At 38.0% G+C, this 72089-nt stretch overlaps 1 protein-coding gene across 1 annotated transcript; it reads right to left on the reverse strand.

Moving 5' to 3' along the window:
• Positions 1-4740: 4740 nt before the first annotated feature.
• On the reverse strand, positions 4741-54611 carry LOC132296939 (PH, RCC1 and FYVE domains-containing protein 1-like). Its single transcript, XM_059794880.1, has 9 exons — positions 54146-54611; positions 52009-52095; positions 16623-16712; positions 16391-16477; positions 16178-16279; positions 11082-13157; positions 10840-10986; positions 8454-8920; positions 4741-5340 (listed from the first exon to the last, which is right to left on the reverse strand). Exons 1-9 carry the CDS (start codon positions 54173-54175, stop codon positions 5178-5180), a joined length of 3249 nt encoding a protein of 1082 aa, XP_059650863.1. The 5' UTR covers positions 54176-54611; the 3' UTR covers positions 4741-5177.
• Positions 54612-72089: the final 17478 nt, after the last annotated feature.

Consider the following 72089-nt stretch of genomic DNA (forward strand, 5'->3'; position numbering starts at 1 on the left):
TACAAGAATTTGATCACGATCAGGATTTGAACAACACTCTTAAACTCACCATGTGGTTATGTGTGTGTTCTAGAAAGACTTGCAGAGAAATCTCTTAGATTTTCTGCAAAAATAATCTTCCTAAGGCTTTTATGAATAATGAATTGATAGTGCAAAAGCCGATCATAAACCTAGATGATTATCAGGGTTCATATAGAATATTCAAAGACCTAAACCTTCAGAAAATATAGGAGATTTTGTGCATAGGACTTGGTACAATTCTAAACCAACTAGGCAGGAAAATCAAAACAAGAAACTGAAGTTACCTAACCCTGTCTGGGGTCTTGAACCAGTTCAAGGAAAACTGAACCGGTGCAAGATGGTCAGTGGTTTTTCAAAGGCAATTTTGAATGCCTTGAACCGGTTCCAAAGATTTTAAACCGGTTTAAGAAGACTAGTCTTGAATCCTGAAGGCTGAAGTTTGAAAAACATTGTTTTGGTAAGTTCTGAAAATATACCAAGTGTCCTAACCTTCTTAGATCTCTTCCTAAAGTGTTGTTCTTTCCTTTCTGAATGATCTCAATCATGATATCTTTGAACAACCTTCCAATTCCGTAGTCGCTGTCGATCCTGATATAGTAACTTATAGTTACAACTCCACTATGACTTGTTTTGTTACCAAAAATTGTCAATTACAAAATTTATATCTCACAATCTCCCCATTTGGCAATTTCGTGACAAAACCCTAAAAATATTTAAGTAATCTACCAAAGCAAAAAAGTAAATTACAATTTTTGTTCAAAGGAAAACACCAAATTTCTCTCTGTTCTCTTCTCTTCTTGGATAAACGATTTGACCTGATTTCCTGCACAATATCAAACAATCATGAAAGAAAAGGTGTTTAATATGAATAAGTGTGTAAATTTAAAAGAAACTCTTTTCTAAAAGAAGACAACTTCATAATAAAAAAATATAAAATATATATATATATATATTTATTTATTTTTCGTATTAAAAATCTATGTAAAGCGTAAAAGTGTATTGGTATGAAAATATATATATATATATATATATATATATATATATATATATATAATAAATAAAATAAAAATAAAAAATACGTTGAAATCGTAAAAGGTACAACGTTTAGGAATCAAAAGGTGTATAACAGCAGAAATTGGAAACTGAAAAGTCAAGTAACGAATTAGTTAAATAAATTAAGTGTTTTAAAATGTATATAAGAAAAATCTCACTATAATTTTATTCTTCTCACAAGGAGGTATATATACTATGCACATATTATACATATAAGGTAAGAATTAAGTTTACAAAGTCAGCTCTAATCAACTATGCTAATAATGCTAATTGATGAAAGGTAAACCCTAATCAATCACGTTAACACAATGATGTAAGGTTTCTGGAATTAATCAGTAATAAAAATCCAAAAATCTAAAATACGAAGTATAAAAATAAAAACGCTATTTACTTATCAATAAATAAATGGAAACACTATTTGACATTTTGGTACATTATTAGTATCTACAAAACTCAACATAACCAAAAATAAATAAATAAATAAATAGTATGAGTGTAGGTTTCCTGAAATTACTCAGTAATAAAAATATAAAATTAAAAACACTATTTAACATTTTGGTACATGATTAGTACTTACGGAACTCAACATAACAAAAATTTATTTTAAAAATGAATAGTATGAGTATAGGAGACAATGTATAATTATTGGTGTAATTCATACCTCGTCATGAGAACCAATTTACCATTGTAGTGTCCTCAATCCATGACATAACATAATATGTCTATGACTCCATAGAATTGAACGAACTTGACAATATAATAAAAGAACACTTTAAATTTAGTAAAATAAAGTAATAAAAATAATAAGATATTATATTAAAATTAACATCACATAAATTCAAGAACAGTGGCACAGAAGAAAGTACAGATTCGGGGTCAGCATGAAACAATTGGATGGATTTTCTTTGTTTTAATTTAAGCAACACATGTAATTTCAAGAATAACCATTCTTTTATTTTATTTTCTTTTTAATGCATACGTACTCTCCAATTCAAGCCAACTTTGGGCAAGTGAATTGAATTAAAAAAAAAAAAATGTCGATTTCATACCTTTGAAAAAATTGGGTTTTGATTTCCAATTTGTTGCACACTAATAAAAGATTTGTCTCCAATGAAAAGGGTTTGAAGGTAATTTAGGCTGTTGGAATGTCCGTCTACCTTTTATATGATGGAATCGATATATACTTTCAAGATCAAATCGACATATACTTTCAAGATCAAATCGACATATACTTTCAAGAGTCTTGCAGTTTAAAGAAGGAAAGAACGTAAAAAAAAATTATTAAAAAATATAATATATACAAAATAATTTAAATAGAGAACCAATGTATTTTAATCGGATATTATCTAAAGAAAAGGTGTTTAATATGAAAAAGAAGAGGCCTTTATAGGTATTCCAATTTTAAAGAAACTCTTCATAAAAACAGGCTACTTGGTAAGCAAAATATATAAATTATTTATTTTATATTAGGATAGGTGTTGAATTTTTTTTTTCACTCTCAAATGTTAGTAGTTAAGAAGGTAACCTTTGAAGTGTTTTATTTTTATATTTGAAATTCAAAGGTGTAAATGTGTATTGGCAGGGAATATTAAAAATATTGAAATGCTAAAAAGTGTGAATTCAAAAGGTGTATAATGTAAATTAAAAAATATGTATATATATATATATATATATATATATATATATTTACGATACAAAAATATTTATTATTTTAGAATAGATGAGGTGTTTGTGGTTAGAAAGTGTCTGTTACAAGAGTTTAATTATTTTACTATTATTATTTGAAAAGTCATGTTTCTTGAGAAAACAAAAAAATTAAATTCATGTTTTCTTTTTAAATTAAAAAAACTAATTTTAGTGTATATAAATATAGATATATTTAATACACATATTACACATAAAATATATATTAAAGTGATTGAATTAAATACCATTTTTATTCTAAATGCAACTCTAAAGAGTTTCTTAGTTTCTCAATATTCTTATCCTAAATCATAAATACTTTGGAGAGAATTAGGCAATGTAAAGAACCTACAAAAGAATAATATATATATATTTTTTTATGGTAAAACAAACACACAAACACACACACTTTTTGTGCCCACGCCGGAGCTCAAACCCCTCCCCTCTTCTTTGAAGATGGGGAGGTTATACCATGGGACTAGAGAATTAAACGAGACAAAAAAGCAACATGGAACAATAAAAACATTAAATACAAAAAGAAGATGTATAGAGGCTTTAGATTGTTGGGATCACAATGTAGTTAGACAAAAATGATTTGTTATAACCTAATATAAATAGTACAAATAAAGTATTATAAAATAATAATAGTCCAGTAAAATATCAATAATAGCATATTAAAATAAGAGAGAGTAAGAAATTTACTTCTGACACTTTGAGAGTCAGGACCATGAAAGACTCCAAAATTGTCAAGTTGAAGAACATTGATCAAGTCTTCCATTGCCATGTTGCCTATAAATTCATATATATATAAAACATATATTGTTTTTATTAGACTACTATTCTATTTATGGGTTACTACACACCTATCCATGAAATGATGTGTCTATTCAACTACAAGAAGTTTACAAGAAGTTTTTACCGTTAACTTTCTTCATAACCGTTCGTATTTCTTTCAAACCTTTCATCAATAGATTTTTAAAAACTTTATTTTGTTGAAAATCAATTTGATGCATGTTAATAAAAAAATGTGTCTTCAACAAAAGGGGTTCAAGATAACCGTGAATAAAACCTCTACTAAATTTTTGCATAGAAACATAGAGAGAGAGTAAGAGTGTAAATTAAGGAATTGAAATATCGTACTTTTTTTTTTAAAAATAATAATAAATAGAGAAGTGATATATTTTAACTGACATAAACTTTTCATGAAGGAAAAGGTGTTTAATATGAATAAGTGTGTAAAAGAAACTCTTTTCTAAAAGAAGACAACTTGGTAAGCAAAAAATATATAAAAAAAAAAATTATTTTTCATATTAAAAATCTATCTAAAGTGTAAAAGTGTATTGGTATGAACAAAAAAAAAAGAAAAAAAAGGAAAAGAAAAGTACAACGTTTAAGAATCAAAAGGTGTATAACAGCGAAAATTGAAAACTAAAAAGTCAAGTAATAAATTATTTAAATAAATTAAGTGTTTTAACAATGTATATGAATTTTAGAAAATGAATCCTCTTTTTATTAATAATATAGATATAGATATAAAAACTTCCCAAAAAAATTTTAAAGGGACAGTGGTGCCTATTTTTTTTTAGAAGACTTGCTATTTAAACATGTCTCACTCTTTCACAGGGTTGTGGGCCCTACCATCATGTATTGGTGGGACCCACATTCTCTTGAAATAGTCGAGTTATAATTATTACTTTTTACTTTTATTTTTAATATGAGATGTTGGGACACATAAAAAGGGTCACCAAACCCTTAGTCAAATTAAAAAATAACAATAAAGTGTTTTCCTAAAACATACCTTTGCTTCCGGACAATGATTGTTTTTGAAATTCCTGGTCATAGCTTGTTAAGTGAACAGTTACGCTTGCTTCCTGACATGATGGCAGCCTAGTGACTTGAAGTCAACGGCAGCATGCATGAGATATCTGCAACCCAGCCTTAAGCAATAAAAACATTCCTGATTCGTTATTTCTAACAGTAAAGTTGAGGGAAATGCACTTCATTACGTTACACAGAGGACTCAAACATGTCAAAATGGCTGGCTTTACAAATGACAATGTATTTTGCTCTAAAAAGTTCACATCCTGTACAACTACAAGGGTAATTTCCAGAAGCTGAAAATAATACGGCATAAAAGAATAAAGAATCAACTGAATGAAAACTCTACAGGTGATCCTGTCTGCTTCTAGATCATGTAAACTTTATCTCGTAATACCTTTCTATCCAATTTGAATATGGAGATCTTTTCATTCTTGTTTTAAAGAAAAATCCTGCTGTGTCATCCTACCTGAAAGAAGTCAATTCAATGATATGCTTCAAAAGATGAATATGTCAGCTACAAGATTCGTGATCAGTGGTTGATCATTTCTTCTACCTACTCTCTGTATTTGATTGACAGAAACTAAACTACAAAATCAACTCTAAGAAGACGGTGCTCCTTCATTATTTTCTTCAGCAGGCGTTGGAGATACGGATGATCCAGTTGCAGTGCTGTTTGTCACTAATGGGCTGTACCTTTTAAGCAGTCTGTCTTTGTTTTCCATCCACCATTCTTCTGCCTGCTGCTCAGCAAACCTTCGTTTGCTGTAGAATCGTCACAGTCAAAATCCACAAAAGGACGATAAGAGAAATATTAGGTAGAAAAGGCTACAATTGTTCCAAAAGAAATGGTTTCACCTTTTCTCATAGCAATAACATATGATTCATGAAAATTTTAAAATAATGCATGAATAACACACAATTTATTAACTACTAATGACAATGAGGGAAACACATAAGCATAAACAACTACAAGCATTTAGACAAGAATGACCAATTTATTCATGGCATTGGGAGAGGGAAATGAAAATTAATCTACTTATTGAATGCAGACTGTTCTAGAACTCTTTCTTGTTTACTTCTGCTTTTCATTGCCAACAAAAGGATACTCCTTATTTACAAGGACTGGGAATTTTGTCAAGAGGAAATTAATTAAATGAATGGAGTAATCTCTATTTCCTCCTATGACAATATCAATATCATGTTTTCTACATCACGACACACTAGCAAGCGATGGATGTTTCAGGACCTTCTCCTGGTGAATGAGAAGAAACAGTACAAAGCAAGGATTCTCTTATACTCTCCATTCTTAGTTTCTGTTTCTACTAGCTTTATGTGACCTCTCCTTGCTTCACCATAATTTCACTTCTATATATAAAAAGAAAGGTGATTACCAATTATGGTCCTTGTTAATCAAGGGTGCTGGGAAAGACAGACTGGATACAGATCTAACCTTTGGCATTATCTGCAAAAAGTGGCTACTCTCAAGATTCGAATTTAGGTTCTCCCATTTGAGAGCCCAAGTATTTTACTGCTGCCATATATCTGAGAAAGAAATTCATAGGGAAAAAATCATAGGCATGACAATAGGGAGCAACCCAAGGTTGTGCAAGTGCGAAGGTCGTAACTATTTGAAACCTTCTCTTAAGAGTTGATAGTCAAAAAATTTGGTTGGTAGCACATCATGTTAGCTATCACCCAAGTTTCTGAAATTCTTCTTCTCTTTTCTTTTCTTTTCTTTTTCTTTTGACCCGGCAAATAACATACACTGTTTGTCCCTATAGGGACTTGAACCCTCAACCTTCCACTTTGGAAGGTGGAAGGTAGAGGAGATACAATTTTAGCTTCATTCATATATGTCTAGATTAAGAAATCCAAGAAGATGTTAACAATTTCACTTTCTTAATTCCTATAATTTGAGAATAATAGATACTTTTTGGAGTCATTGTTAATAATCCATTGAATGACAAGGGACCAGATTTTTTTTCACAGGCCAGTCTGTTGATAAAAAAATTTAATAATCAGGGTTAGAAAACATGAAAACAAGTGCAGGTGTATGAATGTAAGCTGGCTAGCAATTTCCTTTATTCCTTTTTTCCTATATGAGGAAAAATTACAGTTTAGATGATGGGAAAGAGCGTGCAGATAAGATCTGGGTGTTCAGTTTTCTGCAGTGAGTTCAAAACTTAGAAGAAAATAAATCTTGGAGCCCTGTAATGTGAATTCCATTATGGTACGTTTTGATCAGAAACAGGTAAGGTTCCTCACCTATAGGAATTGGGATAAAAAATCCTCAATAGTCAAACATCAGTTACCTATGAGCAATAGATGTATCTTGGTTTTGGTTCAATTATGGCCAAAGGAACCTACATGCGATTCTAATTGGCAGCTTTTGGGATGAAAAACAAGATAACAAAAGAAGAAGTTTTGGGTTTTGGCTTACTCAAACCGAGAGCCAAGAGCTATATTTATATACAAGAATAGGGTACAAAGAAAGGAAACCAAATAAAAGAAAAACATGAAATATGTCAAAATCTACGTAATCCCATGATTATGGGGATCTTATCTACATGATCCCATGATAATAGGGATCTTACATAAAACACCTAATAAAAGGCTAAAAACAGCTAATAAAAATAAAAATATTAATAATACAGATATTTCAACACTCCCCCTCAAGCTGGAGTGAAGATATCAATCAAGCCCAGCTTGGTGATCAAGGAATGAAGCAAAGATGGACCAACAGATTTGGTGAACATATTTGCTGACTGCTTAGAGGACCGAACAAAGCACGGCTTGATAATTCCCGAATGAACCTTTTCTCTGATAAAATGAATGTCCACCTCTATATGTTTAGTCCTCTCATGAAGAACAAAATCTGAAGCAAGCATGATGGCTAACTTATTATCACAAAACAAGTATGGGGACTATTTTTCACTTAGCCCTAGCTCCTCCAAGAAGATCGAAGCCAAAGAATCTCACAAGTACCCCGGACCATGGCACGATACTCAGCCTCTGCTGAAGATCTCAAAACTACTAGTTGCTTCTTACTTTTCCAGGATATAAGATGATCTCCATAGAAAGTATAGAAGCCAGATGTGGAACGTTTGTCAGTCTTGGACCCAACATTGTGACGACCGTGTCATCTTTTTTTTTTTTTTTCCGCGTTTGTTTTTATTTTATTTCTTTTTCGGCTTCGGGTCAGGGTCATGTGGGCCCAAGATCGAGTCAAGTGCTTGGGGATGACTCCCGACACTTCATTCACTCCATACTTGGGTGTTCCTGTTTCTGTTCCTACTCCCATGTATTGTAATAACAAGAGTCCAATTTAGATTGCACAGAAGTCCGTCTTCCATGAGCATACAAAGCACATGGATATTGATTGTCATGTTGTGCGCCATCACCTTCAGCTTCGCAGCATCTCTCTACCATTGGCTGACTTCTTCACAAAGACTCCTACTATTATGCATTTTCATTTTTTTCTAGGAAAACTTTCAATGCTTCTTACTGTCACATTGTGAGTTTGAGGGGGCTGTTAGGGAGTTTATTTTATTCTTTATTCTTAGGATAGTTTAGTCTTTTCCCTATTCTTCATTCTTAGGGTAATATTCTTGTATTTTAATTTGATATAGCTTGTATAACAGAACTTATTCAAGCCTCTTATTGCACAAAGCTTCACAATAACATCCAATACACACACCATAGATCACAATGTCTAGGCTTATACTAGTGAACATACTATCTAATGTGTATGGGTATATTCATAGCATCTCTTGTGTGTTCAGGTGCTTGGGAACATATATTCTAAAAGTTAAGGAAAACACTACCAAAAGGATAATAAATAAAAGAAAAGAACAGACGAGGAATAACATAAATACCTGAATCTTACTCTCTTGAAAATCTTGGTACCATTTTGAAGTTGAAGGAGAGTTACATAGACACCGGGTTCAAATTGTTCGATAACTTCTCTTTGTCCCTCATTCTTTGTAGATTTAGGTGATCTTGAGCCACTTTCTGTGCTTTGTTGAGTTAGATCTTCTCTAACATCAGATAACCTACTGCTATGCTGCGGAATACTCTGACCATTCTGTGACAGGGCTCTAACTCCTGCAGCATCAGCGTGATCATCCATCCAAGAATACCGCCTCCTAGTAGACTCAACAACTGAGGAAGTTTTATCAGGCCGATCTTGTAGATCAGCCACCAAGTGTGCTGGCAAGGAAGAATGAGATTCAGATGCTTGAGCTCCATTTGTATTTAGAAAAGCATCAACTTGAGCATTCATGGTTTTAAAGGTTTCACTATTCAAAATCTCAGGAGGCAACTTCTCTGTCATTTCCTTCAACTGAATAGCATGAAAATAAGTAAGAATGCAGTCTCATTAGAATAATACCAGATTACAGAAGCACTAATAAGAAGAGAGCCATTATTCATCTTACATGGATGTTTTGACACCATAAATGAATCATGTAATATGGGTTCTGTTAAACAAATGATAAACCCTTAACATAATATTTTCCCAAGAAAATCTATGGAAATATTTTAAGCCTACACCAGCAGCAAAGCTTATAAGAATTATGTATTTCTCTAGTTAAGCAAGCACATAGGCTAGAATGCAACTGCAAAAGTAAATTCCCGGATTATGCATTTCGTTAAGCAAGCACACAAGCAAGAATGCAACTGCAAAAGCAAATATATCCAGAACTGATGAACAAATTAGCAAAAGGGACAAGGGTAAATGATTTCTCTGCCTTGGGTTCTCTTGTCAAACAAAAGAACTTATTATGTTTATTGTTTAAACCATAATAATCAGACATTACTCAGAAAACTACCCTATTCCTGGTTCAACTATGGTGTCACATGGTTGAAGCATGACCATGTGAATTTTTAGTAGGTCTATTTTTAGTAACAAATATTCTAAATTTTTGTTATTGTTCCTTCTTTGGAATATGATTTTAAAGTTTGTCTTAACTAAATCCAAAGAATATTCGTGATATTGAAATTTTAATTAGACCCAACGAGATGGGTTAGTTGAGAGAATTTTATTAATGTCATTGTGTCTGATGTATTTTTAGTAAGGTCGGTAAAACTTATAGCATACTTGGTGATGCTTTGATATATAAAATTTATGAGGAGAAGAAATGGTACTGGTGGTAAAAATGGAGTTACAGAAAGTAGGAGGATTTTAATTTGAGTAGGAAAAATTGTGCTGGAAAATATAAATATAAAAAACAGCGAACTTAAAATAGTAAGAAAAAATAGTTAGTGTTGACATGGTGGTAGAAATTATGAATCATAGGAAGTAGATGATTTTTTTTTTTTTTTCAAAAAAATAAAAAATATATATCAAAAAGAAAAAAAAATGTTATTTGAATATATGATTTGTGAAATTATTTATTGTGTTAGAGAAATTGTCGTTTATGCTTGTTAATTGATAAGGAGCATATATAATATTTGTGATTAGCTGAAATAAAGACAAGTATAAATCCTGATGTGACATAAAGTGAAATTGAGAGGGATATCTTCAAGCAGTGGGATATTGAACAAATTGTGATAATGAAATTGTAGATGTGTCAACCAATGTAGTTTTGGTCATGACCCAGCAAGATTAATGGACCACACCAAACTTGGTCGGGTTAACAAGGACTTGGCAATTCTAATCCTAGAGTGTAACAGACTATCCAAAACCACCAAATGGCCAGGGGCACTAGTCCCTGGTCCAGTTGGATTTTATAATCTAGCTTCAGAGCCACACCTCTTGAAAACAATATAACATCCCCAAATTAGAGATGCAAATCAGGTTTAAAATCCTTGTGTGAGAAAGCTAAAAGTAGAAGAATATCTATTTTCTTTCCTTTCTCTTACTTTTGTTATATTTCTTCTTATTTTTTGCCATGCCAGAGGCCAGAACCATAAACAGGTCATTTTTTTCCTTTTTGTACATCATAATATCACTGAACTTGTGCTTTTAGAAGAAAAGCCACACAATTTGTTTGGCTGTTTTCACATCTGCAAATTGGTAGCTCGTGTTGAAGCAGTTCCATCTCTTCTTAACACAGTAATTTCTTACAAGACATTTTATTTACGATATAGAAAATGCACCTACAAATGCAATTCGCAAAAAAAAATTACTTGCATATAGTGTATTTAGATGCAATAGTTATAAATTCCATTTCCAATAATAGAATGTATATCACTTAGTGGTGAAAAGAATTCCATGAAATTGCTGGAAAAAAAATATATATATATAAACATTAAGAATACCTGAGTAGTTATGGACTCAAAAACTTCCTTTGCAACTGTACACTTGGAAGATTCCTTTGAGGCCAACCAAGCAGCTTCTTGGGCATTTTCCTGTAATTTTTGAATTTGCTTGTCTTGGATTTCACACTTCTGCTTCAAACTCCTAACCTAAAGTCAATAAAATGAAAAATAAACATATGCCAAAGAATCAATAGAAGGATGCAACCAGCTTTATAGTATAGCAAAAGGGAATAGTACGGTACTTGGTTTTGCAATTTCATCACTTCTTGGCTCAGAAGCTCATTCGTCTTCTTAAGACCATCAAGGATACCCCTAGAAAATATTGGAGAGGCTGACCGTGGAGGACTCGGCCTCCTCGAGTATGGTGAAGCAGGTCTTGAGTAAGCTGCAGGCTGAGGCTGAGGCGTTATCATAGCAGGCTTGAAAGCATATTGAAGAGCACTTAGTGAACTTGGGAATGCAATATCTTTTAGTTGTAAAAGTGATGGAACTTGGGATGCTCGGACTATAGAATAAGAATCAGATTTGGTCCCAGGATTTGCTGACTTGACCTCAAGGTACTTGACTGGTTCTGTGGAGGGAGAGAGCAAAACTCTTGAAGTCCTTGTCATTACCTTGTCCAATTTCTCCCTACCATCTATCGATTGACGAGGTGTGGTAACTTTCCTATTAAAGTTAGGAGCACTACCAGCCTCAGAAGCTTTTAGTTTTGCATAGCAAGAGTCACAGACACGATGTGGTTTGCCTGGAGTTGGAGCCAGCGCTGCTTTCAAAGCTTTCTTGGAACTGCAAGCATGGCAATGCACCAGTCCACAGTTATAACAGTTGTGCCTCTTTCTAGTGAAACCAAATGCTTGCCGACAACCAGAGCAAATTGATTGGTCTGCTCCAGAAACCCACTTATGAATGCATATACTTGCAGTGTAATTTGAGCCACATGATATATTTTTCACATGCCTATCTTTTAGTGCTTCGACCAATGTAGGAATCTTACGATCTTCGGTGTCCCCATGTCCCAATCTTCCATTAGCACCTCTTCCCCAAGTAAATACTTCACTTCTAGATGTCAGGACAGCAACATGATATGCACCACATGATATTTCTTCAACAAACTCACCTACCAATCTATCCTGTACTAAGCACGGTAATTTTCCATCAGACTGGGGATTTCCCAGCTGACCATGTGCAGCACTCCCCATAGTGAAGACATGACCAGAAGTAGTAAGGGCAACAGTAATACTATGTCCCAGAGCAATCTGTTGGAAGTTGTAGTCAATAAGTGCAGAGATGCAAGTTGGAAGCAGATAAGTTTCCTTGTTTCCATGACCCAATCGATTTTTATCACCATCACCCCAGGTAAACAACTTTCTAGATGAAACATTTGAACCTAACTGATTCATAACCTCAACAATAGCGGCAGTGTGCCACACTCCACATGCAACCTTGATGGTCTTTAGTCCACTCAATAATTGGACTTCCTTAGGATAAGAAACACTTTCTCGATCACCATGGCCCAAAACACCAAATGTTCCGTCACCAAATGTAAACAGCTTTCCGTTAGAAGTTGACAGGGCTGAATGCCATGTGCCACATGCAATAGATAACACCTGAAGTCCTTCTATAGGACCAGAGACTCTTTTTGGTATCCAGTGGCTAACATCAGTGCCATGACCAAGAAGTCCAGCATTATGGGTACCATCGCCCCAGGTATACAAGTCACCAGATGTTGATACAGCACATGTATGATACTCACCACATGCAACAAAATCTACATTAGTAACTGCCAGAAATTCAATAAGATGTGGACGACTAAAGTCTTTTTCAATTCCATGACCAAGTCTACCCCCAGATTCCTCTCCCCAGGTGAAAACTTCACCTTGCCTAGTAACAAGAGCAACATGTCGAAAACCACAAGCAATCTGCTGAACATCAAGAACTACATTTGACTCTAAGGGTTTAGGAATCAGCACATCAGTTTTTATAGGAAATGAACCCCCAGATCCATCAGTTGAAACCACATCACACCAAATTTCCCCCCAGACATAAACATCACCCAATGATTCTATGTCATCTGGTCCAGAACCATGACTTGAACAACTTGGAGTGCTTGAAACACTAATCCGGAAACCATCTCCAACACTTGTTCTTCCTTGCATATTTGCACGTCCAGACCCCACATCTGAGCCTGGCAAACTCAAAGAAGATTCACTGGAATAAGAATCAACAGAAGCCCTACCACGGGTAATGCTTGAAGTGAACTCTATTGTTGTACCAAATCGACGACTACTTTGACTGAAATCACTAGCAGCATCATTTAACTGCAATAAAACCATATAAACAGCTGCTTTACACAGTTGGAAAATTTACCACCACTAAGAATGTTCGTCTTGGAGATGGCAAACAAATGAATCGCACAATACAGTAAATTACCATAAACTTTGTCCCCACTTAAATGGATGAGTGCATAAATTATTTATTATACTATGTTGCAATAATGCATAACCATTTAATATAAAATCATAAATAATACATGCACTCGTTACATGATTGACAACTACAGATTCAAATAAAAATTCTTACAAGATCAAACTGAATTTAGACGAAGTCCCAAGTAAACAAAAAAGCGATTTATTAACAACTGTAACCACACTTATTCATAATGTTCTGGTAAATAATGGCAACTTCCTATAGAGTTGCACAACCAAGTAAAACAAATAATATGAATTCCAACACAGAATATAACATGTTCAGCGATGGCCATCAATAATTTTCAAGCAGCACAATCACAATAATATACGATCCAAGAAGATACATGATTCTTAACTCAAAAGTAAATTTGCTAGCCAAGTGTCAAATTTTAATATAGTGGACGAAGTGAGAATGGAACTTACTGGCCATAGAAATGATTAATCTATTTACATTGTACCAGCTTCTGTATAGATAGTTGAAGAACAGAATAACTAAAATAAAATTACTGTGCCTTCTACACAAGCATTTGCTTATTTGAGAATTATAAATTGCATATTCCAATTTCAGACAACATTTCAGATAATGTAATGGGTAAGTGGGTAACATGACCTCCACAACTTGACTGGAAAAATAGAGAGAGAACTTGTAATTCAGCATATCTCTGACTCGGTATAATACATTATAGAATGTAAATAAGATAGTTACACCTCTCAATCAGCTTAAGCTTTTGGAGTAGTTGGAGGAAGAGTAAGCAAGGTCTGAGTTTCAAACTCACTATTACTCTAAAATTGTAATCGATACACTTATTAGGTGATTTGAGGGCAAGCAGCTTTCATTTTATTAAATTTAAAGAGTAGGTGGTTTGTATGTTTCTATGATCCCCAGAATAACTAAGAGGACACGCATAGGAAGAGTTCCTGAAGTCTACCCAGAGCCATGTCAAAGAGCCATGTTAGAGGATTAAAATGACTAAAGTTACACCCTCTTCTCAGCTTAGCCTCTTAGATAGTTGGTATTAACAAAATAGCTAAGACAATACTCAAAAAGCTTAAAATTCTTGAAATGACCATACAAGAGCTTAAATTCACACTGCATAGGGCAAAAAGTGTTGGTCTATGTCCTAGTGCAGTGTTTTCTTTGGTAATTTCCGAGGGCTGTGTTTGCCTCATTAATGACAATTTAAGCTCTTATAGTTCAGATATTGTTCCCTGCACTATATGTACTCTCCTAGCATTTTAAAAATCAAGGTTTAACTTTCTGCAGCATTTCTTAGAGGCCTTTTTCAAACAGGTGTACACTGACAGCCTGATAAGGACATTTTGGTAAATGTCTCTCTATTAGAGCCTCAACCTAGCAAGATAAAGAGCTACATCATTTTTCTCCTACCAGAAGTCTATTCTGCATAACCTAAACCTACAGTGAGCCTAAACATTACAGATCCATAGTTCCATTGTTGGTTCTGTGTCAAAACTTGGTGTGAGAAAGCTTCATTCATCACAAGCAACCTATTCAAGCCACAACCAAGCAAGAACTGAGGCTGCAGAAACATTCAACTACCTAAAAGCATCATTCTGTGGAAACAGAATCTGCTAAGAACCAAACAGCTGCAGATTCAAGCTACATTGTTTGTTCTGAAGCAGATCTTGGTGTGAGCAAAGTGTGATGTTGTGGCCCGAGTTTGGTTCCGGGTCGTGTTTCGACCCGTTGAAATTTTTGTGACCCTTTTTTATTGCGGGTCGTTGACCTTGTTTAGTACTCTCTTGTAGCCCGATATATAAGGGCGTTTAGGGTTTGGAGTGGGATATTGAGAGACACTGAAAATCGCAGAAAAAAGAGTGTGAGCGAGAGCTAGGGTTTGGGAGCTGAAACTTGTAATCTCCTGATTTTCGCATAGTGAAACCTTTCACCGGATCTTCACCGTGGACTTAGACACGACTTGTGTCGAACCACACTAATCTTTATGTTCTTTGTGTGTGGCGTGTTTATTTTCTGTCGTGTTTCATGATTGTTTCTTGGGTTTGCTGCACAGTCGTAATAAAAAGTTTTATAATTAACATCTACCTATGCCAGCCACAACCAAGCTGGGATTAAGGCTGCATCCAATTTTCATACCCTGGAGCCTTATTCTGCAGAAACCGTTGATGCTGTGAACATAACAACTGCCTACTCAAGCTGAGTGTATTTCATTCTTACTTTTAAGTGCTTGAGACTTTTATACTTCTTTGTTGAGTTTATGTTGGTGCATTTGTGAGTGATTGTCCAAGCTTTATGTGAGGCAAGTGCTAGGGACAGGGGGAGTAAAAAATATTGTGGGTTGGTAAGTGAGATTGTGAGTGTGTAGTCAAATTCATTCATAGAGGATTTCTTACCTAGGCTTAACAGCCTCGAGGATATTTTTCCCTCTTTTAGGGGGTTTACCTCGTAATTTGGTGTTGTGCATTCTTGATTAGCTGCATTTAACCAACGGGCCAGTGGCCTAATGGTAGTAGGCCCCTACTTCCCAAAGGAAGTAAGGGGTTCGACCCTCGGTGGAAACATGTGTGTGTGAGTACCAACTAGGAATAAAAAAATAAAAAATAAAAAAAGATTAGCTGCATTTATCATTGCGTGCCTACTCAGTTTATAGTCCCCCAAACAGTCAGCTATGTTGATTACGTTGAACCTCCTTGTTCCAAACCCTAAGTCCAGCTTTAGTTTGAAGTTTTTAAATTCCTATCTATAAACGATTTCACCCCTCCCATTTTGGTTTATCAAAAAGAACAGTTTTAGTGTACCATATAACAATATTGTACTCCGAAAATGGAAAAGTAACATAAAATTTAGGGGAAAATGACTATTCACTCAAGGATTAGAGTTATGAAAAGCTTACATCAGAAATTTCACTCCGACTACGTCTATTATTTCTGCCAGCAGAGATTAAAGCCCTTAGGCCTGCAAGCCACACCTCTGCCTCAACTTTGTCCTTGCAAATCTATGTAGTCAGTTCAGTTAAAGGTAATCAATGCACTAAAATTAAAAGTTCCCCATTTTCACATTGGTTTACAAGTATCAAAATTAAAATAAAGGGTTTACTTTTACTAACCAGATCAAGAGATCTTTCACCGTTATTATATAGAAGTGAAAATGACAAGTACTCTTTCTCAGGGCGCAAATATCTTCTAAAAACAGCCTGCACGTTGTAAGTAAATTTTTTTTGGTCAATCCGTCTTGTTGACTGCCAAACAAGAATAATTGTATCATCACATGCCAAAGCGGGTTAACAAACTCGAAATATACAATTATCATTTCGCCCTCAAACAAATGTGCTAACTCACGGTTCTCTGTCCAGGGATGATCCGTGAAACAGAAGACAACTTCAGGTTCCTTTCTTCTCCATGGGAGTACCAGATCAGTGTTGTTTCATCCTGTAAATACCATCAAAGACTAAGCATTGATACATTTCGGGTTGCTGACTCATATATCATACTTAGATGAAGAAAATATTGAAGCACATATACCTCATAGATATATTAAGCAAATTGATGTAATCCAATTCATGTATCTATATATACATGCGTATATATGAATAAACAGATCTAGCTAAACTTCGTGCAACTTATTAAAATATAAATAGGTTTTCAGTTATGTTGGCTGGACTACCCTTCATGCATAGATATGAGTGCATGGAATCTCAGATCCTAAAACACATACACAAATAGAATTTACTAGACAGGTTTTCAGAGAAAAGGCCGTTACATTGTAAGAACACAATAAAATAGCTTGTGAGTGCATCCGTGATGTATTCATTAAAAATAACGGCACTTTATAATGCCAATATGAATTGTTAGGCAGAGAAATAGAACTAAAATACATTGCCAATGTCACATTTACGAAGCACCATGGATAGCATAAAATGAAAATTACTATTGCAGTGATCACCCGATCTGGCCTGCTGCTAAGGAAACATTAGTACATGCCTTTTTACATATATGTTTTTTCCTGTTATATTAGGTAGGTAACTTGGTTAGAATACACTCCCTTCCTTTTCTGGACAATGTCAAATGTGTATTATTTGTCCATTTCAACTTGAGAATTCAAAAAACTTATAAATTTAGAAATTCTAAGGACCAAATTTCAGGATCCATACTTGAGTACTGTTGTAACTTTTGAGAATGTAAATTTTAAACTACTCATTTCACTAGAATCACTGAGGTAGATGGATAAGATACTACAGCCAAATTATTCCTAATATTTGAACCAAGGTTTGCTATGTTTTCACTAATAAAATCCAAGCTGGCAAGTTAAAATGCAGATTCCTGAGGGAATGTTTACATAATTTTAATATTCTTGTAAGAAATGGGCAGATTACTTTTTTATTTTTCTACGATAAAGGAACAAGAAAAGCAAGTCCACAACAGGTCATTAATAGGCGTTATTCCTAGGTTTCCCCTTACTCATTGACGCAAATAATTAATGGTGCTTTGGCAAGCGTCTTGAAAAAGTCAAAGAGTCATTATACTAAGTAACTGAGGGTTGGAACTACTAAGTGTTAGCTTAGATAAGTGGTAAAAGTGTTACTAATGTAGTGTGGAAATTCTAAAAGTCATTCTAGGATAAATAAGGAGTCATTAGAAGTTATATATTATATAATGGTCAGCCCTCTCTCTGGTGTAACAAGTCTGCATCAATATAATTTTGAAATATTTTCTGATTAAATACTTCTCTTAAGGATCTTTCCCAGATTTCCGTTTAGAAATCTAGGCTCCAAAGGTGATTGGAATAATTCTAGTTTATGTTACTGTTGTAAGAAGATTATGTTCTATTTCTGTTTGCTTCAAGTGGTATCAGAGCCTTTCCGGTAAGATCTGTGATTATTGTGGATTTATGGCTAGACAAGGAAGCAAGATAGCCACAAAAGAAGACTTTAAGAATCTGCAATATCAAAACTTTCATCTCAGCACTATATTAGAACAATATGGAATCATTTCACCTCTTAATCTGGACATCAGGATACAAGAGGACAGCAAACAAAGGCATATCAAGGTGAAAATTCGATAAGACAGCCTACTGAAGAAAGATATCAGTGCCATATGCAGTCTAGAAGTGCAAAATGGAATGCTGCCATATCAGTTATGAAAATAATGCACAGAGAAGAAGAAAACAGTCTGTTCTATATTGCAGATTGCATGTTACAGCGTACAAAATACAAAAGCTGAGTATAATGATAAAGAACTAAAAGAGAAAAAGACAAACAAAGAAAAGACAGAACTACCACTCTAACAAATATAAACAAAAGATACATAACATAAAACTCTCTAACACTCTTAACACCCCCCCACCCCTTTCTCAAACTCACGATGTGATAGTGAGAAGCCTCGAGTGTTTGCTAAGAAGAAAATGAAAGCGTAAAATAGCGTGGGACTTCAGTCACCTGGATAGAAGAAGAAACAAATGGTAGAGAAATGGTGCCAAGCTGAAGAAGATGATGGCGCATGAAATGAAAATCAATCTCAATATGCATGGTGCATTCATGAAAAACAGAATTGTGTGCAATCTGAATAGCACTCTTGTTATCACAGTACATAGAAGGTTGGAGCAGCCAAAGAAACACCTAAATCAGCAAGCAACCACCATAGCCAAGCTATCTCAGCTACCACCATAGCCAAACTATCTCAGCTGTAGTTGCAGCCATGGCACGTTACTCAGCTTCAGCAAAAGAATGAGCAACAACTGTTGGCTTCTTGCTTTTCCAGGAAATTAGAGAATCACTTAGAAAAATGCAGAAACAATAGGTAGATTTATGATCTACGTAATCCCCAGCTGAAGCAAACGGGGAAAAAAAAAAAAAAAAAACACAGAGATCTTCTTACAGCAGTAAGAATAGAGTTACTCCAATCACTGTTGGAGCCTAGATTTCGAAAGGGAATTATGGGAAAAGCTTTAGAGAAGTTTAAAATCTGATAATATCTCAAAAGTATATTGATAAAGACTTGGTTATAGCAGATAAGAGGCTTGTCCCTTTTATAAGACAACTATGAATGACACTTCACTTTCTATACTTGCTTTTAACCTACCCACAAAGCATTAATAACAACTTTTACCATTCCCATGACATCTTCAGATTTTCATACCATAATTACTACTTAATAAATTTTGACTAGACAGTTTTCAAGACATTATTAATTATTTGCATCAAACCATCCTCGCTAAAGAAGACCCGCCCTCGAGTTTGAAGCAATTTACCAAGATCTATTAAAAACCCAAATAAGGTCTTCCATCATTTCTTTCTTCTTTTCCTTACTCAAAGAAAACACAACAATATTCTTTCAGCAACAAAGAACACCCTTTCACGAACTTCTCGAGCTCTCTTGTGAAATCTCCAAAACTTGCTTGAAGATTGTATGTACCTGTTTTTCAAGTCAAACTAAAGATGAAAATATCTGGGAAATACAGAAGAGGGGATTGAGGGAGAGAAAGCTAGCCCAATCAGAGTACTGAAACGATGGTAGAGAAGACAAGTCTGGAGAATATGTCAGAGCCCCAATTCTTTGTGTCCTTATCCCTTTTGCCTTTGCCACCTCTTCATAACCCTAGGTCATTCAGGTTGTTTATGTTGGGCCTCCGGATAAGATGAGTCAGAGCCCATGTTCCTTTATGGATCATGATGCCCTAATCCCTATTCTTTTAGTTCTGTTTCTAAGTGTACGTATCTCCTTGAATGATCTAAATAAAGGGTAGTTGTAAAGGTCTTTGTACTTACTCCATCCTGTCTTTTGCTTTTATCCTCGAAACTGGGTCTTGCCTAGCTAATTTTCCATCCTCCATTCCAAAGTCCCTTCTGCATTCCCATTGGCCTCCAAGAATCCTACCATTACTCTTCGTTGTTTGTTTTCTTTGACAGAAGGTGGCTTGGTCGGATCGAGGTTCAAGACCCATCGATCGACAGTTTCTGCCTTGATCGGATCGAGGTTCAAGGCCCATTGATTGACAATTTGTGGCTTGGTCGGACCGAGGTTCAAGGCCCATCGAGCGAAGTTTGTGGCTTGGTCGGTTCGAGGTTCAAGGCCCATCGATCGATAGTTTGTGGCTTGGTCTGTTCGAGGTTCAAAACCCATCGATCGACAATTTGTGGCTTGGTCGGATCGAGGTTCAAGGCCCGTCGATCGACAGTTTATGGCTTGGTCGAATCGAGGTTCAAGGTCCGTCGATCGACAATTTGTGGCTTGGTCAGATCAAGGTTCAAGGCCCGTCGATCGACAGTTTGTGGCTTAGTTGGATCGAGGTTCAAGGCCCGTCAATCGACAGTTTGTGGCTTGGTCGGATCGAGGTTCAAGGCCCGTCGATCGACAGTTTGTGGCTTGGTCGGATCGAGGTTCAAGGCCCGTCGATCGACAGTTTGTGGCTTGGTTGGATCGAGGTTCAAGGCCCCTCGATCGATAGTTTGTGGCTTGGTCGGATCGAGGTTCAAGGCCCATCGATCGATAGTTTGTGGCTTGGTCGGATCAAGGTTCAAGGCCCATCGATTGACAGTTTGCTTTTGTTGAGTTGGATTTCCAATATCGACCGAATGTTGGTCATTCTTTGTTTTCTCGTTTCTTTTGGAGCTGGCACTGAAGTGACGTCAGCTTGTCTTGACTTTTTGGTGACGTGGCATAACTACATCCACAAAGAGACTTGAACTACTCTGATTTTTACATTGAACTCCCAGCTGTATGTTGTGCCAAGAATCCATCCCAAATCAGGTCATGCATATGGATTCCATTGTTTGTCAAATCCATGAATGAAGAAGCTTCAGTTCTGACCAAATTATTCAAGAACCATAAATCTATTGTATTGCTTACTGCACCACATACAACCTTAGTCACATAATTTGTGTAGGAGGGTGGCGATTTTGTGCTCCGCATGCGCATTCATGAATTGGGCGTAGATGCTGCAAGAATCCGCAAATTCCAATTTCAGAATTCGCGAACTTAACTTGTGAGTTCGCATTGGGTTCGTGAATCCAAACTAATTCATTCATTTGCCCATGTGTATAAACTATTTTACTGCCACATGTCACAATCATGCATGTGTATATGGACTAGCCACGTCTTGAACAGGTCCTTTAACAGGTAAAAGTGGTAAAACAAACCATTTGGCTACAATTTGTTTTGACATTAAAAGTTCACTACATTATATATATATTTTAAAACACATTATGACTATCACTTAAATTTAATAACAAATTAAAAAATATCATATTTAATAAAAGAAATTAATAAGAAATAAAAAATAAAAAATAGTTAATAAATTTATATAATAATATCTCATATAAAATAAATATACATACATAAAATATATAATATACCGGCGATCTCAAAATGCTCCCGCTCTCAAATAATTTTAAATTTAACGCTCTCATGCTCCTGCTTTCGCTCTCGCTCCCACTCCCACTTTATGTGACTTAGCTTACAACTACAAGTTCAGTGTTTTTATCTTCAGATTGCCCAACTTGAGAAGACTTTGCTGGATCAGATTTATTGTTTTTACTCTCAATAGTTGCCGAAAGATTAACTAAATGTTTTCCTTATAATGCGAGCATACAGAATAAACAGGAGTCTCATGACCCTCAAAGGTGTACTGCTTGTGGTTCTCCACAAGTTATGAAGTATAACTATTGTTTTGGATGAAAGAAAGCAAGATCACTAATGTCCAATATGAGTGTCAACCTCTAGGTTGTTTTGTATATCATGTTCAACATGATAGGAATATATCTGTACATTGTGCTTGGAGTTCACAACACCAAAAAGGGTGCCATAACAACTCCATATCACTCTGTTCATTGATGCAGCAAACTCATTGGCCAAATATGCCAGCAGAGTCATTGAAAAGATCCAAGGTCGAAAACCTTAAAATTTTTAGAAGCAAGCTTCTCTATACCACCAACCTCCCATGATGCCATATCACCAATATTCATTCCAACAAGAAGCAGAGTTTGTTGTACTGGATGGAAATCCATGCTCTTGATAGCATAACCCTCATTTAGAATGCAACTATTTTCTTTGGCAAATCATCAGAAGAATATAAGATGTAGGCATGGCTCTTTTCAAGATATGCAGTAGGCAAGAAGTTAACACAAGGAAAGGAAGAGAGAGAATAAGAAAGAAAAGAAAAAGAGTTAGCATGTACAACTGTATAAATATCTACATATCTAGGTTTTTTCCTTATTTATCTAGAAGTTAGTGTATTAGTATTAATGTATTCGCTGTCAATTTAATTGTATAGTTGACTTACCTTAAATAGGTCTTTGTATTCTGTATAAATACCCTTGAAATATATGAAAGTAAGAGATTTGGTCAGCCATTTGTCAATTTGGTAACAGATCAAAAAGAAAGGAATTTCCGCTGCTTTCTTTTTCCTTTTGTAACCCTAATTCTAAAGACCTGCAACAGCCATCATCTATCTTCTTTGTGCTTGTTATAATGTTACATATATATATGTATGTATATGTTGGGTCATTATGTAATTACATTTAGTTGATAAGGCCCTTGTGTTATTAAGTAAGACTTGTACCCTTTATATAAGCCTACATAGGCTTATTAGGTTTTGTGTTGAATATACAAGAAATATATGTCTGCTCTCTCTCTCTCACTCTCATGATTTTGAACATGGTATCAGAGCTACACGATCATGGGTGTGAGAGTTTGTAATTAGGTTGTCCTTGTATAAGATCGGAATCGCGATCGGAATCACGATTGTGGTGTTGGTGTCTCTGCCGGCAGCTCCTCGTTCATCGTCATCAGCAACTCCTCATTCACCGTCACCAGATCTACAGCCTCGTTCGTCGTCGTTAGTTCTGAAGCTTGTTCGTCATCGTCTTTGCCTTGTTCGTCGTCGCCGCAACTCCTCTTTGGTTATAAACGAGCTCACTGACATCTGCCGTCTCAATTTGCAGAGGTGAGGTTCATCGATTCGCGTTTTTTGGCCAGAAGTTGCAGCGGTCGCTGCTTATTGATTCGGCCGTTGCTTATGATTGGGTTGCCGTCGCCTCCGCTACATTGTTCACCGACGTTTGTGAAGGTGTGAAAAAGAAGACCCGTGTTTGGCTACACGGTTATGCTATTCCAACCCTGGTTTACTAAACCTGGGATAGCCCAAATCCGGCTCGTTCGCCCAGATCCGGCCCGTTTTCCAGATCCGACCCTTTTTCCAAGTTCGGCCAGAATACAAATTCTGCATTCTTTTTCTTCTCTGTTTTACTGGATTCAACATAACGTCCAGTTCAAATTTGCTTTCTCCCACATCCAGTCTTCATTCTCCCATGACTTCAGTTAAACTCAATGGGAAGAATTACATACTGTGGGCTAAATCTGTTGCAATTTTTCTCAGAGGCAGAGGTCTTGGTACTCATCTGACTAAAGAAAAACTCAAGGAAACTGATGCTTCTTTTGATGCATGGGAAAAGGAAGATGCTCAGATCATCTATGTGATGTGAAACAGTATTGAACCCCAAATCAGTTCAACTTTACTTTATTTGGATACTGCCAAGGAGATATGGAATATATTGCAACAATTGTATTCTGGGACAGGTAATATCACTCGTGTTTATGAGCTCTGTAAGCAGTACTTCAATCTTGAACAAGGTAATCACATTATAGAAGAGTATTATTCCAAAGTTATGGGAGTTTGTGAGGAGCTGAATATGTATCAGCCCAATACTGTTGTTGTTCGAAGTATGCAACAACAGTGTGAGGACTTTAATGCTGTCCGTTTTCTTACTGGTTTGTCATCAGCATATGAGTGTTTTCGTGCACAGATTATGGGCAGTCCCACACTTCCATCTCTTGCTGCAGTGTTTTCTCGACTTCAGCGAGCTACACTTGCAAGTGACACCTCAAATTTGAATACTGGGCAGAGTGGTGAGCGTTCAGCATTGGCAATTTCAAAGGGTGAACATAATGCTTACCGTGGAGGTCGTAGGGGACGCTCCACACGTGGTGGTCGTGATTCACGGGGAGGACGTGGCCGTGGCAGGGAATCACGAAAATGTACTCATTGTGGCCTTTCTAATCATACTGTGAACTTTTGTTGGGACCTTCATGGCAAACCATCTAGTTATACAAATCAAGTTTCCTCCTTTCCAAATGATATTGCTTCTGGATCTCACAACGTAGCTGAATCAGATACGGTCCCTGTTCCATAGGATGAGTATACTCAGTTTTTGTCTTATAAGCAAGCATCTAATTCATCTTCCACGGCTACATTTGCCCAGTCAAGTACTGCACACACGTGTTTATTGTCTTCCACTTGCAGCCCTTGGATTATAGACACTGGAGCATCCGATCATATGACTGGATGTTCTTCTCTTCTATCTGATTTTAAATCTATACCTCCTTCTCAAAGTGTTACTCTTGCTAATGGTTCATCCACTAAGGTTTCAGGTTTGGGGACAACTCAACTTAATGATTCCTTGTCTTTCTCATCTGTTTTATATGTTCCTCAGTTTCCCTTTAATTTAATGTCTATCAGTAAGCTTACTAAATCTCTCCAGTGCTCTGTTACATTTGATCCTACTTCTTGTGTGTTTCAGGATCTCAAGACGAAGAAGAAGATTGCTACGGGGCATGAAGCTGGTGGCTTATATTATTTTGATTTGGAACCTTATCCTATGGCTCTTTAGTCTTCTTTGTCTCCATTCCAGTGGCACTGTCGTCTTGGTCACCCGTCACTATAAGTTTTGCAGCGTCAAGTTCCTAGTCTTAATCATTTGAAATTCTTGTCATGTGAAGTTTGTCAACTTAGTAAGCACCATCGTATGTCTTTCAAGTCTAGGGTTAATAATCGTGTCTCTAGTCCTTTTCATTTAGTTCATTCAGATGTATAGGGTCCAATAAAGCATTCTTCAATCAATAAATGTCATTATTTTGTGACATTTGTGGATGATTTTTCTTGCCTAGTGAAAGATCGTTCTGAGTTATTTTTAATTTTTCAAAAATTTCGAAAAGAAATCAAAACTCAGTTTGGATGCCCAATTCGTATTCTACGTTCTGATAATGCTAAGGAATATTCTTCAACCCCCTTTGATACATATCTTGGTGATAAAGGAATTATTCATCAAAATTCATGTGTTTATACTCCTCAAAAAAATGGAGTTGCAGAACGTAAGAATCAACACCTCTTAGAAGTAACCCATGCTGTTTTATTTCATATGCATATGCCTAAATGGTTTTGGGGTGATGCTGTTCTTACTGCCTATCATCTTATTAACCGTACGCCGTCATCTGTATTAGATGGCAAATCTCCACATTCTATTTTATTTCCTGATTCTCCCTTGTTTTCTCTTACTCTGAAGTTTTTGGATGTGTATGTTATGTCCACAATCTTGGTCCTGGTTTTGATAAACTAGACCCACGTGCCACAAAGTGTGTATTTATTGGCTACTCTCGTTCTCATAAAGGTTATTGCTGCTATAGTCCTGTTTCTCAATGCTACTTTATTTGCGCAGATGTAACCTTTTGTGAGTCCATCCCATATTTTTCAGATACTGATTCACTTCTTGATATCACTCTTAAGTCGCCTCTTCCTGCGGTTCCTCTTCCCTCACTTTCTCTTCAACCTAGATCTCCTTCGCCTGCCCCGTTACAGGTGTACACTCGAAGACCAAAGCCATCTACTGTCGTGCCTCCTCCATCGTCTTCAGAGTCTTTGGATCCAACACATTCCACTGTGTCTGATTCCTTGCCTATTGCACTTCGTAAAGGTCCTCGCTCATGTGTCATTAAACATCCCATTGCTCATTATGTCTCTTATAATTCCTTATCGCCATCATTCTCATGTTTTTCCTCTCAGTTGTCTACTACATTTTTTCCTAAGACTGTGCAGGATGCTTTGTTTGATTCGGGCTGGAGGAAAGCAATGCAAGATGAAAGGGATGTTTTGCATTAGAATGGCACGTGGAATCTTGTTCCATTACCTCCAGGTGCCAAACCTATTGGTTGTCGCTGGATATATACTGTGAAGTATCTTCCAAATGGGTCCGTTTAGCGTTTAAAAGCACGTCTTGTTGCCAAAGGTTATACCTAGACTTATGGTATTGACTATGATGAGACGTTTGCCCCCATTGCTAAGATTTCTTGTATTCGTGTTTTGATTTCTCTTTCTGCTAATAGACATTGGCCTCTGTTTTAGTTAGACGTTAAAAATGCCTTTTTGCATGGTGACTTAGCAAAAGAGGTTTATATGGAGCAACCACCTGGGTTTGTTGCTCAGGGGGAGTATCTTCACACTGTTTGTCGCCTTAAAAAGACCCTGTATGGATTAAAACAATCTCCACAGGCTTGGTTTGGAAAATTCTCTAAGGCGGCATTAAAATTTGGTCTTAACAGATGTCAGACTGACCATTCAGTATTTCACCAGCGCACTAAAGCTGGCTTCATATTTCTTGTGGTGTATGTAGATGATATTGTGATCACAGGTGATGATTCTAAAAGCATTACTAAGTTAAAGTTGTTTCTACAATATCGATTCCACACTAAAGACTTGGGTAAACTTAGGTATTTCTTGGGTATTGAAGTTGCTAGATCCAAGACAGGTATAAGTTTATCCCAACGAAAATATGTGTTGGACTTATTAGAAGAAACATGTATGTTGGGTGGTCGTCCAGTTGATGCTCCTATGAATTCAAATACAAAACTTGTGTCTGATGAGGGTGATCTATTTAATGACCCGAGCAGATTTCGTCGCCTTGTTGGGAAATTAATTTATCTCACTATCACTCGACCTGATATTTCATATGCAGTTAGTGTTGTAAGTCAGTTCATGGGAGCCCTAGAATGCCACATTAGATTGTTGTTCTTCCGATTATCCGATATCTCAAGCAAGCTCCAGGTTTTGGGTTACTATATAAATCAAATGGTCATCTCAGGGTGGAAGGTTTTACAGATGCTGACTGGGCTGGTTCTCTTTCAGATAGGAGATCTACTACAGGCTACTGCACATTTGTATGAGGAAATCTTGTTACATGGCGAAGTAAAAAGCGAACGGTGGTAGCTCGATCTAGTGCTGAAGCTGAGTATAGGGCAATGGCCCATACCACTAGTGAGTTGACATGGATACAACATTTTCTAAAAGAACTTGGGTTGACAGTTAAAGCTCCTACTCCATTGTTCTGTGATACTCAAGCAGCAGTTCACATTGCATTAAATCCTATATTTCATGAGAGGACCAAACATATTGAAGTTGATTGTCACTTCATTCGAGAAAAAATATTACATGGGAGCATCTCTACTCCATTCGTGAAGTCTGAAGATCAATTAGCTGATATGTTTACCAAAGCATTGGGTCATAACCGGTTAAGAACTATGTGTTCCAAGCCAGAATTATTTGATATATATTCTCCAGCTTGATGGGGAGTGTTAGAATGTTTTATATATATATATATATATATATTGGGTCATTATGTAATTACATTTAGTTGATAGGGCCCTTGTGTTATTAAGTAAGACTTATACCCTTTATATAAGCCTACATAGGCTTATTAGGTTTTGTGTTGAATATACAAGAAATATATGTCTGGTCTCTCTCTCTCTCCCACATGATTTTGAACAGTGCTGCTGCTGCTTGTCTTCAATACCTCTTAGCCACGATCTATGGCAGCCAAAACAACCACTGATTCTTCCTCTCTAACCGAGATTTCATCTGACAGCAAGAAGTCCTCCACGATGACTATTCACGAAACTTCTTCTCCCATTCCTATTAAATTGGATGGTGCTAATTATCGTGTTTGGTCTCAGATTTTGGAGATGCATATTGTTGGTAGACAGAAAAAGGGGTATATCACAGGAAGAAAGGTTGCATTTGCAAAGGATGATCCAAGCTATGATGAATGGGAGGTTGAAGATGCCCTAGTCAAGTCTTGGCTTATCAATTCCATAACGGTTAATCTGATGTCCCACTTTGTGCAGTGTGGAACGGCCACGGAGGTTTAGGATGCAGTCAAGAGAAGCTATCTCGATGTCTATTATTCTTCTCAGGTTTATGAAATGATGAAGAAGTCCTTTCAATTGCGTCAGGATGGTCGACCTCTTATAGAGTACTACAATGAGCTGAACTCAATCTTCAAGGAACTTGATTATCAAGAGACCTTCACTCCTGTGGCCAAGATGAACACTGTTCGAGTTATACTCTCTCTTGCAGTTAATCTGGACTGACCATTACACCAATTTGATGTGAAGAATGCCTTCCTTTATGGTGATTTGATAGAGGAGGTGTATATAGATCCTCCCCCGGGGTTTACACCTGAAAGAGGTAAGGTATGCAAGCTAAAGAAGGCTTTATATGGGTTAAAACAATCACCAAGAGCATGGTTTTTCAGGTTGAGCTACTCAATGAAGGAGTGTGGTTTTAAGCAAGCTCACACTCTCTTCTATAAGAGGGATGGTGATGATATTACTTTGCTTATCGTTTATGTGGATAACATAATTGTTACAAGTAGCAACACCAAAGAGATAGAGAAGCTTCGGAGCTATTTGGCCAAGGAATTTGAAATGAAGGACTTGGGGGTTCTGAAATACTTTCTGGGCATTGAAGTGTCTCGGTCCAAGCAGGGACTTTTTCTCTCTCAACGAAAGTATGCATTAGATCTCTTGGCTGAAACTGGTAACTCTGCGTGTGTTCCTATAGACACTCCTATTGAAGTAAATCATGGCTTAGATGTCTATCCTGATCAAATTCCGACAAACAAGGAGAGATATCAGAGACTAGTGGGGAAGTTGATCTATCTGACTCACACTAGGCCTGACTTGTCATATGCAGTTAGTGTTGTGAGTCAATTCATGCACAATCCGAGGGACCGACACATGAATGCAGTGAATCGTATCTTGGCTTATCTAAAGTCCTTTCTAGGTAAAGGTATTATGTTCTCCAGGCATAGACACCTAGACATTGTAGGTTGTAGAGATTCTGATTTTGCAGGAGCCAAGTTGGATAGGAAGTTTACTTCAGGGTATGTGTCATTCGTTGGAGGCAATTTGGTGACCTGAAGGAGTAAGAAACAGAATGTGGTATCGTTGTCTAATGCAGAAGCTAAATACCGTGCTCTTCATCATGCAATTATGAAGCTTACTTGGTTGAAGATTCTCTTAAGTGAGCTTGGGTTTGGTCTAAAGAAACCTATGTTGCTTTTTTGTGATAATACGACAGCTATTGATATTGCTAATAATCCAGTGCAACACGATCAAACTAAGCATATTGAACTTGACCGAAACTACATCAAGGATAACCTGGATTCTGGTGTGATAAAGGTTCCTTACATTAAGAGTGCGGACCAGCTGGCTGATATGATGACTAATGGTGTTACTAGTGGTCTGTTTCATACGTCACTATCCAAGTTGGGCATGTGCGAAATCTATGCACCAACTTGAGGGGGAGAGTTAGCGTGTACAGCTGTATAAATATCTACATATCCAGGTTTTTTCCTTATTTATCTAGAAGTTAGTGTATTAGAATTAATGTATTAGCTGTTAATTTAATTGTATAGTTGACTTACCTTAAATAGGTTTGTGCCATTTGTCAATTAAGAGAAAGAGAAAAAGAAAAAGAAGGGCGATTTTTAGGGTTTTGATTTACATGGAGGGGAGGCTAGGGTTTCTGCATGGAGGAAGGTTAGTCCTCCTCCTTGCCGCCAGTGGGGCAGTCATTGTCTCGCTAGGCCTCACCCCCAAGCCTACTGGGAGTTCTGTAGTAGGTAGATAACTGTAATAACCACACGTTAATCTGAAGTTCCACTATGAGAGCAAGGCGATGGATACAGTATTGATCGAGGATGAGAATATTGAAGAAGAGATGGCTTTTTGGAGCAATTCGATTGTGTGTTATGTGATGGGTAAGAAACCTTATTTTCCATTTTTAGGACATTTGTGCATTGGAGCTAGAGCAAGGAGGTGACGATTGTTTCTTTGAGGGGTGGCTTCTTCCAAATTAAATTTAAGGAGAAGGATGATATGGAGAGGGTTTTACAGCGTATTCACACATTCAAGGGGCATCCTATCATTGTTAAGAGATGACATCAAAATATCAGTTTAGATAAGGATCTTCTAGCGGTTGTTCTTACCTGGATCAGGGTTTCAAATTTACCTATCTATGCTAGAAGTGCTGTGGCAATCTCTATTATTTGTTCGAAGTTCTCCAATCCTTTATATGTGGGTGATGTTTCTATCATTAGAGAAAGGGGTCAGTTTGTTCGGGTTATGGTGGAAGTTGAGGTATGTGGAGAATTTCCTGAGACGAATGTTTTGATTCATGGGCAAGAGCATAAGGTGCATATTGAATACAAATGGAGACCGTCCTTATGCAAATTGTGCAAGCGAATCAATCATGAGGAAGCTCACTGTCCTCAAAAGGTGATTCAAACAGTCAAGCCAAAACCAAAAGTCACTGAGCAGTGGAATGTTAAGAAAAATGGCAAATTCTTTGCAGTGGATACAGTGGAGAATGTAGTAGAGGCACCACAGCAAGAAGTTCCTAACACTGTTAATCTTCCATTGCTCACTTTGAAAAATCACTTCTCAGTCCTGGATGGATGAGTAGCAGATGGAGATGAGGGTGAAATGATTGGTGATGATGTGATACCAACTGAAACTACTTCCAGGGATTCTATGGCTGAGTTTATTACACAGTCCAGAAAAGGTTTGAGGATAACTGATAGCAAATGTAATCCTTCAACCTCACCATCTTTTGAGAATAAAAAGTCCAAGAATAGGAAGAAGGGGATTTTACCCACTGATCGTTTAACTAGGAGTATGGCTGATGGTCCCATTCCACCAAATCCCACTCCTCCATGTCCTTGATGGGAGTTTGGAACATGAGAGGTCTTAATAGACCTCCAATGCAAAGGGAAGTGAAGGCTTGGATAACAGCTTTTAAACTTTCCTTGGTTTGCTTAGTGGAGACTAGAGTAAGGGTAGTTAATTTTAACAGGATTAGTTCTTTTATCAGAAATAATTGGTCATTTGGATTGGGAATTATTCTTCTCATGACAAAGGGAAGATCTGGATTGGGTGGAATCCTAATGTTTTTAGAGTGAAGCTGCTACAAGAACGTACACAATGTATGCTTCTGAAGGTTACAATTTTGGAGACTGGATGGTGGTTCTTTCTCACTGGAGTACATGCTGCAGTTACTGTTAATGATAGGAGGAAGTTATGGCAATCTCTTTTAAATCATTCACAGGTTGTGGAGGGACCTTGGATGGCTATTGGTGACTGGAATATGTCAAGGATTGTTGAAATATATAAATATTTCTATATAATGGTGGAGCAAAATCCTCCACCAATCATGGTGCCTCCTTTGACTATTGTACACCTTCCATATTTCTTTTCTTTACCGTCAAGCAAAAAATATTTGAATAATAGAAATGTAGCCATTAGTGGCACTTTGTCCATGGATGTAGGCCTTAGTACCGAACCATGTATATGTCTGTGTTCTTCATCTTTCGCTCTTCCCTTTTCCTAATTGCATTTCTTATTTCCGCATCCAAAATTTAACAAGGACTCATGGTGATAAGCTTGGAAGTCTATTGGTCCCTCAATCTTTCCTCAATGAATTAAATAATGTCCTTGATACCTTTGATTTAGATGATCTTCCTGTGGTAAATGGCGGATGGACCTGGCCCAATAGCCAGTTCACTAGAAGAAGAATTTGTGCAAAATTAGATAGGGGGTTGGTTAATGACAACTGGTTGAATTCTTTTCCTAACTCACAGATTTGCCTATCCTCTGCCTCTGTTTCTAATCATTATGGTATGCTGGTTCATTCTTCTGTTAATTGTGCTGAGGGTCTTAAGCCTTTTCATTTCTTGAAGTTCTGATGCTTTGGTGATGAGGTGGAAGACATCATGGATAGAGCTTGGAAAGCTACTGTGCAAGGCAATCCAATACATCAAGTAATGAAGAAATTGAAATTGAAATTGAAATTGATCAAGGATGAGATTAAAAAATGGAATAGTTCCAAAATAAAAGTTTCTGATTGGGTGGAGGAGAGTAGGAAAACTCTTTATGACATTCCATCTACCCTTCAATCTAATTCTTTCAACAATCAGCTTGTTTTGGAGGAGCAGAGAGAAAAAGAAGTGCTGCAGTTAGCTTTGAAGTAAGAGGAGATTTTATGGGCTCAAAAGTCTAGAGTGTCCTGGTTAAAGGAGGGTGATCAATGTATAAAGTACTTTCACAGAAAATGTAAGGAGAGAAGGGCTGTATATTCAATCACTATACTCCAGAAGGAAGATTCTCAAGTCTCTATGGATCAAACATAAATCAGGTCTTGGCTTGTTGAGTTTTATACCAAGTTGTATGCAGGAGTTGATACTGAAGAATTGCCTCCTTGTGCTACTATCGGTGATATGGATAGGGAATTTCTGCAAGTAGAGGTTACTGAGGAAGAGATTAAAGGTGTGATTATGCATTCTAGCCCAGACAAGGCCCCTGGCCCTGATGGTTTTCCAAACAGGTTCTTCCAGAAATATTGGCACATTTTGAAGGTAGATGTTGTCAAAGCCATCCAACACCACTTCTCTGGGTGCAGGTGTTAACAGCACATTTCTTACTTTGATTCCAAAGCAAAGTGAAGCTTTGAAGATAGTTGATTTCAGGCCAATATCTCTTTGTTGTTCCTGTATAAGTTTATTACAAAACTCATAGCTAACAGACCAGCTTCAGTTCTCACTAGACTGATAGGGCTGGAACAGGTTGCCTTCATCAAAGGAAGAAAATTCCAGAATAACATTATTCTTGCTCATGATATGTTAAAGGGATTTGCTGTCAAGACTGGGAGCCCTTCTATGGCTTTTAGAATTGATTTGCATAAGGCATATGACTCCATTTCATGGAAGTTCTTGGCCTCTCTAATGCAGTGGTATGGTTTTGGGGAGCAATGGATAGGATGGATTATGAAATGTATCTCTTCTGCCTCATTCTCAGCGTTGGTTAATGGTGTCCCTGCAGGCTATTTTGCCTCTGGTAAAGGCTTTAGACGGTGCTGCCCTCTCTCACCTCTGATCTTCTCATTGGTTACTGATTTTTTCTCGCAGATCATGAATGGTAAGTGTAGAAATGAAGATATGTATATAATGAGAATAGAGATACAGAGAGAAGGAGAGACAGCGAGAGAGCCAGACTTAATTGCTCAGCCCATTTTCTCATATCATTCTTTAACCCTAAAACAAAAAGGGACTTATACACAATACAATAAAGGCCTAATTACATAATGGCCACAAACCCTATATCTAATTACAATAAGACCCCAGCATAAATACATATAGACATATAAGTGTTTCAACACTCCCTCAAGCTGGAGAATATATATCATATAATCCCAGCTTGGAACAAATTATTTTTAACCAATTATGACCAAGAGCCTTAGTAAACATATCAGCTAATTGATTTTCAAACTTCACGAATGGAGTAGAAATGTTTCCACTCAATATTTTCTCTCGAGTGAAGTGACAATCAACTTCAATGTGCTTGGTTCTTTCATGAAAAATCGGATTGGATGCGATGTGAATAGCTGCTTGGTTATCACAGAACAGTGGAATAGGAGTCTTGACTATTAACCCAAGTTCTTCAAGAAAATGTTGTATCCACGTTAACTCACTAGAGGTATGGGCCATCGCCCTGTACTCTGCTTCAGCGCTAGACCGTGCTACAACTGTTTGCTTCTTACTTTTCCATGTAACAAGGTTTCCACCAACAAGTGTACAATAGCCTATAGTAGATTTCCTATCTGAGGGAGAACCAGCCCAGTCAGCATCTATGAAACCTATCACATTAAGATGACCATTAGATTTATATACTAATCCAAAACCCGGAGCTTGTTTGTGATATCGAATAATTCGAAGAACAACATTCCAATGTGGTACTCTCGGAACACTCATGAATTGACTTACAACACTAACTGCATATGAAATGTCAGGTCGGGTGATAGTAAGATAAATTAGTTTCCCAACTAGGCATTGATATCTGCCATGATCGTCAAATAAATCACCCTCGTCAGGTAATAATTTTATATTTGGGTCCATAGGAGCATCAGCAGGGCGAGTACCTAACATACCTGTTTCTTTTAACGAGTCCAACACATATTTTCTTTGAGATAGACTTATACCTTCCTTGGATCTAGCAACCTCAATACCCAAGAAATATTTGAGTTTGCCTAGATCCTTTGTGTGAAACCGATTCTGTAAGAACAATTTTAACTTTGCAATGCCGTCAGAATTATCACCTGTTATAACAATATCATTTACATATACCACAAGAAATATAAAGCCAGTTTTAGTATGTTGCTAAAATACCGAATGATTTGTCTCGCATCTGTTAAGGCCAAAGGAAAGTACCGCCTCGGGGAATTTTCCAAACCAAGCCCTTGGAGATTGTTTCAATCTGTACAGGGCCTTTTTAAGCCGACATACAGCATAACGAGACTCCCCCTGAGCAACAAATCCAGGTGGTTGCTCCATGTAAACCTCTTCATGTAAGTCACCATGTAAGAAAGCATTTTTCACATCTGATTGAAACAATGGCCAATTGCGATTGGCGACAATAGAAATAAGGATTCGGATATAAGAAATCTTCGCAACAGGAGAAAAGGTCTCATCATAATCAATACCATAGGTTTGTGTGTATCCCTTTGCAACAAGGCGAGCCTTCAATCGCTCAACAGATCCATCATGGAGATATTTGACAGTGTAGACCCGCTTACAACCAACCGTTTTGGAACCGGGGGGTAAGGAAACAAGATCCTATGTCCCATTATGATGAAGAGCATCCATTTCATCTATCATGGCTTTGCGCCAAGCTGTATCAGATAAAGCATCCTGCACAGTTTTTGGAACAGCAGTAGCAGATAACGTGGATAAAAAACAAGAAAATGAGGGCGATACCTTCTTATAGGAAACAAAGTTAGATATGGGGTGTGCAGTGACACATGAGCGAACACCCTTACGTAATGCAATAAGAAGATCATCAGTAGCAGGAGGAGCCTCAATGGAAGTAGACAATTGGGGGGGGGTTGGGGGTACTCGTGATCGACGGCTATACACTTGAAGTGGCGGTGGCACATGAGGTGATTGTGGTGGGTCACAGGGTAATGAATGTGACACAACAAGCAACGAAAGCAGTAGCTCGGTATCTAAAGACGAACTATGTGAAGAAAAATAAGGAGTACCCTCAAAAAAGGTAACGTCCATGCACACAAAAGCCTTACGAGTGCTAGGATCCCAACATTTATAACCTTTTTGAGTCCGAGAGTATCCAATAAAGACACACTTAATGGCATGAGGAGACAATTTATCAACGCCAAGGCGTAATATGTGAGCAAAACACACACACCCAAAAACACGAGGCAGCAATGCAAATAATGGTCGAGTAGGAAAAACAAAGGAATAAGGACATTTCCAATTAAGAATGGAAGATGGCATACGATTAATTAAATAACAAGCAGTTAAAACAGCATCGCCCCAAAATGCTTTTGGAAGATGCATATGTATCATCAATGTACGAGCTATTTCAATTAAATGCCTATTTTTTTGTTGAGGAGTATAAGAACAAGAAGTTTGGTGCAAAATACCACGAGAGTCGCAAAAACTAGAAATAGCACCTTTGACATACTCCATAGCATTATCAGATTGTAAAGTACGTATAACACACCCAAATTGGACCTCAATTTCTTTTAAAAATATTTGAAATATGGAAAACAGTTCAGAACGGTCTTTCATTAAAAACAACCAAGTCATCATTGAATAATCATCAACAAATGTAACAAAATAAGAAAAACCTGAGTGACTAGTGTGACAAGCGGGACCCCAAATGTCCGCATGTACTAATTCAAATAAAGAAGACCGACGATTAACAATACGAGGAGGGAAAGGCACTCTATGTTGCTTACCCAACTGACAAGATTCACAATTTAAAATAGACACCGACTCAAGGAAAGGCAAAGCAGACTTCAAATACCGCAACGAGGGATGACCTAACCGATAATGCCACTGGTACACAGACATCTGGGAATGTAAAGCAACAGTGGAAGGTTTGCAATCCAAATAGTATAGGCCATTTCTGTTACTGTCCCCACCAATCGTCTGTTTCGTGTTGAGGTCCTGAAAGACACAAGACGAAGGATAAAATGTGACAAAACAGTTCAGAGCTTGAGTCAATTTACTTACAGATAATAAATTAAAGGGAAAATTTGGAACTAATTGCACAGAAGATAAAGAAATGGATGGGGTTAATTTAATTGTTCCCTGGCCAATAATGGAACATGTTCTACCATCAGCCAAAGTAACAAAAGATGAGGAACTAGACTTCTGAAAATTAGAAAATAGAGAGGCATCACCTGTGAGATGGGTAGAAGCCCCAGAGTCAATAACCCAAGGGGATGCTGAAGTCTGTAAATCGGACAAGCATGCAATATTACCTGATTGCGCAAAATTAACTACATCAGTAGAGTTGGGATGTGTCCGGTTGACCAATGCACTGAACTCAGCTCGTGATAGTGATAGTGATAGTGTCACAGTGTCACTAGTAAATGCAGGTGATGGTAATCCAGAAGTCTGACCAAGAAAGGGATGAGACCCCTCAAGGTCAGAGGAAGACACTGCTTGATTTGCCCATGCTGGTTTCCCATGAAGAGTCCAACAGTTCTCAACATAATGGTTAGTACTCTTACAGTGGCTACACATACGAGTGTCACTACGTCTACGACCATGGCGATTGCGACTTCTATCATGGCCACTACCGCCACGAGAACTACCTGAATTTCCACCATACCCTCTGTTGCCACTAGGATTATCACGACCTCTAGAGGACTGTGGAAAAATAGAAGGAATCATCATAGCTGAATTTTCTTTCACTCCAGTGGGCGTCACATGTGATTGTTCTGAAACCCTAAGTAAGCGGGAATAAATGTTACCCAAAGATGGGAGTCCTCCATCACCCGCAAGAATCTGGTCCCGAATATTATGAAGGTTTGGGTGCAAACCAACAAGAAAAACAGAAACAAAAAATTCCTCACATTGTCGCTTGAGAACATCAGGATCAGTAGTCAAGGGGTGATACTGATTTAACTCATCTAACAGGCTTTTGAAATTACTGTAATACTCACCAAGGCCTTGACCAGAGAAGTCAGATTGACAAGAATGAAATATCTTTTCATACAACGAATATATGCGAGAAACATTTGTGTCCATAGAGTAAGTTTCTTTAACTGCATCCCAGATTGCCTTGGCAGTGTTGACAAACATAAAAGTGGATGCAATTGAAGGTTCCATACTGTTCCACAACCAGGACATAACCATATAGTTATCAGTTTCCCACTCCTCATATGTTGCTGATGTTTTCGATGGAGGATCAGTTGTAATAAACTTCAGCTTTCGTCGGGCACCTAAAGAAATCTTTACTGCTTGAGCCCATAGTAAGTAATTGGAATTACTTAATTTCATAGATGTAATTTGCAGCCCAACAGGATCAACATATGTTGCAGAAGATTTAACTCCAGTAGACCCAGAAGCAACATTTGAATTGTCCGGCATGAAGATATGAATATGAAAAGAAAAAAAAAAGAACTTATCTCCGCCAAGTTAAGATGCCAAATCTGTACCGAGGAACCAAAGAAGCTGTTGCACCTGAGAAGGCCAAACCAGAGTTGAACCGGGAACAAAAGAAGACTCGGAGCAGAACAGACCCGGTAAGTAAATCGGGCCAGACCTTGAATCGGGTCAAACGGGTCGGGCCTTGACTCGGGTCAAAGGGTCGGAACCTTAAATCGGGTAGGAACAAATCCGGATTATATTAATCTGGATTAGGATAGTGAGCACCCTGTAGCCAAACACCATTCGTCTCTTAGCTCTCCGGCAAGCACGCAGCGGTAGCGACGACGGAATCAACAAGCAGCGATGCACCTCGCGACAGCCGTCGGTGACCAAACAACGAGCAACAACAACGACGACAGCCGCCGGTGACAAAGCAGCGACGACAAGAGAAAGCGGTGAATTCGTTGACAACTGAAATGGCAACAACGCGAGTAACCAAACTGGGTTTCAGATCTGAGACCAAGCAACGAGCAGCGACGACAAAAAAAGGCTGCGAGCCCGTCGACAACCAAAAACGGCAACAACACCACCGTCACGAGCTCTGAACAAATCTACAGATCTATACAAGAACAATGCAACTACAATTTCCCACACTCATAATTTTGATCCGCTCTGATACCATGTAGAAATGAAGATTTGTATATAATGAGAATAGAGATACAGAGAGAAGGAGAGACAGCGAGAGAGCCAGACTTAATTGCTCAGCCCATTTTCTCATATCATTCTTTAACCCTAAAACATAAAGGGAGTTATATACAATACAATAAAGGCCTAATTACATAATGGCCACAAACCCCTAAGTCACATAATTCGCTCACACCACTAGCGCTCCATCGCTCCGCGCGCGAATTGGCGTTTTGAGAGCGAATTGGCCAAAAATTCACGCTCTCATGTTTTTGAATTCGCGAATTCATAATTTTGAATTCGCGAATTCAATTTAAGAATTTGCTGATTTTTAAAGTTCAATTCGACAAATTGTGTAAGGTAAAATTGCGTATTTTGTTCAAGAATTTGACGACTTTTGACAATAAATTCACGAATTTAGTATGAATCTTGAGAAATTTTGATTTAACCCCAACTTAAATAGACCAAATAAGGTTAATTATGTCAAAAAGTAATCAATTTAATTTAATTAAGTAAACTCTGTCCCTTATAGGTAAAAATCAAATAATATAACAATATACTTAATATTTAATAATACGTATTTATTAGTAAAGAAATAAATGAATGAATAACTTTTCATATTTTGATTGTGATTTCTCCTACTATTAAGTGTCGGGTTCGTGATTCTTGAACTTCTTTTACTAGTAATTGACTCTTGATTCACTCTTATAGTCTTATTCTCGTTCCATCATTTCATATTCACTCTGCTATTTCATATACTTTTCATATGCTTTTGAACATTGCTATTTCAAAGACAATGATTGTCATCTTGAGAGTTTAAAGCAGGTTAAATATATAAAAGACAATGTTTTTGAACATTGCTTTTTCTATTATGCCCTATTCACTGTTATGTTTTTATTTTTATAAAGCAGCTTGTTTGATTGTCATATTTGTTAATTTATGCATTTTTATAAAGCAGGTTATATCGATTATAATGGACTCATATTTGATTTACTATTTTGTCTTTTTATTTGCATGAAATTTATTTAAAACATATATTTACTATTATAAATTAATATTTTATATATTTATAATGCGGCGCTCTAGCGGCGCTCCCGCTCTAAGATTTTTTGGGGTATGCCGCTCTCGCGCTCCCGCTTCCGCTCCCGCTCTATGTGACTTAGACAAACCCTATATCTAATTACAATAAGACCCCAGCATAAATACATATATACATATAAGTGTTTCAACAGTAAGGTCGTTCTCTGGAGTTATGTAGATCAGTTAGTATGGCTGGCTCACACTTATCTCATTGTTTTATTGCTGATGATCTTTTCATCTTGCTGAAAGCCAGTTTAAGGAATGCTAAGGTGCTGAATAATGTGCTGACAGACTTTGAAAATGTCACTGGTTTGAAGGTGAAAAAAGATAAAAGTCTTATTTTCTTCTCAAAATCAGTTATGAGAAGGAGAACAATCATGAGAGAGTTGCAGTTCAAAGAAGGTTCTTTCCCTGTCAATCAGTTAGCGAACATTAAGCTCGAGGGGACTCTCAACTATCCAAGTATAGTGAGATGAGCTCTGCAAATAACATCGATTGCATACTTACACTGAGAAAGAAGATAACCTTTGGGACAATGAGCTACATCAATGCCAAAAAATAATGAAGAGGACCAAATTGAGACTTCAAGAGAGCAATGCCAACTATGTCATCACAAGTCAAAATCATTTCATCAACGTATAAAAGAAGAATAATACGGCCAGCAAAAGTGGAGCGAAGAAAAGGAGCAGAATCATGATAACTAGAACGAAAACCCAATGCACAGATCACCGTAGATAACTTCTCACACAAAGCTCTAGGAGCTTGTTTGAGACCATACAATGCCTTTCTAAGTCTACACACGTCGCGAAAACTATAAGAAAGACCAGAAGGAGGGGTCATATAAACTTCTTCATTCAAGTACCCATTCAAAAAGGCATTTTCGACATCTAGTTGTGACAAATCCCACTAGTGAACAATACCAACAGCAATCAATATGTGAACGGTCATCATTTTGGCTACAGAAGAAAAGGTCTCCTCATAGTCAATATCATATTCTTGCGTAAATCCTCTTGCACCCAGACATGCTTTGTATCGTTGAACAGAGCTGTTAAGACTTAGTCTTGAATTTATAGACCCACCTGCATCCAACTGCATGTTTATCAAAGGGTAAAGACACCAAGTCCCATGTGCCAATCTTATGCAAAGCAGAGAGCTCATCCATTGCTTGGTGCCAAAGATGATCAAGAGCAACCTCCCTAGAGGAGGGCTCAGAAAGAGAATGAATAGATGGCAAAAAAGAACAAAAAGTAGTAGAATGATAGGAAGGAGGAACAACAAAAGAAGATGCTGGTGCAGAAGAAGATGAAACATCATAAAGGGTAGATCCACAGAAGACGTACTCAAAATGTCATCAGGAAAGGATCAATATGAAAGAGATCAGACTGACTCAAAGTAATAGAGCTAGAGGGAATAGAAAAGAAAGGAATATGCTCAACAAACACTACATGACGAGACATATACATCTTTTGAGCAACAAGATCATAACACTGATACCCCTTTTGGCCTTCACCAACCAAGAAATACACACATAGAAGAATGTGTAGATAATTTAGTCTGAGCTTCTTTAGGGAGAAGAACAAAAAAGGTGCAACCAAAAACTTTCAAGGAAAAAGAATCTAGGGGCTTACCATATAATCGTTCAATAGGAGAAAGACCGGAAGTAACAATAGTTAGTATTCTATTTATTATATGAACGACAGTGAGAACAACCTCTCCCTAAAAGCTACTGGGAATATGAACAGATAGCAGAAGAGAATGAGTTCTCCATGATGTGCAGATGCTTTGGCTCGGCAACACCATTCTGCTCCAGAGTATCTACACAGGAAGATTGTTGAATAGTGCCATCAGATTTCAACAGATCAAGGAAGGAACTATAATTACACTCCCCACCTAAATCACATCTAAAGCATTTGAGAACAGATGAAAATTGAGAGTGGATCATAGAACGAAAAGCATTAATGATAGAAAAAATTCAAAACGACGCTTCATAAGATAAATCCAAGAACGACACTTCATAAGATATATCCAACAATAAGGACTGTAATCATCAATCAAAGAGACATAATATCTGGACCCTCCTTTAGTTGAAATAGGAGCAGGTCCCAACACATCATAATGAACTAAATCGAAAGGTGCCATAGAAATAGTAGAACTCTTATTAAAGGGCATAGCAAAAAAAAATTACAAGTTTGCAACCACTAAAATAAATAATATCATAACTATGCAAATTCCCTAAAACACCAACGGAGATAAATACTGTAAGTAAAAATTAGAGGACTTCACTTATGAAAAAAATTGGAGGACTTAGGACTCAAATTAAAAGAAGACAAGTCAACAGAAGAAGGTGCAATTGCTGGAACATGAAGCTCCTCTAATACATGCAATCCTCCCTCTGTAAGGTCTGTCCCAATTGGCTTCTTGGAATGAGAATCCTACACAACACAACCAGTTGAAGAGAAATGAACAGAAAAGCCACAATCAAACAACTGACGAACAGAAAGTAAATTCAAAAGTAAGTTGAGGAATACAATAGACATCAGGAAGAGACAAATGAGGAGAGAGAATAGTTTCAATGCCAGCTAATGACATAAGAGTGCCATTAGCAACAAAAATTGAAATAGCTGAAGAAGGAGAGAAAATAGATGTGAACAAAGAAAAATCACTAGTCATATGGTGCGTAGCACCAGAGTCAAACACCCAAGTGGTCCGAGATATACCTAAAGAAGCTGAAGAGGACAAACCTATAGAGGAATGGACTCAAAGAGCTTAAAGAGAATCTGTATTACCAGTAGCCATAGTAAAATAAATCAACCAAGTATTGCAACAGTCTTTAATATCAAGAATTCAACCAATATCTTTTCTACTCAAAAAAACTAGTGTATTAATACTGTCCAATGCGCACTGGTCTGCAACAAACAATTTTAGAACCTCAGAATTACATAATGCAATTCTGAAACCACAAATTTTAGTCACTAAAGAAGAGTAGTCCCTATAGTCTGCAGTTGTCACTTTAGATCTTTGTAAAAGAAAGTGCTGGGAAAAGTCAAGGATAGAGAGGAGACGATAAGCCAAGAGGATGCAACCATTCAAATTCAGTACAAACCTGAGATCGGCAACGTTGATGGTGCTTTGCAATTTGAACAAAGAGAATTTTTTTGATTAAGACGAGATGATGCCAAGAGATGAATAGAGTTCAATCGATAACTGTGATGTTGTGAACAAAAATTTGAACAAAGTCTACTACTGACCTTTGAAGGAAAGGAATCCTCGATTGTTGTTCTTAAGTCAGCCTTTATTACATCTTTATGTTTTTGGGGTTCGGGTAGGCTTTGTTCCTCCCCGGAGGAGATGATTGATTTTATTTCTGTTGACTTTAAGATATAATCAAATCAAAAGTGATAAAGAAGAAGAAAAAGAGAAGAAAGCGGATGAGAGAAAAAGAGAAAGAGATGGGGAAAAGAGAGAGAGAATGAAAGAATACTTTCATCCTTCCACCACATTCTATTTATAATAACAAGTTTCAGAAATTACACATAAGCCCCAACATTATATAAGTAATAACAAATAAGCCCCTGACAACAATTTCTTCCTTGGGACCACAGGATCCCTTTGTTGTTTCTGGGACGCATTCCCCTTTTGAACGTTTTTTGAATGAATTTGCTTAATTATCAAAAAAAAAAAAATGTTGAAATTCAAACAAAGTCGACTGCCATTTGCTGGGATGTTTGTGATTGATGAAGATGAAGATGAAATCGAGGCCAAAGTCATCAACTTCACAAAGCCAAGTTTAAATTTGTGATGTGGGTCAAGGTTGTGAGCCAATTCGAGGACCTTGAGTTGCAATCATGTGAACTGTGCGAACAAAGATGAACCAGAGAAGTAAACTGAATTGCGATGGGTTTGCAATTGGTGCGAACAAATTAGAACAAAAAAAAACAGAGGTGCAATGCAATCTAGAGCCAACACAAACACTGTCTGTGCAATTTTTCTACTGCGATGCGACGTTAGTGCGATGATGCGAGAACAGTACAGGGATTGTGAACAGTGAAAATGCTGCAACGATGACGATCGTGCAAAATCAAACAGAGAGAAAGGTAATCTGCGATTAGGGTTTGTGATTGATTTACAATTTCTGCAAGATGATGCCACTAGGGTGAAGCACTCAACAAATGCTACTCTGATACCATGAAAATAATGCACAGGGAAGAAGAAAACAGTCCACTCTCTGCAGCTTGCACGTTACAGTCCGCCACTAGGGTGAAGCACTCAACAAGCACTTGCAGAGTGCATGTTACAGCGTACAAAATACAAAATCTGAGTAAAATAATAAAGAATTAAAAGAGAGAAAAGACAGAATTACCCCTCTAACAAATATAAACAAAAGATGCATAACATAAAACTCTCTAACACTCTGACAAGTTAAACCTTCAGAAAGCATATGGACAACAAAGGTGAAACGTACTATAGAACCTAAATTTTGGTCCTACAAAGCGAAGGTTCAACATACAAGTTTGCCAAGTGCCCAAGAGCTGTAAACAGTCACATTATCGAATTACATTGATGCCAACTCAACTTTTGATGAATCTTTTGGAAGTGTAGATGAAGAAAATGAGATCTTGAGGGTACATTCAACTTCACATCTTCCAAAATTGAAAAACAATAAAGGGGAATATGAAGGGGAAAAACAAAAGGCAAAAGGGAGAAGTTTGAAGAAGCAACCAACAACGTGTCAGAATCTGAGGCAACCGTCAGTATTCAATCTGCATATCGTGGATAAAATGCACATCATGGATTTGAGGTGATAAAGTGGGAACCATTGAAGAAATTGAAGCAAATATCTCAAGTTGATTCCCAAGATGTAGAAATTTCAGAACTTATGTTTGTTAACAGACAAATAGTTGGAAATTCTGAAGATAGGACCATTGAATTTCCAATGGATAAGTGGTGCATTAGAATATATATCAGATGAAATTTACAAAAATCATTTGGTTAGAAATGAAGCTTCTTTGTTCAAGGAGTTCAAAAATCACGAATTCCATATTCATGACCTGATTTGGGATGGATTCTTGGTGCAACGTTCCAAAGCAAAAATCAGATTAATTCGGGTCTTGGTTCCTGATTTGTGTTCAAGCAGGTTTTGGAAATTTAATAAATTTCAAAATAGACCTCTGAAAGTCTGTGCAAAGGTATTCTTTGTCAGTAAAAGAAGATTAATGTTTTTTATTCCAGTACGCAAAAGATGAAACAAAGGATAGAGGGCCATGTTTGGGCTTTTAATAGATCATGATAAATTGCTTCAAACTCGAGGGAAATTTTTCTTCAAGGAGGAGGGATTGATACAAATAAAGAATGGACCCTTGAAAAGTCCCTTTTTGTTTAGCGAAGCCAAAGTTCATCCTTGTTTCTATAAACTATTAATAAAGGTTTGGTATTAGCAAGTGTTAGCTTAGGAAAGTGGTGAAATGTTATTACAGTTGTGTGTGGATTCTAAAAGTCATTCTAGGATTAATCAGGATTCATTAGAAGTTATATCATATAAGGACAGCCCTCTCTCTCTGCCGTAACAAGTCTTCATCAACGTAATTTTGAGATACTTTCTGATTAAATACTTCTCTTAAGGCTTTTTCCAAATTTCCCTTTAGAAATTTAGGCCCCAACGATAGATTGGAGTATTTCTAGTCTATCTTACTGTTTTAAGAAGACTTTGTTCAATACTACGCTAATCTCTTCTAGTCACTTTTATCATCCATATTAGCATAACAATGAAACAGCCTCTCCACATTAAGGTTGCTCCATTGTGACCTGGAGGTCATGAGTTCAAAACAATGAAACAGCCTCTCCACATGCGGAGAGAAGGCTACATACATCTAACCTCTCCAGACCCCGCAATGGCGGGAGCCTCGTGCACTAGGTTTGCCCTTTTTTTAGAATTTTCCTTTTAGTTTAATTGATATTTGATTGTCACATAGTATACGATTAGCTTGCCTCTATTTTGTCCAACCTACTCCAATCCTACTAACTAAGTCTCCATTTATCTCCCATCTGTTTGTAATATTGACAATGGCTATGTCACAAATTTCGGAGTTTATTGATGTTCATCATCTTATTGATTTACCTTTGGAGGGTGCAGTTTTCACGTGGTCTTTGTGGCAGGGAGTTGCCAACTCTTTCCTAGATTTCTTTTGGAGAGCTGGGAAGTGGTTAGAAGTGAGGTTATGGGCACTTTTCAGGAGTTCTATTATCACGGGCAGTTTGAGATGTCGATGAACGCCTCTTTCATTGCTCTCATCCCTAAGAAGGGTGGAGTTTCTGATGTTAAGGATTTTAGACCACTAAGTCTTGTGGATGTATTTATAAACTTATTGCTAAAGTCCTTGCTTTGAGAATGAGGGAGGTGCTTGATGGGGTTATTTCAGAGTCTCAGAATGCTTTTGTCGGTGGTCGACAGATTCTTGACTCCGTTCTTATTGCCAGTGAGTGTGTCTATTCTAGGCTGAGCAGTGGTGAACCGGGAGTTCTGTGCATGCTTGATCTTGAGAAGGTATATGATCATGTCAGTTGGAGCTTTCTGTTGTATATGCTTGGGAGGTTGGATTTTGGAGAGAGATGGAGGAGGTGGATTGAGGCTTGCATTTCCTCAGTTAGATTCTCTGTTCTGGTGAACGGATCTCCTATGGGTTTCTTTGGTAGCTCTCAGGGTTTGAGAAAGGGTGATCCTCTATCTCCGTTTTTATTCCTTATTATTATGGAGGCTCTCACTAGGTTGCTGGGAAAGGCAGTGGATCTGGGCTTTATCATGGGCTTTAGGGTCGGTAGAGACTCGGGTCATCATATGGAGATCTCTCATTTACTGTGTGCGGATGATACCTTGGTTTTATGTGATGCTGATGTGGCCCAGTTGATATATTTAAGGTGTGTCCTAGATTGTTTTCAGGCAGTTTATGGTTTGAAAATTAACGTAGGAAAGAGCATGCTTGTCCCTATAGGGGAGGTTCAGGACACCGCATCTCTTGCTGCAATTGTGTGGGGTGGACTCTTTTCTTATCTTCTATTTGGGTTTGTCATTGGGTATTCCGCCAAGGAGGGCGGGAGGTTGGGATCCTATGATTAAGAGATTTGAAAGGAGACTGGCTGATTAGAAAAAGCAGTATCTTTCGAAGGGCAGGAAGGTTCCTCTTTTGAAGAGTACGTTGTCGAGCCTCCCTACTTATATTCTCTCCCTTTTTCATATTCCTGTCTCGGTAGTTGAAATGATTGATAGACTTCAACGAAACTTCCTTTGGGATAGACAGCAAGTATCATCTTGTTCGTTGGGATCAAGTGTGCAAGCCAATTACATTGGCAGGTCTGGGTATTAGGAGGTTGGCCCTTTCCAATAGGGCTCTTTTGAGAAAGTGCTTGTGGAGATTTGGAAGTGAGCGCCATCGTCTTTGGAGGAAGGTTGGTGTGCGTCGCTACGGGAAGGAGAGAGGCGGTTGGTCCTCGAATCCAATCAGATTCGCTGAAGGTGTGGGTGTTTGGAAATTCATTCGTTAGGGATGGGATGAATTTTCTAAGCATATTAAATTCAGAGTACAGGATGGAAGAGGAGTTGGGTTCTGGGAGGATTTATGATATGGTGATCGCCCATTGGCTCGTTCCTTTCCCAGACTTTTCCAGATTGCCGTGGATAGACATGCTTTGGTGGCCGACTGTTATCGGCTCAATAACAATAGGCTTGTGTGGGATGTGCGTTTTCAGTGTTCCTTTTAAGCATGAGAGTTGGATGGGGTTGCAGGTTTGTTGGAGTTGTTGTATGGATAGGAGGTGATGGTAGTGGCACAGACTCTCTAGTTTACGTGCCTTCCTCTCAAGGGAGATTCGAGGTTCATTTCCTATTCCGTTGTCGCTCTGATTTTCATGGTTTTAATTTCCCTTGGAAGACGATATAACGTTCCAAGGCTCCCCTCAGAGTGGTTTTCTTTGTCTGGACTGCTGTTTGGGGCAAGATTTTAACCCTGGATAATTTGAGAAAGCGAAGACATATTACAATCAATTGGTGTTGTTTGTGCAAGAAGAGTGGCAAGTCTGTGGATCACCTTCTTTTGCATTGCCCCGTAGCTCACGACTGTTGAAGCCTTGTCAGCGTCCATTAGGTTATGCCTCAGTCCTTGAGGGGTTTGATTGACGCTTGATGAGGCTATAGTGTAGGAGCCCACGCCCGTGAGTGTTGGAGGGTGGTTCCTCTTTGTGTTTGGTGGTGCTTATGGAAGGAGTGGAATAGAAGATCTTTTGGAATCTTCCTTAAGGGCTTTGAAGTTTTATATTATTAACTCTCTTTTTAGTTAGGTTTTGGGGAGAAATTATATATCCATTGATGAGTTTATTGATTTTTTTAGGTTCGATGGGTCCTTAGGACCTTGTCTCTGGCTTCCGCCTCTGTAAAGCTCTTGAGACGTGTTCCCCGTTTGAACGCTTTCTAATACATTTTACTTATCAAAAAAAAAATTATTGACCCTAAATAACAAAAGTCGTTATTCTGAGTAACTATTTGGTGTTAAATTGTAATATTTATATTGTGATCTTCTACTACCTTATTAAATTTACATTCCATATATTATGATTTAGTTTTACTGTCTTTTATTTTTTTTTTTTCCTTATAAGTAAAATTGTATTAGAAAGCGTTCAAAAGGGGAACGCATCCCAAGAGAAGTACAATAAACAAGAATGAAACAAATACAAGGAAAAAGTCCTATGGCCCCAAAGACCCCAAAAAATCCATGATCTCCTCAACAGAAGAACAATCTCTCCCCGTACCCCAACTAAAAAGAGAACAAATGATTGAGTATTTTAACACCCCAATAGGTAACTCCTTCCCATCAAAGGATCTTCTATTACGTTCTTTCCACAGGCACCACCAAATAAAAAGAGGAGTCGCCCTCCAGAAATCACGAGCACAAAACCCCACCCTTTGCCCCTTCCAGATATTCATAATACCCCGAGTGGTCCGAGGCATAACCCACTGGACGCCAAAAAGACCAAACAATAAGACTCCAACAGTCATGGGCCACTAGGCAATGCAAGAGAAGATGGTCCACAGACTCTCCATCAGCCATACACAAACAACACCAATTAACAATGATATGACGACGTCTCTTCCTTAAATTGTCCAGAGTCAAAATCTTACCCCAAACAGCAGTCCAAGCAAAGAAAGCCACCCTAAGAGGAGCCTTCGACTGCCAAATCGTTTTCCACAGATAAGAATAAGTCTGAAAGCCGGAAATACAGAAGAAGAAAGACCGGGCCTGAAAAATCCCTTTTGATGAAAGCACCCAAGTCAAGAGGTCCGCCCCAGTACCATCCACCTTCTGTCAATACAAAAGATCCAACAAGCCAACGATATCATCCAGCTCCCAATCCTGAAAGGCTCGCCAGAACTGAACATCCCAAGAAAACCTACCGCTATCAAGGTGATAACAGTCTGCAACTAAAGCATGACGATCCACAGCAACCCTATATAACCTTGGAAACCGTCTACACAATGGATGTTCGTCGCACCAAAGATCCTCCCAAAACCGGACATTTCGACCTTCCTGAACCCTGAATCTAATATGCTTAAAAAACTCATCCCAACCCTTCCCAATGGAATGCCACACAAACACGCCAATAGTAGATTTAACCGGTCTAGCAGACCATCCCCTTCTCTCTTCCCCAAACCGACAAGCAATAAGCTTCCTCTATAGTCTATGTCTTTCACTTCCAAATCTCCAAAGCCACTTGCCAAGAAAAGCCCTATTGAAAGGCGCAATCTCTGAAACCCAAGACCTCCTGCCTTAAGAGGCCTGCAAACCTGCTCCCACCTAACAAGATGATACTTAAACTCCTTCCCCCTACCGCCCCAAAGAAAATTACTTTGAATCATCTCGAGTCTCCTGACAACGGAAGAGGGAATCTGGAATAGAGAAAGAAAATAAGTTGGAAGACTGGACAGAACATTTTTTACCAACATCACCTTTCCTCCCTTCGAAAGATATTATTTTTTCCACCCAGCCAATCTGCTCTCGAAGCACTTCATAACCGGGTCCCAACTACCCGCCCTTCTAGAAGAGACACCCAAAGGCATACCCAAATAGGAAATAGGGAAAGAGCTCGTCCTACAACCAAAAACAGCTACAAGAGAAGCCACCTCCTGAGCCTCCCCACCAGGAACAATCACACTCTTACCTACATTAATTTTCAAGCCAGAAACTACTTGAAAACAAACCAGAACACATCTCAAATATCTCAATTGGGACACCTCTGCCTCACAAAAAACCAAAGTGTCATCCGCAAACAGCAAGTGAGAAATCTCCAATTGATGGACTACCTCTGAACCAATCTCGAAACCCCGTAAAAACCCCAAGTTCACAGCCCTCCTCATCAACCTACTAAGAGCCTCCATAACAATAATAAACAAAAAAGGGGAGAGGGGGTCCCCTTGCCTCCATTTCTCTAACTTCGTTGGTAAGGCTGACTTAGAAGCATCTAATACAACACTACCGTAAATAGGTATGGACGTAAAACTGATCCTTGGCGTAATCCTACTTTTATATAAAATAAATAAATAAATCACTATTTTTCCAACTTGTAATACGAACTCTAGGAGCTGGAATTTTATCTGTACATATCATTTTCGGTTTTCTTTTCTCTATTATTTTATTTATATGCATCTTTCACATGTCTGTTTGCCACACTAGATAAGATCCAACAAAAAATTGTACATGTGACTCATGCAAACACCAAATTAAAAATTAAATGACCTAACAATCTAGTGAAGAGGTTATTGCTTCTTTATGATGGTTGCCCATTTGTTATTGGTAAATTTCCAATTAAAACATTTTATGCATCAAGTGTAGGCATGTTTTGTTGTGCGCAAATCACACAATTGTCATTTCAATAATTAAAAGAAGAAATATATAAATTATAAGTATGTAAATTTAAATACAAGAAAATCATATTGATCTATGATCATCATACTTAAGTCCTCCTTCTTGAGACAGTTTCCCATGCAGTTTTAAAGCCATGTAGCCATGTTTAACATGGACAAGCGGTTAAACCCAATGATTGCATTGAATAAACTGAATACTGTTAGGATTGTGTCATATTCCTATTGTAATTAGGTATCTATTTTAGAGTCGTATTTTATTAGGTAATTTCTTGTTTGACAAGTCTTAGGCTCTAAGGTATTGTAATCATTGTCCAACAAGGAATTGGGTTTTGTACTCTATAAATAGATATCTACATTATTGTTGAGAGTTATAGATTGAAAGAGATGTAGCTCATAAGGGAGTTGATGGTAGAGGTAGATACGAGTTCGGTAGAGTGTAGAGGAGGAGTCTCGTGGAGTACACGAAGAACTCAGTCAAGAGTGTGTGTATATGGTTTGGTGTTGAAAATTCCTACTTATATAACATCTCTACAGAATTATAGTGAATCTCTTCTCATCCGCAGACGTAGCCCTGATTTTGGGTGAATCATGTAAATCTTGTATTTGTGTGTGATCGTTATTGTCTTTCGTTGGATCTTCATGTTCCTTACGCTTTTGCTACCCCTAACAAGTGGTACCAGAGTTGACGGTTCAAGTTAGGAAGTTCACCTTTTATTTGAAGAAGATCCAGAAAACACAAGAATCTCAATAGGAGATACAATGGGTTTAGTCAATCAATTGGCTAGTTTGGTCACAATGATTAGAAATGATGGGTTACATAGCATGAAGCTTGAGTAGTCGAGGTGGTGCCTTGGAGGCTTGACTAATAGAGCAATATACAAGGGGACAATCAAAGTTGTGCAAGATTGAAGCCACATAAGTTGTCTGACTCAATTGTTGTGGGAAGCAATGATTGACCTGAGGGAATTTGAGCAAAGGTGGAGATTGTTAGGATTGTGTCTCAAATTCCTATTGTAATTAGGTACTTTAGAGTTGTATTTTATTAGGTAATTTCTAGTTTGACAAGTCTTGGGCTCTAAGGAATTGTAATCCTTATCCAACAAGGAATTGGGTTTTGTACTCTATAAATAGATACCTACATTATTGTTGAGAGTTATGAAAATGAGAGAGATGTAGCCTCATGAGGGAGTTGATGGTAAAGGTAGATATGGGTTTAGTAGAGTGGACACTGATGGCGAGGAGGAGTCTTGTGGAGTACACAGAGAAGAACTCGGTCAAGACTGTGTGTACAATGTTTGGTGTTAGAAATTCTCTACTTGTGTAACATCTTTACGGAGTTATAGTGAATCTCCTATCGTTAGTGGACGTAGCCCTAATTTTGAATGAACCATGTATATCTTCTGTTTGTGTGTGATTGTTTATTATTTTCGTTGGATCTCAATATTCTTTCGCTTCCGCTAGTCCCAACAAATACCTTAAACAAGGAAAAAGAAATTACCGGAGAAACTCTGAATGGACAAAACTTAGGCTTCCCCTTCCGGCTATACTTGATTAACTGGGTACCCTTCTTCAAAGCAATGAGTGCCTTCAAAAGAATAAACGAAAAAACAAGTAAATAGAAATATCTAGAACTTAATTAATATTCAATTAAAATGTCAGCAAAAGCATAGTTATCAAAAAAAAGTAAAAAAAAATTGTCAGCAAAAGAGTACAAGGTCAGATAATGTAGTATACATGAAAGCATACAGAATAAATTTTCAGAATCATCAGATATGCATTAACGTGAAGATGAACTCTTAAATGAAATTGCTACACAAGCTATTATAGTTTGCATGGCAGGTTAAGCCTCTAAAAGTATACAAAAGGGATATAAAGTAATAAAATACGGATGAAATTTGAGAAACAATAGAAGAATTTAAATATTGCCCTGCTCTTCTTGTATCTGTCTGCAATTTTTTACAATGGCTTGTTTCTGGATTGCTGCAAGGCATGAGCCTCACGAACCTTGGAGTAAAGAAGTGAAAGTCTTGGAAAGGAGTAAGGTTCAGTTCCCGTAGCATTAGTATTTTGGGACCCCATAAGTCATAAACTTACATGCTGAGGTGTTAATAAGTAGCTTTTGTTTTCCCCCACGCGACTCCCCGACACTTTTCAAGGTGAATCTCATGAAAGCTTTGTAACTAGGAGCAATGGACAGGTTGATGCAGTCAGTTGTGTCTTCTTGATGCAGTCAATAGTATCTAGCCAAGGGTTTACTGATGGTATGGGAAATCTGAATATGTCTTGGAAATGGTAGAAGCTGCTATTAATGCTCTTGGGTAGTCTAAAAGCCAATCTTGGAAACAAAGTAGTAACATTAAATGTTGTCTTATAAAAGGAACAGTCCTCTTATCTGCTGTAGCCAGTCCTAAATCAGTATAATTTGAGATACTATCAGTTTCTAAACAATTCTTCAGGTTTTTTCTAGATTTTCCTTTACAATTATTAAGCTAGGACCAAGTTTAATGTCCCATTTCGTCTTCCACCCTATTAGATAATAAATATAACTTTCCAGGATTCATATGTATGTGTGTGTGTGTGTGTATATATATATATATATATTGTTATGACAAAGGCAGCTAACCCAAGCAACAATCACGAAACACAATAGAAAAGTAAACACATCACACACAAAGAACAGAAAGATTTATACGTGGTTCAGCAAAGCCTACGTCCACGGTGGAGATCCATCAAAAGTATTCACTGTGTATAAAATCGGAGATTACAAGTTTCAGACTCTCACTCTCTTTCTGTACGATTTTCAGTGTCTCTCGATAATACACTCCAAACCCTAAGTGCGCTTATATATCGGCCTACAAGAGAGAACTAATTTGGGTCCATGACCCACAAGCAAAACGGGTCAAAGCTCATCCAATGGGTTGTCAGGTCGCAATGCGACCCGGCACCAAATTCAAGCCACAACATCACATATATATATATATATATATATATATATATATATATCTCAAAAACATAGTAAGGAAAAAATAGTAGAAAACTCAAATTCTTACCAAATTACCAAAAGAACATATAATCTCTAATTAACCACACAATACAAATTCCTTCCACCACTAGACTGCTCTAAATTTTTGTACTCAAAAACTCTCCAAACTAAAGATAACCACACCACCCACAAATACTGCACAGGCATCACATTACCAACACTTGAAGTTGATAATCAAGTGTTGTTGAGATTATCTTAAGCTGAATCAGTATGTTTCCAAGTGATCACTTGGGGAAACTATGGAGCAGACACCAATATTTGTCCGGAAAAAAGGACAATAATTAGCTAAGTTATCATGTTAGAATTCTCTGATATTATCCATAATGTCTTTAAAGCCTTCTCCAGTTTCTTGGTGTGGTTTTTGTTTGCTAAAAAAAAGTGTAACTATGGGCTTCACAACAAGGGTTAAATGTTAATAGTATAATATAGCATAACAATTATGTATGACTATGATTTTTTTATGGGTATGTCTTTATGCTTCCCAAGAAGCTATTATGTTAAAGAACTGACATCGGAAGACACAAATCATATATACAATATATATATATATATATAAAGAAGGAAAAATAAATAAACAATAAAAGAAAATGACCTGCTCGATATCACGCTCATGATCTGCCATTCCATCTGAAGCAATGCTTAGGAAGCCGCCGAAGCGTATTCGTCTCAACCATCCGCATAGTCTTCATAGATGCCAATGTAATCTGTTTTGGCCTATCATCAAATTCCCACAATTTTCAAGATTGAGATGACCAAATGATCAATATACTGCTTCACCGAGTAAGAAATCAACTGATCCTCATTCAAATCTCAAAGATCAATTAATCAATCAATCAATCAACCAACCCAATTTTGCATTGCCCTCTAATTGAATCAGAAAAACTAGTGATCAATACAAAAAAATAATTAAAAAATCCACCCAGTATAAGAACAAATTTTGAAAATCTGAAAGGATTAATGTCGAATTGCTTCGGGGAACACAATGCATATTCCAAACAGAGTTCTAGAGAAAGAGGGAAAATGAAGAGAGAGGAAGATATGGGTGTCAGATGTTTAGGGGAATGTTTGCAGCTCAAAATAATGGAGAGCGACATTGGCGCGCTCCCTCCATTAGCCCAGTCCATGACTTTGTTGATGACGTGGATTATTTTTACCATCGGATTTGCACTCTTTAGCTCAAAACAAAAACAAGTTGGACACTAAATTTTTGTAAACACGGAACACATTTGTCAGAAGAGCATTATCGGAAAAAGTTCAAACAAAAAGTGAAAAACTGTTATTACACTATTATGAAAACTAGGCTTGTTTGATTTGTAATTGTAAAAAATAATTTTTTATTTTATAAAAATTAAAAATTAAAAATTGTACAAAATAAATTTCTGTTTGGTTTAGTTTCTAAAAATTATTTTATGAACACTCAGTTATAAAAAGGTTTGTGCTTGCTTGATTTGTAATCTTAAGAACAGAAAACTATACAAAAAAAACTCTACTTGATTCAATTTTTGAAAACTCAGTTATAAAAAGGTCTATTTTTAGATAACTATCATTTATTATTCTCTAAAAACTATTTTCTCTTTTTTGAATTCTTGATAACTGTTTTCAAAGTTACAAATCAAGTAAGCCCACTGTTATTTTTTATAGACAGTCTGTTTTCTGAGTTTCTGATAACTATATTCAGATTTACAAACCAAACAAGCCAGAATTTTTAATAAAAATACAATCAAACAATTTTTTGTAAAATTTTTTATTTTTAATTCTTTGAAATTAAAAACATAAAGTTTTAAGGTTGTTCTTGGAATACCCCGTTGTGGAGGGAAAAAAAACTCCCTCCAATAAAAAGCGCACACGTCACCACTACACATATCTGCATTCCAAGGACATATAAGGCCCATCATGCTCAAGCCCAAATTGAGGGTATTTACAGCCCAAGACCATCGTTATTTGTCCTCCAACCTCCATCAAGGCCGAATCAAGAGGTCATCAGCCCAACTTGTTAATATTTAACATCCGGTCCGTTACTCAAGCCCAGCCGGATCAAAATATGTTCAGCCCAGTTATTCAAGAATACACAAGTCCTACCGGTTGAAGGATTTACTGTAGAAGGCAAATTCTGAGATAGGAAGTTCTGTACAAGGCAAGTAATACGTATAGAAAGTTATACAAGGGAAAAGCTCTATTTGTAAAGAAACTCTGTATAGGAAGAATTGGAGGACAAGCAATGCGAGTCCTACCTTAATTCGACCACCCTTTTATGTATAAATAGGGGTTCAGACCTCCAATAAAAGGATCAAGCAATTCTACGCTTCTCTATACACTGTTCTTATTTATTCTTATTGTTTTTTGAGTGTATTGTTTTATTTTTCTCAATCATTATTGGTTGAGCGAAATTTTGCACCTACACTTTGGCGCCGTCTGTGGGAAACGTATAAAAATATACTCTCACTCGTTCTTCAAATCAAATCCTTAGTCGTATCTGGAATGTCAAACGGAGAGTCAGCAATGAATCAACAGATAGAATTGATGCAAAAGATGTGAGAGGGGTTCTTGCACCAATTTGAGACACTCCGGCAAGCAAACGATACGAGTGTCGCCCAGATAGCTGCGCTTCAGCAGCAGACTCATACACTGCACACGGCAATGGCCAGGCTAACGCCACAACCACCACCAGGCGATGCTGCAGCACCACCCCCCACCCAGAATTTACCTCCAGTTCACGAGCCTCCGGCCAACGGGACACCACCCAACGGGGCTCGACCTAATGAGGTTCAGCAAAAGCAAGGGACGAGGTCCGAGGCGGTTGCTTCGGATAATCTCCCGTGCCGTACACAGGACGAACAGGCCGAGTCCAGCCATAGGCTTACGATATGGTCCAATGGCGTTCCAGATAGCGCACGCGTACAAGATGCCTTCGACGAAAAGAAGCTATTAAGAGTTCAGACACCAGCCGAGATGGCTAGAGAGCACAAGAACTCCTTGGTCAAGACCCCCTTTACTGACAATGTGTACCTTGTGGAGAGACCAAAGAAGTTCACTATGCTATCCTTCACCCAGTTCGATAGGGCAGGAGACCGCTCTCGGCATCTCGATCATTATGCGCAAAAGATGGCACTAGACGATCATAACGATCCGTGGATGTGTAAGGTTTTTCCTACCAGTTTAACCGGTGCAGCGTTAGAATGGTTCAGGAATCGGCCACACAAGTCTATCCCTGATTATGAAACCTTGTGCACTATGTTCTTAGCCGAATATTGCGGAAATAAGAAGCAGAAGAAAAGTATCGCCAGCCTTTTCACCATAAGGCAAAGGAAGGGAGAAACTCTGCAAGATTTCTTATCCAGGTTTAACATGGAGGCCTCGGAGATAGCAGATTGCCACCCTGCCACGGCAATCGAAACATTTAAGTTGGCAATGATCCAGGGAACCAAGTTTCACACATCCTTGGTCAAATATTCCCCCCCGGATTTGCAGACTTTGAACGCTAGGGCACAAATCTACATTCGGTTGGAGGAAAACGTAGCCCACCGTGCACAGCACGCTACCCTCGTGACAGTGGAAAACAAGTCTCGAGAGAAAGCTGGGAGCACAAGGATGCAGAAGGTTCCTCATACCGCCACACAAGTCACCCAAGCGCCTGAGAAGAGGCGAAGGACAGAGGACAGGCTTACCCCTCTCCGTACTACCTTAGCGTGCCTATTCCAAGAGAATAAGACGAGGTTCGCAACTCCTCAGCCCATTAAACAACCCTTGGAGCAGAGGGACAAAAACAAACATTGTGCCTACCATAGAGACTATGGGCATACCACCAATGACTGCAGGTCCCTTCAGCGACAGGTAGAAAGCATGATAGTGAGAGGAGAGTTGGTGGAGTATCTCGCCACGAAGGAGTACGTAAAACCTCGGGAGGTTAACCCTTGACGGGTAGAGGGCGGTCAGGTAAAGGTTATCCATGCAATACACGGAAGGTCAGAGGATGATGAAGAGTCTGAAGAGTTGTACAGATCCAGGCTGAGAGAGGCTCATAAGTTACGAAGATTGTCTTCGGTAAACACGGTTGCACCAGGCAGCATCAACATTGGATTCGGTAACAATGATCTGTCTAGAGTCCAGCGCCCGCATGAGGACCCCTTGGTCATTAGCCTCCTGGTAGCGAATTATATGATCAGGAGGGTGCTGATAGATCCAGGAAGTAGCGCCAACATCATTACAAAAACAGCTTTTGATCAGTTGGGGGTTTCACCATCGTCCATCAGGCCAACTTCCAGCCCCCTAATGGGATTTGATGGTACTAAGGTGAATCCGCTTGGGGTGATCGATCTATCCGTTACTGCAGCAAAGAGGACTCTGAAGGAGAACTTTGTCGTGACGGAGATTCATCCATCTTATAACCTCATTATGGGGAGAGGTTGGATCCATCGTATGAACGGAGTCCCCTCTACCCTTCATCAAGTAATGAAATGTTTATCCCCAGATGGCAGGGAAGTCATCGAGCTCTGGGGAGACCAGGTGGCTGCAAAAGAATGTTACATGCTAACGCTACATGAAGCAAAGAAGGCGTCGAAATCACCTCAGTTAGAGGTGAATCCCAAAGGCGCAATCAAATAGCAGTTACAATATCCTCTGCCCAAGTATCTCAAGGCAGAGGAAGAAGCCGAGGTTGAAGCACCTACCGAGGAGTCCCTCGAAGCAATAGAGGTAGTCCTCGGAGACCCTCAGAAGGTCACCTACATTGGCTCATCTTGCACAGCCGAAGAGAAGGAAGCATTGATCAAGGTCATTCGGTGCAATTCGGATGTCTTTACCTGGGATCACTCGGACATGGTGGGAATCGATCCTATGGTCTCATGCCATAGTTTGAGGGTTAACCCAGAATTCAGGCCAGTCAAGCAGAGGCACCGACGGTTCGCACCTGAACGGAATCGCATAATAGCTGAGGAAGTAAATAAACTATTACAAGCAAGATTCATTCGAGAGGTGCAATACCCACAATGGCTCTCAAATATAGTAGTCGTTCAAAAGAAGAATGGGAAATGGAGGGTATGCGTAGATTATACCAACCTTAACAAAGCTTACCCGAAAGATAGCTTCCCTCTGCCTAAGATTGATCAAATGGTGGATGCTACGACAGGTTATAAGAGGCTCACATTCCTCGATGCATACTCCGGCTATAATCAGATTCCCATGAATCCTGAAGATGAGGAGAAAACCGCTTTCATCACAGAGACGGGCACTTACTGCTACAGAGTGATGCCTTTCGGTCTAAAGAATGCCGGAGCCACCTACCATCAACTTGTCAATAAAATTTTCAATAATCTGCTGGGGAATACAGTTGAAGCCTATATCGATGATATGGTGGTCAAAAGTATACGGAAAGAGGACCACCCGAAGCACCTCCAGGAGGTCTTTGATACTCTCAAGAGGTACAATATGAAGCTGAACCCCACCAAGTGCTCCTTCACCGTTTCGTCAGGACAGTTCCTCGGGCACGTCGTAAATAAAAGAGGAATAGAAGTAAGCCCAGCTCAGGCAAAGGCACTCATACAGAACCAGGAGCCAAAAACCTGCAGGGAAGTGCAAGTTCTAACCGGCCGAATTGCGGCTCTCAGCCGGTTCATATCCCGATTATCTGATAAGTATAAACCTTTCTTTGATGCTATTCGATCCAAAAACAAAGATATGTGGGGACCTCAGCAGCAGGAAGCTCTCAATCAATTGAAAAGCTACATGACAAAACCCCCAATCCTTTCTGCTCCAACGCCCGAAGACACTCTCATCCTGTACCTGGCAGTATCAGCTGTAGCAACAAGCGCAGTGTTGATCAAAGAAGGAGGCAAGGTTCAGCACCCAATCTTTTACACAAGCAAAACGATGACGGATGCCGAGACACGGTACAGCAAGACGGAAAAGGTAATCCTGGCGTTAATTTATGCCAAGAGGAAACTTCGACATTACTTCGAGTCTCACAGCATAGTGGTACTTACAAATCACCCTATACGGGCTATCCTAGCTAAACCAAACCTGTCTGGTCGAATTACAAAATGGGCTATTGAACTTAGCTCTTTTGACATCACCTATGCACCGAAGGTATCTCACAAGGGGCAGTCAGTAGCGGATTTCCTACTAGAGTACGAAGATCAACCTGAGGAACCGACACTTTAAGAGCCGTACTGGGAGTTACGGGTTGATGGCTCTTCCAACCAGAAAAGGGCAGGGGCCGGGATTGACATCACAACACCCGAGGGTACCAAGCTGCAGCAGTCAATTTTGCTAGATTTCCCATCTACTAATAACGAGGCCGAGTATGAGGCGTTGCTCGCCAGACTTCGGCTAGCTAAACAGCTACAGGTACGGTGTTTAAAAGTTTTTAGTGACTCACAGCTTGTGATCAATCAAGTGACAGGGCACTATTCTCCCAAGGAGGAACGTATGAAGTCATACAAAGATGCTGTAGAGAGTGCTATCCGGGAGTTCGATCAAATCGAGTTCCATCAGGTACCACGAGATAAAAATGCCGAAGCAGATCGATTGGCCGCAGCCGCATCATCTTCAGACGAAGAGTTGATTCGGCTTGTTCCAATCGATGTTCTCGAAGAACCCAGCATTAATCCCTGGCAAGAGGTGATGATGGTCCCGGAAGTTCCACGTGAGCCCTGCTGGATTGATCCAATCGAGGCCTACCTCAAGGAAGGAGTTCTCCCAAATCAAAAAGCTGAGGTAAGGAAGCTTAGGCTTACCGCGGCTAAGTACGCAATCATCAATAACCAGTTGTACCGAAGGTCATTCTCCGGTCCTTATCTCAAGTGTTTAACCCCTACTGAGGCTCTCACAATTCTAAAACAAATTCATGAAGGAGATTGTGGAAACCACTCGGGAGGAAGATCCCTTGCACACAAAATTCTAACCCAGGGTTATTTTTGGCCATACTTGGCTCGGAATGCCGAGGAATACTCAAGAAGATGTGACAAGTGTCAGCGCCATGGTCCAATAAAGTATCAACCTGCTGGAGGTTTGCACGCCATGGCTAATCCATGGCCGTTCGCCCAATGGGGGATTGATATAGTAGGACCGTTACCCAAAACCATGGAAAAAAAGGAGCATGTGCTTCTGGCTACGGATTACTTCACCAAGTGGGTGGAAGCTGAAGCCTTCTCTAGCGTCACCCACGAAGAAGTAAAGCATTTCATTTGGAGCAACATTATTTGCCGGTTTGGGGTACCAAAAGTCATCGTAATGGACAATGGTAAGAACCTCGATAACAGAAGTACAAGAAAGTTCTTTAGTGAACATGGAATTCTGCAAAAATTGGCTGCAGTTAGTCATCCACAAGGCAATGGGCAAGCTGAAATAACTAACCGCACGATATTCGGGTGCTTAAAGAAAAAATTGGAGAAATTGAAGACAAAGTGGTACGAGAATCTCCCTCAAGTGCTCTGGGCCTATCGAACCACTCCAAGACGACCCACGGGAGAAAGCCCATTTGCTATGGCATATGGATCCGAAGCTGTCATTCCTACCGAGTCCATAATCCCAACCCTTCGGACATCCTTGGTACTGGAAGGGAATAATGAGCAACAACTCGAACATAGCCTTGATCTTGTGGACGAAAGGAGAGATGCAGCAGCAATTCGGCTCGCGGCATACCAACAGCAGGTATGTAACAGTTATAACAAACGCGTCAGATTCAGGAGCTTTGTGGTAGGCGATTGGGTTTTGAAGCAGGAGACAGCTCATGTAAAGAAACTGGAACCTAATTGGACTGGACCCTACAGGGTTACCGAAGTAGTGGGGAAAGGAGCATGTCGTTTGGCCGAAGCTGGCGGACGTCCCATTGCGCGTCCTTGGAACGCAATACACCTGAAAAGGTATTTTCATTAGTTAAGTTTGTCAATTTTGCTACAATTCTTCACAAATAAGGCTGAATATGTCCACAATCAGCCAAAATTTTCTTTATTTTGCTTCTATATTCAGTACAACTCTCCTCTATTTTTGTTTCTTTTTATAAAAATGGGGGGCCATACTACTCTATGATTATGCAACTTTTATGCATGCATCGCATTAGGCAATTTTTATGCATGCCAGGTCGCGCTATGCAATTTTTATGCAATTAGAAGCAAGCTGCTAAAAAGCATTCGTCACAATGATTTTTACAAAAAAAAAAAAAAAAAAAACACAAAAAACATGAGTTATGGCCTGTGCTTAAAACTTTCTATCCCACATCGACAAAAAAGTATGTGCTACATTCTGTTATATATGGGAATATTCAAATAGTTAATTACGGTGTAAAGAGGGCCCACTGGTATTTAAGGCTGTCACGCTCGATACTAGAGGCATTCCTTACACCGACCTTTTTGACAAAATTTAGTCTATATCCTACATCGGATAGAAATAGAAAAGAAATACGGTTCATATATGCGTGGTTCACAACATTTGGTTGCCAAGAAGGAAGTATCAGTGGAGGAGGAAAGTCTCCAAAGTCAACAAATAGGAAACTTCACAGCCACTGTTACTCGCTTTCTTGGCCTCTTATCATTTTTGAATCCTCGGCCTCATGATAAGTTGTTTGGGAAAAAATATAAACAAACTTCCCCTCAGGCTCAGCGCCGGGGGGTAGTTCATTTCACCTCAGACCCTAAGTGTTCGGCTCGGCAAAAATCTCGCCTCGGACCCTAAGTGTCCGGCTCGGCAAAACCTCCCCTCTGGCTCCGCGCCAGGGAGTGTTTAATTCGCCTCAGACCCTAAGTGTTCGGCTCGGCAAAAATCTCGCCTCGGACCCTAAGTGTTCGACTCTGCAAAAATCTCGCCTCGGACCCTAAGTGTTCGGCTCGGCAAAACCCCCCCTCCGGCTCCTCGCTAGGGAGTGTTTAATTCGCCTCGGATCCTAAGTGTCCGGGACAGCTTCGGACCCTAAGCGTCCTATTCAACAATATTCCTCCACACTCAGTGCCGAGGAATAATTTGCTTCAGACCTCTGGTGCCCAGATCAGAACTCTTTCCTCCGGAATCCAAGTGTTTAATACCCTGTGGATGTGGATATGTCATAAGTTCATCATGATCCACCCCACATCAGGAACACACGAGAAGGAAATAGTATGTATACGTCTACTGCAGGCAAGTAAAAGGTAAGGAAAGTTCACTTAACAGTGAAATCATTGTCCATATGAATCATCCTGAGATATCAACTAAACTATTAAAAGGATCTCCTTCTTCCCACCATTCTTGTTTTTTCTCGGATAGCATAAATCCGAAACATAAAGACAATGTGTTTTGTTTAAGCACATAACCAGTCAGAAAAATATGAACAGTATCAAAAGCATACAGCAAAAACAAATCAGGTATTGAAAGCCTATAACAAAAAATTATATTCATTATCCCAAACATGCTGTCCATAAAAACAAAATACATGGTTCTACTTCCTCTTCGGATCGAAGGGAGTAGATTCAAAGGCATCCACTACAGTAGGACTTGGGGTAGGAGGAATTGAAGCCGCAGGGGCAAAAGAGCTAGGAGTACCCTTCAGATGTGCCTTCACCATCTCGGCAAAGCGGATTTCAGCTTCCAAAGCCTCTGGCCCTTCATCATATGGGAAGTGCACCCCCACCTGTTTGTCAAAAGCGTCTGGATCCATCGTCCTAGGGCCTGAGCCCTGATTATAGCCAGACCGGAACGCTTTAGCACTAGCCAGGTGTGCCAGACAGGAGTAGCGCCCCTGCATTTACTTCCCCGCCTTGAAGCAAGTAGTAAGAGCCTCGGTCAGGCGTTGAACTTTGGCCTGAAGAGAATCCACCTTAGCCTCAGAGGCTGACAACTGCCTCTTATACGCATCCTTGGCTTCGGAAGCTATCTTCAGATTGGTAAAGGCGGTGGTGGCTCTCTTCTCTGCATGGTCAAGATCCTTTTCCAGCTTCTTGATGGACAAGGATTGGGCTTCAGCAGTGGCGCAGAGGGCCATGGTGTGGTATAGACTCTGGATAACAGAGGAACAAATATGAGCATAAATGGAAACATAAGCAAGCAAGAGTAACATAATTCTGAAGGAGCAATGCGAACCTCTATGGCCCGGACCGGGGCAGAGGGGAGTAGTTGTTCCAACCCCATTTGGCTGATGGCTTCCTCGTCCTTTGGGAGCCACATCCCTCGAGCCACCGCCAGTGCAGCTGAAGGGTCTGTAATCACAGAATCCCCTGAGTGCAGGACTGACTTGTCAGCCCTAGAGAAGGAAGGAGTCCAAGGAGCCCCAGTCTCAGCCAGAACAAAGGCCCTGACTTCATCTTCAGGTTCGGCCTCTCCAGCCTTTTTCCCTCTACTTTTAGAAGGGACCTTGCCCTTGCCAGAGGATGGGGGGTTGAGTCGAGATTTCTTCATTGGTGGTTCCTCAGCCTCCACCTCATCCTCAGTAGATCTAATAACGACCAAGGGTTGGGCATCTTCGGCTTTCTTTTTTAACACCTCAGCCCTCCGTATCTCCTCCTCAGTCATGGGGAAACTGTCAAAGGATGGTAGAGACAGATCCATGAGGTCTGTAGTAACAGTACTGGAGGCAATGTCCTTGAGGTTTGAAGAAGTTAGCAGGTCCTCGATAGGCGAGGGGTCACTCCAGACTCGTTCCTCAAGAAAAGAAAGTCTGTTCCTTGCTGCAGAGGATGGGAATGTAGCTGAAAAAACACCAAGAAACTCATAAATACGGCGAAACATTAAGACTTGGCAAAGAAAATAGCCAGAACACTTGGTATGAAGGGAGGTTAAATATTCTATACCTAATTTCCTAAACTTGCGCGGGATGGGGAGCGTAATTGATTGGGACACGAATCATTTTCCTTTAACTATAACCATCCTTTCTTTCCATTTCTTTTCGGATGAAGGAAGGTTCGTGCATATCCTCTGATGAAGGGGAGAGGTAAAAAAGAAGCGACTAGGCTCGATCCCATGCTTAGATATATTGTAAGTAAGCAGAAGGTCGGCAAGGGTCAAATCCAGAGCCTCTAATTTTTGGCGCACCAACAGTACCGAAAGGATGTGAAAGAAATTAGGATTTACCTGAAGGGGGGTAAGACCTAGCTTGTTGAAAACTAAATGATAGAAGGGATGAAGAGGGAATCGGAGGGCGTTAAGATGCCCTACCGAAAGAAGCAATTCATTCTCCTCAATTCCCTCGCCGGAGGTAAAATCGACACCCTCGGGATATTCTGCAATTTCTACTCCCTCCGAAATATCAAATTCTTCCATTACCGAAGCAATAGAGAACTTGATGCAGCGAATAGAGATGATTGTTTTCCTCCATTCATGAGTAAGATAATCGGAGCCTGAGGTGGATGTCTCGGCTGGAAGGGGGGAAGTACCTAATGGATTCAACGAAAGACGATCTGTAGAAACCCTAGGAGGAGGAGCCCTAATGCGAACGGGGGAAGATGAAGGTGTGGATTCAGAATCCCCAATGTCTATACGTTCGGGAGTAGATGAAGTACTCATAATGAAAGATTGAAGAGAAAGATGTGAAACTAACCTAACAAAGCGATGGAATGAAGAACGCAGAAGTGCAGCAAGGGCGAATGTAACTCTTGCAAAATCTTGTATGACGGAGTAATAATGAAAGACCTCGAACCGTTTCTAAAGCAAAGTAAAAAACCGGTTTCAATTCCCTCTTTAATAGGAGCCGTCACTCAATTAAAAATGAAATTTGGGGCAAAGTGTGGAGGGAAAAAAAACTCCCTCCAATAAAAAGCGCACACGTCACCACTACACATATCTGCATTCCAAGGACATATAAGGCCCATCATGCTCAAGCCCAAATTGAGGGTATTTACAGCCCAAGACCATCGTTATTTGTCCTCCAACCTCCATCAAGGCCGAATCAAGAGGTCATTAGCCCAACTTGTTAATATTTAACATCCGGTCCGTTACTCAAGCCCAGCCGGATCAAAATATGTTCAGCCCAGTTATTCAAGAATGCACAAGTCCTACCGGTTGAAGGATTTACTGTAGAAGGAAAATTCTGAGATAGGAAGTTCTGTACAAGGCAAATAATACGTATAGAAAGTTATACAAGGGAAAAGCTCTATTTGTAAAGAAACTCTGTATAGGAAGAATTGGAGGACAAGCAATGCGAGTCCTACCTTAATTCGACCACCCTTTTATGTATAAATAGGGGTTCAGACCTCCAATAAAATGATCAAGCAATTCTACGCTTCTCTATACACTGTTCTTATTTATTCTTATTGTTTTTTGAGTGTGTTGTTTTATTTTTCTCAATCATTATTGGTTGAGCGAAATTTTGCACCTACACTCGTTAATGTGACTAATGTCTCTTCTTTTTCTAATATATATATATATATACACACAGTAGTGTTCAAGCAGAAAAGTATGTTCACTTTCAATTATAACTTTAAGATTTAATCTTACGGTTAATATAATCCTTACACTAATTTAGGAAACTAATATTATTTGAATTAGTAATTAATTACAATTGCGGAAAATGACAATAGTAGTTAGTTTCATAAGAGGAAATAAATCAATTTTGTTTGATACAATTTTTTAAGACTCTTCCTTAACTTTTTTTCATGTGGTACTAATTAGATAGTAAATTCTTGAAGACTTGTTTAATTTATAAAGAAAAATAAGATTAGCCAAAAAAAAAAAAAAAAGAATGAAAGTGAAAACTGTCATGCCCTCTTTGCAATTTATGAAAAGTCAAATGAACGTTTTAATAAATCTCTCAATCCACTCTCTTGCAAAATAAATAAATAAATGATAATTTGAAATTTGGGCTATTTTGTTCTTAGAGGGGAAAAAAAAGAATTCTTCATAATTTTTTAGCCGATTCTGATCAAAATTGGTTGAAATAATGGGCAAAAGGTTCATTATAGTTTATCAAAATAAATATGGAATTTCATATTAATACAAACAATACTATTAAAAAATAGAAAGCATGAACATCCTTGTAAGAGTATTATTCTAGATGATCTTGTCCCACGTGCTTAGAAGTATCTTAGGATTAGAATTTTTTTTTTTTTTTTCCTGATGCCAAAAACACGTCTGAAATAATTTCAAGACATCATAAGTGATTTTGTAATTATTTATAAAATATGGGATTCATCGTAATTTTAAAACATTTAAAACATATTATGGACTAATAAAAAATATATATACATAAATTTTAGAAGACAAACTGTAAATTTGTGATAATTATTTATGATCATATTGATAAAATTAGCAAAAATCACTTTTAATATATATAATAATATATTAAATTCCATTCAAAAAATATATATATATATTATATTGTTTTATGTATCTTCCCGGTATCTGTATCCTATTTTTATTTTAAAATTTTGTCTAATCATTGTATTCTAATCATGATTTGTGTTTGTATACACGAGTTTCTTAGATTAAAAGTCTACATTATATATTTGGGATAAAATAATAATAATTGTTATTTTAAAATTAAAAATTTAAACTTCGTGGAGTCCATTCCAATTGAAAGCAAACTAAATTAAGAAAGGACATTAAATTTTAATTAGGATGCACCCCACGAAAGTTAAATTCATAATTTTAAAATAATAATATTAGAAATTTAATTTAACATTAAATAGTAAGATCAATTTTGTCATTTCACAACTTAGTTAACATGGATATTGCCGCTTCTATCACATTAAAAATCCTCTAAATTCTCTTTTTCTTTTATAGATTAGAGAATAGTTACACCCCAAGGTCTCAACGAGCCTAATGAAGTGGAATATAACATACTCCCTCTGTCCCACTTTAATTGTCGCCTTCGGGAACCGTGATTCACAAAATATGTGAGTCACGATTCCCGAAGGCGATAATTAAAGTGGGACGGAGATAATAATATTTTTTTGTTAGTTCTGGTGGTTATTTGATTCTGTTGGGGTTTCATGTATATTTTTTTATAGTAGAGTGGGTTTTATGATTTTACCACTATGTATTTGGTGTGAATTTGTTTGTTTTTCTTATTTGCATATTTTAATACCTAGACTTTGGTGTCGTTTGTGGAAAGCAAAGAAAAGAAAATTTTGTAACAATGTTGGACACCAAAGCAAATGCCTAAGGAGGCAAGGCAGAGAACCGGGAAGAAGTCCAAGAAACCAACATAATACGCAACAACTTTTACAAAACCTTGAAGCCCTTCAAAAGGAGAACGAAGAACCACTGAGGAAGATAACCCGTACAGAAGGCCAAAGCATCAGAAGCATTATTAGAGGCAAGCACGTGAAATTAGGTCATTCATCCAATAGAGATGCTCAAAAGAGTCTAGCTCAAACGAATGATCAGCAAAAGGTGATACTGGATAGGAGATGGTGTCATTAGCGTCATCCATGGGCACTTAGAACAAGAAAAGGAGTCCAAATATATAGCATGATTAAGGCTGCAACAACCACTTAAGCTCAAAAAGACAAGGGAAGTGAACACGGCTTTTGACAAAACGATGGTTTCGAAGATCTCTTCCACCCCAGTAGATCTCCAAAGAATAAAAATATCGCACGATGACCCCCGTGTGATCAGCCTCATGGTGGTCAACTGCCTCATCAAAAAAGTGCTCATGAATGGCAAAAGCAGTGCAAATATTTGGACACTTTGAGTGTTGTAGCGTATGGATATAAATATGGGCCAAATATAAACGATCGTGGCGCCACTAGTGGGATTCGATGGGAGGAAAATCAAACAAAATGGAGTCCTTGAGTTGTTGGTTGTAGCATCTGACATAACTTTGAGTGATCACTTTATTGTCATGGATGTCCCTTTCTTTTACAACCTAGTTATGGGCAGATGATGGATTCATAGGACGCAAGGGATGGTATTCACACTCCATCAACTGATGCAATGTGTGGCCCCTAATGGTAATGCGACAGTTGATATTTTAGGGAACCAAGTGGCGGCAAAGAGGTGTTACGCAATGACACTTAAAGGCAGGATGGATCTAATAAAGTTTATGGGAGCATTCGATCAAAGAAAGGACACTCAACAATAGCCACGAGATTATCTCCTGAAATCTTTAAGGGTAGAACATGAAGAATCAACACCAACAGATGAGCCATTCAAGACGGATGATCTTATTCTTGGAATGAAAGAACGAACTACTCACGTAGGATCGTTTCAGATAGAAAAAGAAAACAAAGAACTGATCAGCCTCCTACAGATGAACACTAACGTGTTTGCTTGGGACCACTTGGATATGCCAGAGATTAACCCTAAGATAACTTGTCATATTCTCAATGTTAACCCTAGCTACAAACATATGAAGCAGAAATAAAGACAATTCACTCTTAAAGGAAAGGGATAATAGCAGAAGAAGTTGATAAACTACTCAAGGCCAGGTTTATAAGGAGTTTCAGTATCCAGAGTGGCTCTCCAATGTAGTGGTGGTCAAAGAACCGCAATTGGCAAGTTTGCATAGATTTCACTAACTTAAACAAAGGTTGCCTAAAAGATAGCTTTTCACTCCCGAAGATAGACTAGATTGTGAATACAACAATTAGATATAAACGATTACCTTTTTGAATGCCTACTTAGGATACAATCAGATCAATCCCTATGAATCCAAATGATGAGGAAAAGACATCTTTTCTCACAGACAGAGTTACATATCGCTATAAGGGAATGCCCTTCAAATTAAAAAATGTTAATTTGCTTTGTTTATTTCTTTTTGAAGATGAGTCTCTTGAGTTTATATTTTTCATGTGTACTAGTCCAACTCTGAAAATTTAAGTTGAAAATCATTGTGAAGTTGACTAGGTCATCTTGCTCATAAAAGTTATAAAGGTTATTATTTAAAAAGAAAAAAAAATAAGAAAAAAACAAAAAAAAACATGTGTTTGAAAAAAATTGATAAAATTTCAGCATGAAAAAAAAAAAAAAAAAAAAAAAAAAAAAAAAAAAAATTCTTTGCTAAGGAAAAGGCTACCTATTGAGACTAGTTCGAAAGCTCCTACTAAACTTTGAAGATGAGCTATTTAAGTTTAAAAAAAAGGAGGAGACAAATTAAAATAGGGAATTGCTGTCTACTCTTTAGAGTGAAAGCCGCCTTGCTTAAAAAAGTTTACTCTAAACAATCTTATTTTGATACTTTTTGATCAATATGATTTAGACAGTTGGTCAATGTGATTTGATTGAAATTTGATGAGATTGGATTACACACACACACATGTGAACTTGTTAGGCGAATTTTTAAATTTCTATAAAAATTGTAAGTTAAATTTTATGTTGTGATTGCATACTTGAGAATTGATTTGATTGAATAATTTGTAGTGTTTAAAAATTTCTAGTTTTTAAATTCTCTTAAATTCTTCAGAAATTTTTGGACCTCATGTATGCTTGAAATTCATGGAAATTGCTATCTTATTATTTTTGTTCAAATATCAGAAAAATGAAAAAATTTGAAAAATGAAAAAAAAAAAAAAAATTCAAAAGATTTTCCTTTTAGTTTTCATTAGGAATTTTTGTTTTTGATTGAATGAAGATATCATGTGTGTGATTGTGAGCATGAGTGGTCTTATATATCTTGTGAATGGAACATGTATTATCTTGGATATTGCTCTTTGGTTCCATTGCTACTATATGTCATCATATTTTTGTGCTTATTGTAATATCTTATGCATGGATGATAGTTTTGATCTCTCTTCTTGTTAATTCTCCTACATTAATTCTTTTCTTTCTTTGATTGAGCTTTATTTGTCAATTTGTAACAAAAGGGGGAGAAGTGTGCATATTTGAGGGGGAGAGTTTCTAAAATTGAGGGAGAGATATATATATACATTGATATATTCATATTTATATATGTTGTTTATCTTTCTTGATTAAGCTTCACCAGTAGTTTTGTTGAGCTAATGTGCAGATTACAGGTTGCTGCAAGTGTTGAAACTTCATGATGTTTAAGAAAAATTCCGTTTTATTTCTTTGACAATTATTGTAATTTGTTTTTTTCTGCTTGGGTAGATTAATGTTGTTTTTAGGGTTCTGTCACGAAATTGCCAAAGGGGGAGATTGTGAAATATATATTTTGGGGAGATTGTGAAAAATATATATATTGTATATTGGCTAATTTCGTTGTAAAAACAAGTCCGATTGAGTTGTAAAAGTTCGGTTCAGAATTTCAAGGTTGAAGATCGGATGCGGATTTGAAGAAGTTTAAGTGTTCATGATTTACTATACTTTGAGATGATGAGAACAATGTTTTAGAAAGATATGTGAGTGAATGAGAACACTTAGGAAGTTTTTAGAAGTTTGAAGTGTGAAGGAAATTTACATTATGTCCTTTTGGTACTAGTAGCCAAAATCTAGTACTGGTAGAAAATTTACTTCTGTCCTTTTGGTACTGGTAGCCAAAATCTAGTACTAGTAGGAAAATAGCAAATTCACTTCTGTCTAGCAGGAACCAGTAGGAACTTCTTGGTACCGATAGCCAAAGGCTGAAACAATAACAAGAGTGCGTCGGAAAATCTTCTGACCTTCTGGAACTGGTAGCCACATTCTAATACCGGTTCAAGAAGTCCTGATCAGAATAGAACTTTAGTTTCTTTATCTGTTTTGATTCCTTTTTGGACCAAACTTCCTTCCAAGTCCTATGCACGAAATTTTCTATATTTTCAAAGGGATTAAGACATTCTAAACTCTATATAAACCTTGTCATACACATAGGTTTATTCATGACTTTAAGGAACATCAATTCTATATTTTGAGAAAGCCTTTAGAGAGATATTTTTATACACAGCTTTTACATACAAAATTCAGATATTATTAGAGAGCTATCTTTGAGAGATTTTTTTATTCAGAAAATCAATCTGATTTTTCTGATTTTACTTTTGAGAGCACACACATAAATACAAGAGTGATTTAGTAGTGTTATTCTCTATCTCATCGGAATTGAAGCATAATTGAACGGAAAAGCAGAATTCAGTCATTCTTCGTCAAATTTAGATCTAGAAGAAAAGGGGTAAAGCGATCACACTTTGAAGGGGTCAGAGCATTCGTGGAGTGTTATTTGGTCTACCTACAACTCTTCTACAGAGATCGAGAGTAAGACTGAAGTCGAGAGCTGTTGGACGGGGGAGTCGCAAAGTCACGGATTGTCAGCAATTGGTTTTTGATAAAACGATAGGGTGTGAGACTGAGTCAAAGTTCGGTATACTTTGCTTCAAACATAGTGGATTATTTATCTCAGGACTGCATAGTCCAACGAGGTTTTTCCTGTTACAATTAGTCTATTCTCCCAATTGAAGTTTCTTCGCTAAAATTTTGGTGTTATCTCTCAAACTCTATTTACTTTACTTGCACTTTATTTTTGCTTTAAAATTTTATTTTAGTTTTATTTTAGTAAAATTAAAATAAATAAAAATTGGATAAAAGAGCAAGTCAAATTCAATCACCATTCTCTCCAGATTATCTATCCATATTATTCCACAATCTATCCATATTATTCCACAATCATTCCGCTGCGCACAAACTCTCAACATCATTGTCAAAGTGATGACGGAAGAATACCTTTGAAAGAATTGTGGATAAATTTAGATACCAAATGTATGGAAGAC

The sequence above is a fragment of the Cornus florida genome, unplaced genomic scaffold (genome assembly GCF_030987335.1).
Source record: "Cornus florida cultivar Cherokee Brave unplaced genomic scaffold, ASM3098733v1 CherokeeBrave_3.0.0_Hap2_Chr01, whole genome shotgun sequence".
NCBI classification, from domain to species: domain Eukaryota; kingdom Viridiplantae; phylum Streptophyta; class Magnoliopsida; order Cornales; family Cornaceae; genus Cornus; species Cornus florida.

Coding starts and splice junctions, on each gene's coding strand:
- LOC132296939 (XM_059794880.1), bottom strand. CDS start 54,175: ATGGCAGATCATGAGCGTGATATCGAGCAG. Junction 13,158..16,177: donor GTCGGAGTGAAATTTCTGAT/GTAAGCTTTTCA, acceptor GTTTTATTGCAG/TTAAATGATGCTGCTAGTGA. Junction 5,341..8,453: donor TTCAAGAGAGTAAGATTCAG/GTATTTATGTTA, acceptor ACGATTCTACAG/CAAACGAAGGTTTGCTGAGC.